Source organism: Pelodiscus sinensis, chromosome 10 (assembly GCF_052426305.1).
Source record: "Pelodiscus sinensis isolate ZL-2025 chromosome 10, ASM5242630v1, whole genome shotgun sequence".
Taxonomy (NCBI): Eukaryota; Metazoa; Chordata; order Testudines; family Trionychidae; genus Pelodiscus; species Pelodiscus sinensis.
Window position 1 is genome coordinate 49,779,470 of NC_143061.1, and position 72,089 is coordinate 49,851,558.

Genomic DNA, 72,089 nt, shown 5'->3' on the forward strand with positions numbered 1-72,089 from the left:
CAAGTTAGGATTTTTCCCACAGTTTCTGAGCAAGCGGATTCTGAGAGGAAGCCAAATCTAGAATCCTTAATAGTGGATCATTAGCCACAAGTCTACAGCACTTACTAGGGTACATAAATGACAAACATGCACATTTTGTATCACTGCCTTTGCTAGCTAAGGAAGGATACCTATCTTTGCAGTGTTTAAACACTATCAGCGGTAGTTGTTATTCCAATCACCACAGGAATTACCCTTGGCAAAAAGAAGTTGAATATGAACTGCCTTAGTGCTCAGCTCTTTCTTAGCTTCTGTCAACGCTCTTGGTTGTGAGTCAGTTGCTTGAATCAGTGAATGTACCTTATTTATAGGTCAGAACTATATGCATATCGCTCTCGCCCCCTTCCAACTCTTTTTTTCCATAAAACCTCTAATTTTACTAACCTTGCCTTTATTCCTACAGTGTAATCTCAGTGGCTTTTAATCTTTGTACTTGCCTTGTACTGTGGCTTCATTTCTTCTATAGCTTTTGTGTAACACATCCAGAATTGTGCACAGTATTCATGTGCAGTTACATCCGCCCTTAGAGAATGATCTACTCTGGACCAACACTTTTTTTTAAAAAAATTACAAATAGCATTTTATATGTATAACTAGAGAATGAACAGTATGAAATGCTTCTTCTGAAATTCTCTCCACCGTTGCAGAGTATATCAAAGATGAATACATTCCACTGAAAAGTAAGGCAAGTAAAGGGGCAAAATAAGTGATGGTATGAAGTTTAAAATATATACACATATCCATAAAAATGCACCATTCTTCTAAACAGGTGAAGGTCAAAACTCAGTGGGGGCTGTTGTGTTATCAGCACTTTTTAAAAATCAGGTGACTTATTTAAATGTTTAAATACAGGCAACCCATTTTTTTAAATTTTCACCTAAAATAAATAGTTTGCTATATTTAGCAAGCACGTAAGTGACTATAGCATTTCTCATGGTTATCCTGCAATAAAGGTCAATAATATTTACTAGATTTGGTCAAACAGACAAGTAGAGATGCATGTATACTTTTGCAATTAAACATGCCAAGTTCATGTAACAAGGGTGGCATTACCTCGTCCTCGTGAATTATCTGACAACCACCACTTTCTTTGTGAAAATGCTCACAAATCCTGAATGTTTCCTGGCTTTCAAAGAAAAAATCCTTTCTAGAATATTTATGAAGTGAATAGTTCCAAATTACAAATATTTGTGAAAACCAGAATCACTTAGTATACAACTGAGAAATGTGGGCTAAATTCATTAGAAAATGTATTTAGTGTAATGCTTGCCAAATATTAATAGCCTATTAATGCTTCAGATAGAGTATGAATAAATGCAACTGTTACGGATATCGTGCAACAATGGAAAAGGGCTGGTAAAAGAATTGAGCTTTGTAGCATGCTGGTGGGAATCAGATTGTCAGATTCAGGGGCATATTATGCTATTTCAAAATGCATTTTGTGTCTAGACGAGTTATTTCGAAATAACTGTTTTGAAATAATGCTGTAGTGTAGACATACTCTGAGTTTTTGAGTGTGATGCATTTCTTACTGGATATGTTGTGATGATATTTTGTGATTTTTAGCATAACCTGGGAGGAGGGAGCTGGCAGGAGGAGGCTACGGAAGGAAGGGGGGGGAGGAGAAGCTCCGGGCTCAGGGTTGGGGGTCTCACCAGCCCAACTGTCTCCCAACACCGTGGGTGCAGGGGCCTCAGCATCCCTGGGGGTGTGGGGAGGGTGAGGAGGAAGAAGCAGGAGGGGGAGAAGGAGTGGGAAGAGGAGCAGTAGTTGGGGAGGCAGCAGGGGCTGGAGCAGCAGGAGGCAGCAAGCTCTGCCCCAAAGTCGATGACCACCTGGGGTGCACGGACCAGCCTGTCCCCCAGGATGCAGCCCACGGCATCAAAATAGGGGCAGGAGTCTAGGTCTGCCCTGGTTGGGAGCTGCCCCGTGGCCCTGGCATATGCCTGCCGCAGCTCCTTTACTTTGATGTGAACCTGCTCCTGGGTTCGCAAGTGGCCTTTGGTGGCCAGGCTGGCAGCCATCCACCTGTAGACGGTTGCGTTCCTCTGTTTAGTGCAGAGATCATAGACGTTGGAGGCATCCCCCCAAACCTGAATTAGGTCCCTGATCTCCGCACTGGACCAGGCAGGCGCCTGCCTTTTCTGGCCCCTGACAGGCTCCTGGGAGCTGGCAGACTGGTCCTGGGGGCAGTGGAGGGCTGGCTGGCACTGGCTGCCTGGCTCATGCTGGGGCCACTGGGTCAGGTACAGTGACTGCTGGATCTGGGCTGGCAGGCTTGGAGTTGGCACAGGCACTGTGGCCAGAGTCAACCCCTTTAAGGGCTCCGGGGAGAAGGGGAGGGAGAGAAGTTTTCTTGGTTGTGCCCAGAGTGGTCACCAGGGCACCCTGAGAACGGCTGGAGGCCCCCTATTTTGAAATAAGCATCTACATAATGCTTATTTCGAAATAGCAGTTTCAAAATTGGTGCTATTCAAAATTGGACTAAGGTTTACCAATTTCAAAATAAGTGCTCCGCTATTTAGATTTAATTTCAAAATAGCGGTTTGGCTGTGTAGACTCTGGTAAAGGTATTTCAAAATAACGGCTGTTATTTCGAAATAACTTTGCTGTGTAGACATTCCATCAGAAAGCTCAAGGTCAATAATTTGATGTCATTAGTAAACAGAAATGACCAATTTTTGCCTATTTGATAGCAATGTGTGTGTGCATCAGAGAGCAGAATTTTGCCTTAACAAACAGTAGTCTACATTGAAAAAGCAACATTCCAATGTTTGTCATTTAACATTGTATTGTCACAGCATGTTTATTTAATGCATGCCACACAGGCAGCCCTGGAGATAGGAGAAAATGAATAATTTCCTCAGATAAAAACAGAGAGTTCCAATTTATGTCACAGAATAAAGGAGAATACTCAGGGACATTAGAACAGTCCTCTATGAGTATTTACTCAAGTATTAGTCTCTGGCAGTTAGAAAACACAACACTGCTATGACCAAATTGCTCCCTTTAAAAAAACCCTCAAATAATGGGCTGCTGATGGGGTACAACCATTAGATATTTTTCATTCCAGATTAGTGAGATCTAAGAATCTCCACTTTGCTGTTTCCATAACTCATTAAAGCATGTTAGAAGTCTCCATCTGAAGTAACATTTGATACAACTTGACATCTGCCATACTTACACATTTTCCATGCCTGGGGTCTTGGGAACAGAGTGGTTCATGTTAATAACAGCGACCCCTTTGGCTGATTCAGGAATAGCCCTGACAGTCTCTGGAAGGAAAACCTTACACGGCTACCCCTCTGAAGTTTTAGTCTCTGAAAGGACTCCCATCTTAAGTAGTCTTCTGCACCTCGCATATTCAAGACCTGTGTATGTGGACTTGACAATATGGAGCTGGTGTTTAAAGAGAAGAAAACTGGGATGGAATCTTCTGAGAAAAACAACAGATTCTGCTACCTTTCTAAAAGGGAAAAAAAAGTCTCCTCTAGAAATCTGAATATTGGCAATGATACAGCCAACTTTGGCTGCTCCTCATACCCATGCTTCTTCACAATGCAACACTGCAAAGTGGGGTAGCAACACAAAGCTGTCTACCGAACAAGACCCTAGAGAGAAGATGAAGTTGGCTTAAGGACTTCGTTTTCAAGCACCTTCCGCTCCTTCTCCATTAAATCTCTTACTACTGGAGACTGTCACAAGTGATTTCTTGTGAGAGCAGGTCAAGCACCTCAGATATCAAGCAATGAGATAGCATCTGTCAAATGCCATTTCCCTCCTCTTTCTCACCTGCCACTGCCTGAGCCTTACAGATAACCTGACTAAAAAGCTCACTGGCCTGTGCTCCTACCTTCTCTTGTTCCTTAACCCAGAAATAGCTTCCTGCACACACCCCAATCCTTTTCCTATGGTCTCTTGAGTTGCTACATCCTGCCCTCCAAGAAAACTTAAAGAATCTGAAACCCAGCCACACTCAATAGTCATTGACCATTGTTGGGGGATGGTCAGACATCTTATGGGGTGGCTGAGTGAATAAGAAAAGCGACAGAATCATGGAATCCCAGGGTTGGAAGAGACCTCAGGAGTCATCAAGTCCAGCCCCCTGCCCAAAGCAGGACCAATCCCAACTAAATCATCCCAGCCAGGACTTTGTCAAGCCGAGACTTAAAAACCTCTAGCGATGGAGATTCTACCACCTCCTTAGATAACCCATTCCAGTGCTTCACCATCCTCCTAGGATGTTGGCTGTATCATTGCCAATATCCAATCTAGACCTCCCCCACTGTAACTTGAGACCATTGCTCCTTGTTCTGCCATCTGCTACCACTGAGAACAGCCTTTCTCCATCCTCTTTGGAACCTCCCTTCAGGTAGTAAATGGCTGCTATCAAATCTCCCTCACTCTTCTCTTCTGCAGACCAAACAAGCCCAAATCCCTCAGCCTCTCCTCGTAGGTCATGTGCTCCAGCCCCCTAATCATTTTGGTTGCCCTCTAGTGGACCCTCTCCAATGCATCCACATCTTTTCTGTAGTGGGGGCCCAAGAATTGGATGCAATACTCCAGATGTGGCCTCACCAGAGCTGAATAAAGGGGAGTAATCACTTCTCTAGATCTGCTGGCAATGCTCCTCCTAATGCACCCTGATATTCCATTAGCCTTCTTGGCTACAAGGGCTCACTGTTGACTCATATCCAGCTTCTAATCCACTCTAATCCTCAGGTCCTTTTCTGCCAAACTGCTACTTAGCCAGTCAGTCCCCAGCCTGTAACAGTAATTGGGATTCTTCCATCCCAAGTGCAGGACTCTGCACTTGTCCTTGTTGAACCTCATCAGATTTCTTTTGGTCCATTCCTCCTATTTTTCTAGGTCACTTTGGACCCTTTCCCTTCAATATATCTACCTCTCCCCTTAGCTTAGTGTCATCTGCAAACTTGCTGAGGGTGCAATCCATCCCCTCATCCAGGTCATTAATAAAGATGTTGAATGAAACCAGCCCTAGAACCGATCCTTGAGGCACTCCGCTAGAAACCGACCGCCAGCCTGACATCGAGCCGTTAATCACTATCCCTTGGACCTGACAATCTAGCCAGCTTTCTAGCCATTTTACAATTCACCAACCAGCTCCCATCTCAGTCCGACGGGGTGCCTGACGTGACAGCTTGAGTAGCACTAAGTACTCACAACAACTGAAGGCAGTTGGGGCCATGCTTTGACATGACAAACGCAAATTATGCTGAAAACCCAGGAACCAGGTGTTCCATGCTGAGCACCCAAAACAGGTGGGCACTTGAGAATTCTGGGTTAAGCTCTGTGCTCCAGTTCCCCAGCTGTAAAATGGAAAGGAGAACACCACCATGGCCAGCCAATCAGAAACCCAAAAACTCTTCTCCTTCCCCATCCCTAAGGCCCTGCCCCACCCACTCCTTCTTCAAGCCTCCCCCCAATCTCTCCATCCCCCTCCCTCAGTCACTCATTCTCCCCCCCCCCCCCACTCACTTTTACCAGGCTGGGCAGGGGACTGGGGTGCAGGCTCTGGGCTGCAGCTGAGGGGTTCAGAGTGTGAGAGGGGCCTCTGTGCTGAACCTAGGGCAGAGGTTTGGGGTCCCCAGGAGGGGACTCGGGAGCAGGAGAGGGACTCAGGGCTAGGGCAGGGGGTTGGGTATAGGAGAGGGGTTTGGAGTATGAGCTCTGGGAGGGGGCTCAGAGCCAAGACGTGGGCTTCAGGAAGAGGGGGAGGGGTGCAGGTTCCAGCTCATCAGCTTTTACCTCGGGCAGCAACAGCTCAGCAGGGCAGCAGGTCTAAATTAGGTTCCCTGCTTGCCTGGCCCCATGCCACTCCCAGAAGAGCCTGGCACATCCCTGGGGGGGAGAGGCACGGGGCTCTGTGAGCTGCCTCTGCCTGCAGGCACTGCTCTGCAGATCCCACCGGCCACAGTTCCCAGCCAATGGGAGCTGCGGCGTCAGTGTTCAGGGTGGGGTAAGCACATGGAGACTTCCTGGCCCCCCTCCAAGGGCCACAGGGACATGCCAGCCTCTTCCAGGAGCGGTGCTGGACCTGGACAGGGAGCCTGCCTTAGCCCTGCCCTGCCACCAGACTTTTAGAGCTATAACAGTAGCCTCCAGAAGATACAGCCCTATTCAGCGAGACTCCCGGCAAAACCAGGAGGGTTGGCAACCTTATAAGTGAAGCTTCCCCTTGGGGAGGCTTGTCCCTCCCTGCCTCTTACAGAACAGGCCCCACCCCACAATGGCACAATGCTCAGGGATGCTCAGCCTCCATTACACGCCACCCGGAACTCCACCTAATTGAAAAGGGATGTTGTGAACATGAACGACAGGATGTCGGTGAAGCACTCGGATACCCCAGCGACAGCACCACAGGAACACTCATGAGAAAATGAATCATCTCATGTTCAGAGCAGGGTTTGGACAGTATGAGTCCAGGAGCCACACACTGACTGAGAGGGATGAAACCACTGAACACCCATATACTGAACGAGACTGAGGGCCTGTGGAAAAACCAGCATGTGATCATGTCATTAAAGACTATCAAAACACATTTGCACCTGGGGCCCAAAGTCAGATTGCTTTTCATTCTGGCATTTCTTAACTTCTCAGGGCTTGACTGTGCAACCCCAGAGTGCTTTAAAGTTGTGGTTTGGATGCAATTACAATGTATGAGTCATCTTCCCAAAAGTCAGCCAAAAGAGATAATCTAGTCTGACATCCTGTATCCCAGGCATCAGCCAGCACAAACAAACAAAACTCAAAAAACAAAAGAATTACAACCTACAGGTGACCATGGCTACACTGGGGGGGGGGGGGGGGGGGTTTGAAGAAGGTATGCAAATTGCACTCGCATTTGCATATCTTCTTCCAATTTTTTTCCAGAAGAGGATTTTCCGATATTTGGCCCATCTATATGGAGCCAATGTCAGCAAAAAACCCTCTTTCGGAAGCCCCCGTAAACCTTATTTTACAAGGAATAAGGGGGCTTCCGAAAGAGGGTTTTTTGCTGACATTGGCCCCATGTAAACAGGCTAAATATCAGAAAATCCTCTTCCAGAAAAAAATTGGAAGAAGATATGCAAATACGAGTGCAATTTGCATTCCTTCTTAGAAAAAAAAAAACACACAGTGTAGCCGTGCCCTAAAGTATTACCTGCCAACAGGCAGAGAAACAGAGGGAGGGACAAGAGGGACCCTACAGTGGCAAGGAGTTGATTAAATGAGAAATAATGAGATTAACCTGGCAGAGTATGAGAAATGTTCATTTTATGGAGGAAGTTTTTTTTCTTGCCAATTCCTGATGCAAAGAAATGACTGTGTGAAAGATATCACTTTGCTGCACAACAGATGCTTGCATACCCGGCGTACACCATTTTCAGTATGTCAATACTGCGCCTCGGCAGGAAAAAAAAACGTTTTAATAATGAAGTCAAATAATGAGATTAGATGTACAATTATTTCTCTATTGAACAAGCACCCTGGAGATTTTGCTCTGGTATTAAAGTGTATCAGTATTCTTTGAGACAGTATGAAACACTGCACTGAGACACATCCATTTCACCCATTCATGTGACACTGGTAAGCAGAGAATCCATACCATGAGATTTTGATTGTTTCAGATACCACCTCTCTCATCATACCTCACATTACAGGTTTCAAGAGTCTTAGGCCAGCCAGGAAACAACAACATTTTTTTAGCATAGCTATGTGAGTCTGGGGTAGGGAAAAAATGAAGCCATCGTACCTATGCTGGCAAAATCCCCAATATGGAAACAACTGCACCAAGAGAAAAATGTGTCTGTTGGGATAACTAGTTAGTTAGGCAGCGTTATTACCAGCAGAAATACTTCCGTTGGCAAACACTCTGCCTGCACTAATGGGCTCTGCCATCAGAGCCGTAGCTATATTGCTGCCAGGGTCAGATTAACTCTTCAGGGGGCGAGGGGCTATTAGATTTTGGGGATCCCTAGGCTCTGGAGTGGGGCCAAAATGAGGGATTGAGAGTGTGGGAAGGGGTGCAGGTTGAGGCATGAGGATGGGTGTGGGGGGGCTTGAACTGGGAGTGCAGGCGCTGGGGTGGGGCTGGGGATGAGGCATTTGCAGTGCAGAAGGGGGATCCAGGCCGGGGCTATGGGATTTGGATTGTGGGAGGGGGCTCAGGACAGAAGGGTGGGGGTGCGGGGCCTGGGCAGGAGTTAGGATGCCATGGTGGGCTTAAATCTGAGGTTCAGGGTTGGGTTCTGGAATGTAGTTAGGGACGTAAAGTGCAGGCGGGGTCTCAGGACCAGGGCTGAAGCAGGGGTTGGGGGTCAGGGCACTTACCTGGGGCAGTTCCCCTTTAATAGGATGGGAGAGCAGTGCGGTACACAGTGGTTATGTCTAGACTGCAGGCTTCTTTCAGAGGAAGCTTTTCCGGAAGACATCTTCCGAGAAAAACTTCTTCCAAAAGAGAGCATTCACACTGCCAAAGCGTATGGAAAAAATTGAATGGATGCTCTCCCGCATGTAAGCTGTGATTACTATGGGCGGAGTGCCCACCAGGGCACCTGTGCTTTTTCCTCTTTCCTCTTCTCCCAAAAGAACTCCCTCTTCCCCGTCCACACACACCTTTTTGCCAAAGAGCTCTTTTGGAAAAAGGGAGTTTTTTCGGAAGAAGAGGGAAGAGGAAACAGCACAGATGCCCTGGTGGCCATTCTGTCCATAGCAATCACTGCTTACATGCGATATAGCATCCAGGCAGTCAGGATGCTATCTTTCAAAAAAGCGTATCGCTTTTTCGATGCGCTTTTGCAGTGTGGACGCTCTTTCGGAAAAAGTTTTTCCAGATGATCTCTTCCAAAAAAAACATTCTTGTGCAAGAAGCCTGTAGTCTAGACAAAGCCTCAGTGAGACAAATTCCATTCCAGAGAGTCTTGATTTTGGTCCAACATCTGAGTAAACCAGGAATGACTCGGTTGAAGTCCAGGGAATTACACCTAATTGTTCTGTAATTCATATATCCTATCATCATCCATGTAAGAGTCTGCCTGTCCCTAGCCCTCACTTCAAGAGGAAGTAAACAGCATGTCATAACACGAGATGGGCTACTTTATTGGAAAGGCAATAAAAGCGATACAGCTGAGCAACAGTAAATTCATACTCATTTCCCTCCTGTCATTTCAGGCTTCATGTAACAACTGTGCCTTATAATTAAAAACTTTCATTAGGTAATAAAAAATGCAACTAGGCAATTAACAGTTTTTCTACAAATATCTATTATTTAATTAGCATTTTATGAGGATTATGCTTTAGGACCAAGAAATTTCTCTTCAACACCTTGAAAGGAACAGATTTCATGCAGGGTTGAGGGATACAAATAAATCCCTAAATATTTTCCAGAGCAATCCTTACAGTATGAAAGAGAGAACCTAATCGTAGTCCCAGCATCTTTGATGAGAGGTTTTTGCTGGTCTAGTGGTTAGAGCGAAGGACTGAAGGGAGCCCAGGACCCATTACACCCTAACTCCAGTTTACATCCTGCAGAAATTGGGCAAATCATTTAACCTCCTCCTGCATGAACCAGTCCAGCTGGGAAGACTGATGCGAAGCAGACACATCAGTATAAATCTGATGCTGCGTAGGAGCTGATTTTTCCTGGATAGATACATTCTTTTGCAGTCAGAGAGACAGGCACGCACATCAGGCCACAATGCAGCATTTCACACTCTATCGCAGGAATGTCACACTGTTGGTACAGTCTGTCAGATTTACTAGTTTCAATTAAATGGCCTATCGTATATTCACACTGTAGGTGCTACATATTTCATCAAATCACCAAAATTACTCCATAATTTTCTGATTAAAAAAATAACCCTCAGTGCATCCTGCCATGCAATGCCTATTAACGTTGATACTTTGAAGAATTCCCTCCAGTAATCTGGCCACAATCTATTTTTCTTGGGACACTGAACAAATGAAATATTTTTTGCATAACTGTATCTGCCTGGATATTTAACTTCCAGCTGAACAAAATGGCTACAGATCGTCCTCGACCCAAATTCTCCAGAAGATGCTGCGAGCCTGCACTTTCTGGACAAGTTAGAGATTTTGATATGTGTGGAAAGACTAAGGGCGCGTCTACACTGCAACACTATTTCAAAACAACTAGCGCTATTCCAAAATAACTTTGTCTGTGTCGACACAGCAGGCAGTTATTTCGAAATAGTGTCAAAATGCTGTCAAGCTGCAGGACTTCTTACTCCGACTCCTGTACCCCTCACTGTTTGAGGAATAAGGGAAGTCGGAGGAAGAGGTCTCTAATTCAAAATAAGTGCTGTGCAGACACCCCCTATTTCAAAATAAGCTATTTTGAAATACGATGCGCTATTGACGTAACTCAATTTGCGTAGCTTATTTCAAGTTAAGCCTTGCAGTATAGATGCACCTAAGAACTAAAGATGTATACCTTGGCTAAGAGAGGACTAAACTGGGAACATTGCAACTGTCTTCAGATATTTGAAGCTGTACAATTCTGGAGAAAGGAACTATTTTTGGTGGAGCAAGAAATTATTTCTAGGCGTATAAGAAGAAATGAAGAGGGGGAGAATTTATGTTGAATATCAGGATTGAGCTCTATTCTGAGCAATGCTCACCCCTTTCCATTGCTCAGGCAAAGCAAATGAATCCTGGGACTCCTTGATGTGGAGAAATCCTCAATGAAAGTAGGATATGGAGGCGAGCGAGGGGACTTGAGGGCTCTCATAGTTTAGCTGGTATGAGCATATTTGAATAACTTATCCTAGTTGGGCCATCAGAAAGGTTTCATCCCTGGGACCCACAGAACTAAACAACATGAGGATCTACTGCTTGTGCTAAATGAGAAGGTCTCCCAGCTGACTGCAAGAAGAGGGTCACCTAAATATATTATCTCTATAGTTAAGAATAGTATTCCATTGATTATGTCATTCCTGCTTTCTTAAACTTACTTCCTAGTCACAATTTTACCCAATGGTCAGATAGGGTAGAAGTCAGAGATGGGCATACATCCCTTATCTAGCTCAGGGCCCATGGCATGCCCATCAATTGGGCCACCATAATGACCACAAATATGGATAATCTCACAGCTCTTTTACTTCCAGATTCAGGGATACAAAAGGCTGTTTGCACTTTACCTGAGTTGTCTGTTGAGCCCAGAATAGAACTGGTCATTCGAAACCCATCTGCATAAGTATGTCTATGAACTTCCCCTGTATGAGTTCATAAATCTTTGTCATATTTAAAGGTTCTGTTCTTCTTTTGTATAATTTCAAATCCACAAGTGGAGAGAAAAAATGTCCAGATACAGTTTGATTTCCCACAACAAAAGATTTCAATTTTTTCCCCTAAACCTTCCTTTCCATCCATGTCTTTTAACCACCTTTTGACCCCATGAGCATGTGGGAGTTTGTGGTGCCCCGTTATTTAATTCTCTGCAGTCCTTGTATATTCAGATAGTACTCTTCTCTTCCCTATGTCCATTAACCTTAGCCCAGAAGGTTAAATCTAACAATTGCATTTCTTCTCCAACTGCTACCTGCAGCACACACAACAGAGACATAATACTCAATGATCATCAGAATTGGTCTAACACATGGGTTCCCGAACTGGGGGAGGTGCGCCCCCTTGGGGGCATGAAGAAATTCCAGGGGGGGCGTGAGGCGAGCCAGCCTCCCTCCCCCATAAATCTCCTTCCAAGAAAGAGCCTTGTCCATCCAGTAAAAAAATACCACGTGAAATGTCCAGTATTTTCTGTTTTTCCTGGCTTGGGCATCTACTGGAACACCCACAGCTTGGGCTGGCTGGGGTGGGGGGAGGATGGAGCATCCTGGGCAGATTTCAAAATGGCCACTTTAAAAGGGCAATGCCTGCTCTGCTCTTAAAAAGGCAACTTTTTTTTTTTTTTTGCGCTCAACAAATTTTGCTGCTATTTTTTTTTTAGGTGGGGGGGAGGGCATGAAGGTTTCTCAAAAATCAAAAAGGGGGCATGATGCTGAAAAGTCTGGGAACCGCTGGTCTAACCAAATGCCACTGTTTTATTTTAAAGGAAATCAATTAGGCTGATCTCTCTCTGTTACCCATCTTATTTTTAAACACAGACTTGAGGCTATTTTTGTATAAAATAAACTATACACTGCTACTGCCAATGCAAGTTTTGTTTCCACGCACTCTTCCATTATACTTACCAGCCAAAAAAAGCAGATTTGTGGCCAATTTTTTAAAAATGGGACCAAAGGAAAATTCTGTTCTCAGACTCACAAGATGACTCTTGATTGATACCTCCTGCACAATCAAAATTCTAAATAGACAACAGGACTCTGAATACACACAACAAAGATGCCTCAAGGGCCTGAGGCTGCACCATCAAAATCAATGGGAGCTTAGACTCTGAATGTAATATTGCAGGATCGACCCTCAAGTTATCGTCCAATAATGCTCTGTACTCCTACAGTACCTTCCACCTGAAAATCATAAATATAAGAGTGACAACATTCCTGATGAATTTAGACTCCTTTAACAGACAGCAAGAATGAGGTACCAAGAATTTAAGCAAGTTTTCCCAAAAGCGGCCACTGACCTTCAGTGCCTTAATTTGTGTGTCCATTTTGAGACATTCTGCACCAGATTTTCAGAAGTGTTGACTGTCCACAAATCCAGTTGGAGTCAATGGGAAGGAACTATGAGTGCTTAGATGCTCTGAAAAAATCAGACAAAAACATCTCAAAAGTTGGGCATTAAAAGACTAAAAAATCCAAAATCAATGGCCCTCTTTAAAAACTCGATTGTAAGTGATTAGGTTGCAATCCCATAGAAAATCTGCCAGTTGGCTGTGTCCCAATCATATGCTTTAATCACTGAACAGACCATTTTTTCCTCCCAAGAGATAGACTCTGTACTCTTGATACTGTACATTTACATTGTATTATAACAAGTTCTGGATTGTCTGTCTTTTTCCCCATAGGCCACATGTCTCTGATCTTTAACCATTGTAATATTTTTCAGTCGTTCAGTACATCTCTATGTTAATCTTCAAGATTTACAGCCTTGTATTGTCTCATGAAATAATTTATGACATTCTTTTTTATAATCTCAAAACAAAACAAGAGGACAGTAAATCCTAGTGATTATCCAGTAATCCTATTGTGCTTTATACCTGTCATCAATGATTACCCTCAATAATCTAATGGAACGAAAACATTAGTTGGGGGGGTTAGAAAATTATAGACTTCAAGATCAGAGCTGTGTAAATTAGGTAGTGAGTCGGTCTCTTATAGCAAGGAGTACACTAAGAAGAAGAAAATGAATTACATGGTTTTATGGCATAATCTTCATAGGTTTTAAACTTTCAAACTTTTTCCTCAAACTAGACTACATTAGCAACTGCAGTTTAACAATGAAGTGCTGGTTGCATCTGACTACTTTAGCTATTTTCATTTTTACACAGTCACTTAGGACAGGTTAATGGACAGGGTCCTAAATAACAAACACGGATACATTAGAGGCCATGGCATGAGTGTTGTATTATTAAAACATCATTGTCCAGAATTCTGTAGCTTCAGAGGGGTATTTGAGTTAGTCTGTAACAGGAAAAACTTTAAAATAAACCGAATAGCCTAGTAGCATCTTAAAGACTAAATAGTTACAAGAGGCTGATAAGGACCATTCATTAGCACTTGGAAAGGAAGATGAACAACACCAGATTCTACACAGACATCAAGAACCATCAGCACCTTCATTGTTTGGTTGGTTGATAATGTGCGAGCCATCCGATATCACGATTGAAACCATTATCATAAGAATTAAACTTGCGAATGAAGTTAAGCTCCAATCCTTCTCTGTGTATTTAGCTTGTGGAATTGGTCTGAAACAAAACATCAACTTGGAGATACATTAATGAGTGTTCAGGAAGATTAAAGTGTTCTCCAACAGGTTTCTGTGTGTTGCCTTTTTGGATATCAGATTTGTGTCCATTAATTCTTTCCCATAGAGACTGTCCAATTCGGCTGATATACATTGCCGTGGGGCATTGCTGGCGTAGATCCCATTAGCGGATGTGCACTTAAATAAGCCTCTGATTTGGTGGCTGATGTGGTTGGATCCAGTGATGACAATGCTTGCGTAGATGTGTAAGCAGAGTTGGCACTGGGGCTGATCGCAGGGTTCCTGGATGTTTATGCTGTAGCTGTGCTGCGTGGTTACCAGAAAGAATTTGTTTTCAGGTTAGGGGGTTGTCTGTAAGCGAGAACTGACCTTTCCCCCAAGGCCTCAGAGTGAGGGGTCATTTTCCAGGATAGAGTTCTAGATTTTTGATAACGCATTGGAGGGGTTTAAGTTGTGGACTGTAGGTGATGACGACTGGAATTCTGTTGTTTTCTCTTTTGGGCCTGTCTTGAAGGAGTTCATGTCTGGGTACCTTTTTAGCTCTGTCAATCTGTTTTTTCACTTCTCCAGGTGGGTATTTCAGTTTTAAGAATGTTCTATATAGATCCTGTAGGATTTTGTCTGTCCGTGGGATTAGAACAAATCCGGTTGTATCTTAGGGCTTGGCTGTATACAATAGATTGAGAAATGTGTCTGGGATGGAAGCTAGAGGCATGAAGATAAGTGTAGCAGTCAGTAAGTTTCTGGTATATGGTGGTAGAAATTTGTCCATCATTTAATTGTACTGTAGTGTCAAGGAAGTGGATTCTGTAGACGTTTGACCAAACACTTCTCTCTCTCCCCTGAGCACCATCTTTTTATCTCCAAGGACTTGACTGGAATTCCTCCTGTTTTACTCAAGGAACAGGATGTATTGTATTATCATTTCATGTACCAATAGTAGTTATGCTGCAGGTATTAAACTAGAGGCTAACACTTTTGTCCAATGTTTTAATGTGCTTTTAATGTGCGACACAGTGCACGGTGGGGGCTGTCCAGGTCTCTGCTGGTCTGCACAATGCACTCAGGAGCGTGCTAACATCGTGTCCTGCATCGTAACATTTCACTTACCACACTTCCTGCTGACCCGTCCAAGGAATGCATCTCAGCAGGCACTGTAACCACAGTGAATGGGGGGAGGCGGAGAGCAGACAAACGGACAAAAAAAAGTCCAGACGGGACTAGAAAATTCCCTTTGCCGGAACAGCGTTCTAGTGATGCCGCACTTCTCCACAGGTAGGTAGCAGCCTGGCAGACAGCTCCCTGCTCAAGGTGAGCAAGGGAAGCTGGGCCCAACTTCTTCAGTCTTGTGGCTTTTATCGTGCTCCCTATGCAGTCCACCTATGTTCTGCTCTGGTTCCTGCACAAGTGATTGAGGAAACGGGCTACTGTCCTGCAATGAGGGAAGGGACAAAGCTTCATGGCCATGGAATCTGTGGCAGAAAATGTACAAGTACCTCTCCAAAAGTTTCAATAGCCAACCTCGGCTGGCATAGGTTCGGAAATTAGGCTGCAGGGGGCTGTAGCATCCCCAAGTTTTGGGCATCTCAGCCACATGACCCAGCTGCCCCATTCCCAGCCACTGGCCCTGGACCTCTGCTGCCTAAGTTCCTAAGCTGCCAACCCTGCTGTTCCCTGCTTGGGGTCTCTGCTTCAATCCCTGGGTCCCGCTCAGCTCCCATCCTTACACCAAGGTCTTGGCCACTGGCCTTGGGTTCCACTTAGCTCCTGGGTTCATTGTTAAGCAAGTAGGGTCCCACCCAGTCGCCAGGCCTGGATGGTTCTGGACACCGGCCCCCCCATGCAAAGTCCTGGCTTCTGGCTCCAGCTCTAAGGGGTGGTGAGGGGCACTGACAGAGATAAGGGGGATGCACCTCAGCTCCCCCACTCCAAAAAATTGCTCCCATGCCACTGTCTGCAGGATTCCATTGAGATCCCAGTGAGCATCAACATCCTTCTTGGCCGTATGGGTTAGCTACACGGGGCTACATGCAGCTCCCAGGAACACAGCCTCCCGCTTCTGCGTGTCCTCAGACCTGCCCTTCACAAGTCACAGCCACTGGCCCTGTACCCCATCTCCTGCTCCCTGGAAAGCAGTTGCTCAGCCGGGCAATGTCCGTCAGCAGTGGAGATCGACTCTGGCTGCCAGACACTCTCGGCGACCCCAGCGAGCTCTCCTGGTCCTCATTTACCTCAGCTGCTCCACCAAGAATTTCATCCTTTGGATGAGGTGTCCATGTACTGTCGCCCCTGCCCTCCGATGCATGCACAGGGCTCTTGGCGGTAGAGGTGGGGTCATCACTGAGCATCAGTTTGCTTCATGGAGCTTATGATAGGCTGAGTCTTTGCTTTCCACTGCAGCGTGTCCTGCTCATACCCCTTTTCACACAAGGCTAGAGGAATGTGCCCGTGTGTCCCACTTCCTACGAGTCACTCGCAGCTGGGTCTGAACAGACATCTCTCCCCAAACACAGACCAGATCCATGGCAGTCCAAGGGGAGAATGTTTGGTGCAATGGCCAGGCATGGCCCCTGGGAAGTTGCCATGAGACCACTACATGCAGAACCAGCCCCCGGGGCAGGAGAGAGGAGGATCCAGGTGCTCAGGCAGCAGGAAATGGGATTTAAATTTCACGGGACTTACAAACGCGGAAGGAGGGACAGTTAGTCAAAACATCCCGGAGGCCAGAATCAGTGATAATACGCCTCAGGCTGTCCACAATACATGTTTGTCAACCACATAGGGAGAGGAAAAGAAAAAAAATCCCTTGTGGAGCTGGAAGTTTTTTGTCTATGAAAATGGCCATTTTTCACAACAAAAGTTGTGTTGCAGTGTGCACGCTCACGCACTTTTGGTTGGCAAAAGGGCATGTTGCTACTAGCCCCATCATGCTAAAATAACATGAACTGATTATTTCAGAGCATGGGAGATTTAAAACCGATCACCCTGAACAAGAAAACAACAAGAAGAAAACATTTAAGTCTTGTACATGTTAGACCCTATAGTGGAGAAATTGGAAAAGGCTGCAGAGAATTTTAGTGATACATTTTCAATGTAGCGTGTGAGGAATTTCAGATTTGCCTCACCTAGTATTTCCCATGGAGTTTGTGTCTCTCCCCCTCAATTTTCCCCCAAATAGGTTTTTTTTTTTTTTTAACTCACTCAAACACTCTCGCCTACCTCTGATACATAAAATTTCCATCTGCAATCATACAACTCACGGGTAGGCCACAGGAGACTATTAACGCTTTGGCGCAGTTACTTTTTACTGTACTTCTGCAGAGCGCTCAGCACAAATGGGCCTTGATCCAGTGAAGTGCAAACAAACAATAATAATGAAAACGGCCTTGTGTTGAGGAGTTATTAGACCTTAATGTAGCATCTGCAGAGCTCCAGTGACCAGAAGTGCATCTGGTGACAAGCGAGTTTAATCTTACCATGTGATTAAGGATTAGAATCCATTTAGCATAGGTAGGAACCACCAGCCTGGGATCTATCTGAATGTTGCCACCTAGGACTCACAAGTGAAATATTTTCATTTGCAGTCCAAATGAACAAGGGGACCGAGGGAGTGTTTTCCCTTTCTGGAACAGATTCAGAATGATTTTCGTAATGAATGCTTTGCCTGCAGCCACCAGCAAATTTGGGACTTCGTTTTCATCCTCTTCCTCCCAAATCTCCCACTCCTATTACACCGCCAGTAGCGCACCCACAAACATCTAAAATGTGACACCTATAAAGCTGCTTATTTATTTACTTTTCTCATTTAAACAGCCATGAGCTTAACAGAGCATGAGTAGGGAGTCAGGTTGCAAACCAGCAGCAAAAATTCTTATCCTTTAAACAAAAACTTAGCAAAATCTTGCTCACACAATGACATTTTTTTAATTTTGTAATTGGAAAAAAACCCTCCTCTTTGCTAGTTTCTCTTCATTTTAAGATTTTTTTGTATATAAAAATGACATACTAAAACACAGTACAGGGGATAAAATGTACAGTGAGGAGCATAATTACAGAGTCTTGCTTTGGTAAAGGATAATAGGGGTTTCCTTATGATTAAAGGAAAAGGGGCGATTTGGTTTCTATGCTAGACTCTATAGCCTTTCATATGGTGCTCATCATCATAGTATCTGAGCACCTTCCAATAGTGTAGTAAGCAACACAACTAAATATCTGTCATGCTGGGGGGGAGCCAGCTTAAAAGCACATCTCCACGGTGCTGCCTGTCTCCCTCCCCTCTGCTGCTACTTCTATCAGAGGCAGCAGCAGGAAGGGGGAGTAGGGGAGGCTGCTGTGAAGCAGCCTCTGCCTGTGGGGGACTGAGACAGCGGCCCCTGTTCATGGCCAGCCCTGCTGAGACTCCTTCCTTCCCCATGGTCAGGGGCTGCTGGACCCGGTGCAAGTCGGGACCAAGCAAGCCCAACACAGTCCCAGCTCACGCCAGTCCGGGACCACTGCAGCTCTGCATTTTAGAGTGAACTGGATCCTTTTTGAAAAACATGAAGGAACAAATATCCTGTAGTACAAGTCCAATGAGAATGTCCAGAAAAATCCCTTTATTTTTAACTGCTTTTTTCCTTCCTGCAGGAATTAGCAGAAAACTAAGTGTTCATGCACAGCTCTGATTTCTTATTTACTATATAGAGGAAAATTGATGCAAATAATATTTTTGTACAGAAAAGTGCAACAGTAAATGGCCAATTTATGAAAACCTTACACCATGATCTGATCATTTGATACACAACCATTACCATGTTTGGATAAGCAGTCCATTTCCTTATATAGAGTGTTACATCAAGATGCATGTATCAGAACAAACATTCAACTAGTATTTGGCCAGCCCTGCAAATTGTGGCGATCCACTTTATCACCACGGGGATCCGCATCCAGGGATGTGGATGCAGATACCTGCAGCTCATTTTTTGCGGATGCGGATACAAAATTTGGTATCTGCACAAGGTGCTAAATATTTGATCAAGAGAAGCTTGGAGGGCAAAGAACTGGCTTATTTCAGATCAAGGGACCAGTTCTATTACATTTAAAAGATATTCAATAGATTGTATTTGGCTCTGGTGAAGCCACATCTGGAATATTGTGTCCAGTTCTGGGCCCCACACTATACAAAGGATGTGGATGCATTGGAGAGTGTCCAGCGGAAGGTGACCAAAATGATTAGGGGGCTGGAGCGCAGGACCTATGAGGAGAGACTGAGGGATTTGGGTTTGTTTAGTCTGCAGAAGAGAAGAGTGAGGGGGATTTGATAGCAGCCTTCAACTTCCTGAAGGGAGGTTCCAAAGAGGACGGAGAAAGGCTGTTCACAGCAGTGAGGGATGGTAGAACAAGGAGCAATGGTCTCAAGTCACAGTGGGGGAGGTCTAGGTTGGATATTAGGGAAGACTATTTCACTAGGCGGGTGGTGAATTACTGGAATGGGTTACCTAGGGAGGTGGTGGAATCTCCATCCCTAGAGGTTTTTAAGTCCTGGCTTGACAAAGTCCTGGCTGGGATGATTGAGTTGGGGTTGGTCCTGCCTTGGGCAGGGGGCTGAACTTGATGACTCCTGAGGTCTCTTCCAGCTCTATGATTCTACGATTCTATGAAAATATCTAGATAAATGTGTACCATTAATCAGCCAAGGACTTTATATGTAAATATCGTAACATTCACTGAGCACATCCATATACTGGAAACATGCCTGCAAGCTTGGACCATGTATAAGCTCACATCTTACATCACACTTACATGCAACACCAGCTTATCACAAGGCCAGGTTTCCCTGCAGCCCTCGCTCATCAGCCCAGACTTGCATGCTTGGAGCTCCTTCCTACTTCCTTTCCCCTTGTGATGCTCTCCCCAATTGCCTTGTTAATGGAGTGATTCTCACCCAGGTACTCACACAAAAGAGAGTAATTGCCCCCCCCCCCCCCCCCCCCCCGCTGGGCCTGGGGTCTTCAGGGCCCAGGGTGCTGCTGACAGCTGTCACACATGTTTAGTAGACTGTAAATCAAAATGAGGTAAAACAGCAGCTTTCAGTCTAATTTCCAGTGTACTAGTATCCCCAGCACAAAATACTCCCTTTTTCTTACATCTCAGCAGATATCAGAAGGGTTCAATGAACTATACTTCAAGCCCAGAACTCAGTAATTCCAGATTAATGAGATTAATGAGGGTTAGGGAGGTGTGCAGGAAACATAGCAACATCAGGAAATTTGCACCTATTCTGTAGGAAAAAACATGGGGAATTTTTGTCCAGGGCTGTCAGATACTTCTCACAAGCACTGAATTCACATGGAGAATACAACGCACAAAAACATTACTCTTTGATTTAACAAGCTTGGCCTTTCCTCCTTATTTCTAACTGTATACTAATGACACGTCTCCCTGAGACAATGCTGTGTGGAGAAATGAAGATAAAATTTAGCATAAAAAACTGATTATGAGAATATGCTCTGGGGCCAGGCACAAGAAAAGAAAAATATAACAAGACTCAAGAGCACTTACCACAGCAAGAAAACAGGAAAAGGGAGTTGCAGTCATTTCTAAAATAGTCATTTGAAAATTTCCTGTTAGCCTCTACCAAAGTGAAAGAACCAGTGACCAAAAAAAAAAAGCACGAAAAGAAAAGATTTACAACAAAAGGTGAAATCTTGTGGACTTTAAGGTCTTAAGGGATCATCATCATCACCTAGTCCTACCAGTATCTCTTCTTGCACAAGCAGGTGTTCCATTCCTGTGATCATTCTCGTAGCTCTTCTCTGCACCTGGCCCAGTTTGAATTCATCTTTCTTAAATCATAGAATCATAGGGCTGGAAGAGACCTCAGTAGGTTGTTGCATAAAAAAGCCTCCACCTGAGCTCACTAGATTTATATTCATGGATTTTCTAAAGCTACACCAAACTGTAAGGTCTAAGGTTTTAAACTGCAACTTATTGTGATCCTTGTCAGTCTTTGCAATCTGTGTAACTCTCGAACTTACTGTAAATTGCAACTTTGTAATCTTTGTAACATGCAGCCACCTTGCTTGTAACTTTCCCTAAGCTGCATTCTCCCCTGAGTGAATGGAGAGAGAGTGTGAGTGTGTTTGAAGAAGGCTTGGAACAATGGACCACATGGCAATGAGTCATGGCAATGAGACAGTATGGGCATGCTCTCTGCTGGATAAAGGGAAGTCTGGGCATGCTCCCTGATGACAAGGTGAATGAGTCACAGGAGCCATTCGGACACTATATAAAGAGAAGGAGAACATGTGAGACTCTCTTTTTCCTTCCACTGATCCTGAGAAGTTCCCCTCCAGTGTCTTTCCTCCTGACCAGCTTCCCCAGCCATGATGAGCACACAGACCCTCCAGGATCCACATGCCTTACCTCCTGCAATCTATATGTCTGTGTAAGTGTGTGATTGCCTGAGGGCAGGAATGAATGGGTGTGAATGAGTGAATGAATGGAGGGGTGTGCTTGCTTGCTTGCCTGCCTGCCTGTGTGTGTGTGTGTGAGAGAGAGTTCTATCTTCTTTAGCTTAAAACCTTTGGTAGCTGCTTTCTCCTCTTTAGTTTTACCTAGTGGAAATAAACCCATACTAGTGTAACCCTGGGTGGTCTCCAGTGAGAATATTTTTGGGGTAACAGAGGTCATCAAGTCCAACCCTCTGCCCAATGCAGGACCAACCCCAACTAAATCATCCCAGCCAGGGCTGTGTCAAGCTGGGATTTAAAAACCTCTAGGGATGGAGATTCCACCACCTCTCTAGGTAACCCATCCCAGTGCTTCACCAGCCTCCTAGTGAAATACTTTTTCCTAATATCCAACATAGACCTCCCCCACTAAGACTTGAGACCATTGCTCCTTGTTCTGCCATACAGCATTACTGACAACAGTGCCTCTCCATCTTTTTTGGAGCCTCCCTTCAGGGAGCTGAAGGTTGCTATCAAATCCCCCCTCGCTCTTCTCTTCTGCAGACTAAATAAGCCCAAATCCCTCAGCCTCTCCTCATAGGTCATGTGCTCCAGCCCCCTCATCATTTTGGTTGCCTTCCAGAGGACTTTCTCCAATGCATCCACATCCTTTCTGTAATGGGGGTGGAGGCACAGAACTGTATGCAATACTCCAGATCTGGCCTCGCCAATGCCAAATGAAGGGGAATACTCACATCTCTAGATCTGCTGGCAATACTACTAATGCAACCCAATATGCCATTAGTCTTATTGGCTACAAGGGCACACCTAACAAAATCATCCCAGCCCGGGATGTGGGAGATCAGAATTGCACACACTATTCCAGATGAGGCCTCTCCAGTGCCCTGTATACGAGTACTAACACTTCTTTGTCTGTACTGGAAATACCTTGCTTGGTGCATCCTAGAACAGCATTAGCCTTTTTCAGTGCTGCCTCAGTGAAAGCTCAGTCAACTGATATACTCTGCTCTTGCTCCTCTTATGTTGCTTCCAACTAGTTCCAGTTTATATAAAAAAAAATGTTGTTCATCCCTAAGTGTATGAGTTAGCACTTTTCACAATTACATTTCATCCCTTTTCTATTACCTCAATTTTCAAGGTGATCCATATCTTCTGGTATGATACTCTGGTCCTACTCTTTAGTTTCAATACTTCACACCTTTGTGTTGTGCACAAACTTCATCACCACTTGTGCCAGTGAAAATGTTGACTAAGATTGGTCCTAAAACCAATCTCTGATGAACCGCACTACCGACTTCCCTCCAGTCTAACGGTTCTCCCTGTTCAGTATGACCTGGTTGTAGTCTCCCCCTTAATCGGTTCTTACCCAGCTTTTGATTCTCAGATTACTAGATAGATGCAGAAGATGGGGATTAATTTCCCCATCTTGTATCAAATGCATCATTCAAGTACATGTAGATTAAGTCTTAGTGCATTTCTCTTGTCTAGAAAAATCAGTTATCTCCAGGTCGGTCTCTTTTGTAAAACTAGGTTTTATTTTATCCACTTACTGTTTACCACTATACCCTGTTCTATTTTCTCTTTCAAAATTTGTTCTAAGATCTTGCATACAGCTGATATCAAACTAACAGGCCTGTAGTTTCCCAGATCACTTTTTTCCTTTCTTAAATTCTCCAGTCACAGGACATGACCACTGAGTTTATAGATTGACTAAAAATCCTTGCTATTCGCTAGTCTGCTTCCTTAACTTGTTGTCTTAATTTTTTTAAGTTTTCCGTCATAAAAATCAAGGGACTGTAGCTGCAGAGCTAGTTTTGTTTATCCTTCAATTTAGCTTAAATAAATTAACTCATGAGCACTCATACGAAGTGATCACTCAGATTCTCACTACTTAGCAATATATTTTCTTTTAGATATTATGTCTTGTTGACTGGGTGACTATTTGGTAAAGAACTCTGTCAGCTGGACCTCAGAATATCTGGACCCAGTCTATGAAGTTGAAGTCTCCCATAATCAAACCAATTCCAAATAGTATTTATTTAATTTAAAAACATTGGAGAGGTCTCTATCCACATCTGGACCAGATCCAAAAGATCTGCCTTGATCCTGCCTTGAGGGCGGGGGGCTGGACTCGATGACCTCTCGAGGTCCCTTCCAGTCCTATTATTCTATGATTCTATGATTCTATGCAGCAGACCCCAAGCACTTCCCCAAGGAGCCTCTGCTCTTTCCTCCCCATACTGATTTTCATCCAGGCAAATTATGTTCATTCCACCCTTCTTCATTGTTCTCCCATCTTCAGTTACTGCTGCTCGGACCCTCCGTTTTCCAACTCAACAAACCTATTCCCCTGCTCTATTTCTCACTTGTTAGCCAGTCTTTTCCTCTGCCTTGTTCTCATAGTTGCAGGCTTCCACTGCCACTTTCCTCACCCAGCAGTGTACCCTCATAGTTCTCTGCTCTGACTTGCGTCCACGAGTCTTGGGTTTTCTTGTCAGCCTCTACCCTCCGCTCTCCATCATCTGACCAAATCCCCTTTGTAACTCTTCGAGCTGTATCTCCACACCTTGGATCTTCACTTTGATCAGATACATCAGGCAGCACTTCATACAAATGAAGGCCCTTTGAAGTACCCTGTCTTATTTTCTGTCTTATTCTCATTAAAAAGGGGATAGAGAATAAGACAGAAAATATCTTATTGCCTCTATATAAAACCCTGGTATGCCCACATCTTGAATACTGCGTACAGATGTGGTTTCCTCATCTCAAAAAAAGATATATTGGCATGGGAAAAGATTCAGAAAAGGGCAACAAAAATGATGAGGGGTTTGGAACAGGTCCCTTATAAAGTGAGATTAAAAAGACTTGAGCTTTTCATCTTATAAAAGAGGAGACTAAGTGGGGATATGATAGAGGTCTATAAAATCAGGACTGGTGTGGAAAAAGTGAATAGGAAAAGTTATTTACTTATTCTCTCAATAGAAGAACTAGGAGGTCATCAAATAAAATTAATAGGAAGCAGGTTTAAAACAAACAAAAGGAAGTTTTTCTTCACTCAGTGCATAGTCAACCTGTGGAACTCCTTGCCAGAGGATGTGGTGAAGGCTAGGACTTCAACAGAGTTAAAAAAAAAGAGCTAGATAGATTCCTGGAGGTTAGGTTCATCAATGGCCATTAGCCAGGATGGGTAGGAATGGTGTCCCTAGTCCTTGTCATTCATTTCCAGACAAACAGAGGAGGAATCACATGAGGATTACCTGTTGTATTCCCTCCCTTTGAGGCATCTGGTATTGGACACTGTCGGCAGACAGGATACTGGTCTAGATGGACCATTGGTCTGACCTTGTATGGCCGTTCTTATGTTCTTATGTATCCTTTCCAGATTAAACGTACAACCCAATCATCTTCATTGTCTCCTCCATTCTTTGGGTTCCTACCACTGCTGTCTCTGTAGCAGTCATAGCCTGGCCAACAGTGCATTAATAGGGTCAATGTAGCTACAAAACAAAGCACTTCAGAAGAAGCACTGCTCTGGGGTATTTTGCTTTACCCCATGTTGATATTTGTGTGTTTGAGATGTAATAGATCAGTTTGTAGGATAACAGTGAACATCTCTTATTTATTCTTGGATCTGGACTTGTTAATACTCCAATCATTTGAAGAAGAGGGTTGTGCCCACGAAAGCTCATAATACCATCTGCATGTTTCGTTAGTCTTTAAGTTGCAGATAGACTATTCATTGTTTTTAAGTTTTTCCAGATACAGACTAACTTGGCTACCCCTCTTAAGGTTTTGTAACATCCCTGTCCGTCATATGAGCAAGTAAGGTTTCCTGAAAAGGTGAATACACATTTATAGACAGCATGCTGGGTGGGGTAGGACTAGGACTTAGAAGACTTGGGTTCACCTCTAGGCTTTACCTTAGATATTTCTCCCCACATGATTCCATAATCTTTGGCAGAAGGAATTTCCTTTGCCCTGTCCATTTAGTAAACTATTTAGGTTAGGGTCTGTCTGTTATTCTTCACTGTGTTTTTAAAGATGTGCAGCCTAATGGAGCCCTTAAACTTCTAGGGATTATCACAATCCAAATAAGAAATAATTGGTCTTAGACGATTAGATTTTCATCAGTAATTGTCAGTAACCATCAATTTCACCAGACACACACTGTCAAAAAAATTCCCATTGATGCTAATCAAAAGCTACAGCTAGGCAAAGTAAGAAAAATGTTGCTTAGGATGTTTGACGTTAGGATGGCTACTTTGTATACTTTGACAATCTGTTAATCGTTCTAAAGCTTTCATTTTTTGAATCTCAACATCCTGTCATTAAATAAGTATTGCCCGAGACTCCCATAATTTCCCAGGATATGAAAATTTAATACAAAGTTTTATAAATACTTAAATCCCCACAATTTTGCTCAGTTGTGAACATTTAAATCAATAAACATTGACAAAAAATCTTAAAAATAAATCTTAAATCTTAAAACAAATATACCTGTTACAGGGTGAGTGACTCCTTTAGGGGGAGTTGGGATGTGACCTGCCTGTGGCATAAGCTGCTTCCCGGTCTGACAGGGGTGGGACCAATGGGGCCTTATAAAAGATCAGAACATGATCACTCTGGAGTGTGAAACCACAGGGGACCCTCACAAATTCCTGTGGGAGTCCCTAAGCCAGGGTCCGCAAGAGGCTGCGGGCTCCAGGGGAAATGGCCAGAGCTGTATGACAGAGCAGAGAAAGATGCAAGGGGCAGAACCAAACGGGGATGAGACTAGTAAGTAACCCAGGGGAACCAGCCTGCAGGCCCAAACATTCTCTATTGAAGACAGACTTAAAGATAGCTCAGAAAGAAGCTGAACACAAGGACCAGAGGTAGGATGAAGAAACGTCCATCAAAAAATGGAAGAAACTTTTTGTTTGCTAAGGTATTTATTTGGACTCTTGCGATCCCAGAAAGATTTAGGTTTGTTTGTGGCTTGTGTGGAGGGGACAAGCCACGTCTTCAGGACTGTCGTGTATATAGAGAGCTGAGGAGACCCACATGAGGGGGTAGAAAAAATGAGGCTGAAAACACAGTGCTGACCTTGGCCAACAAGAGATTCTACAGGCAGGCTTGCCATATGACAGTGCCTTTAAAGTTGAAGTTATATTGACTCTCAATCTCTTCCTCCGATTTAGCCAACTATTCCCAATTTGGCAAGCAATCTAATGCAGGCAAGAAATGATTTCACATCTCAATGTATGTATGTTGGTCGGCCTCACCTCTATATGATGATTGTTTTTTACAACCAGAGTGATGAAAATATTGGCTGCCATCACAAAAATTCTTTGGTGGGACACGTTCCTACCTCCCAGCTGGTGGGATCTGAGGAGTTATCCCTGAAACAACTCTGGCATTGATTTCCTTGCATCATAAGCAGAAGCCGTCCAGTCACAGGATACAGGGGAAAGATTCCATGTTCGCTGCTTTCCCCTCCAGCATTTTGCGGTGTAGTTTGTTTTTGCAAAACAAAAATGTCAAAATGCAGGATTGTACCGTTCCATCTGTAGTCTGCCCAAAAGAAAAACTTGTACCAATCACAGTGGGTAGCATCACTCTTCTAATTCTATGAAAATGTGTTGGGTCACTTCCTTTTTCCATTCTATTTCACGGCATCAGTTCTACCCTGCTGTCCTGTACAAAATTGCACATGATAATCCCAGAGATCTAATTTTATTAAAACACTTGGGCTACGGCTACATTGGCATCCCTTTCCGGAAAAGGGATGCTAATGTGACGAGTCGGAATTGCAAATCCTACTTGAAAGTAGGAATAAGAAATCCTCCGGAAAAGGGCTTATTTTCCGGAGAATCGCATCTAGACTGGCGCTTTTCTCCGGCTTATCCCCAAGCCGGAAAAAAGCGGCAGCCATGTAAATGCAAATGCCGCGGGGGATAGTTAAATCCCCCGAGGATTTGCAATTCCGAAGTGTCTAATCTCCATCCCTTTTCCGGAAAAGGGGTGCAGTGTAGACACAGCCTTGTGGTGTTTTAGATGCTGCTTGTAATTATTAGAACTGGGAGCACTGGCTGTTGGGAATCTGGAAGCACAGGAAACAGGAAGGAGGGGAGAGGAGATGGGCCAGGCCTGAGTGAGAGCTACAGAGGGGAGCAGCAGCAGCTTTATCAAGAGGTTTCACCTTTGGAAAATAAAGGCCTGTTAAAGTTTGTTACTACCTTGCTTGCACGATACAACATTTTGGCAACGAGGAAGGATCTTCTGCCTCTGAACCCACCTGCACCCTTTCTGCAAAGGCCAGGTGAGCCTCCAATTGCTTTTACTGCCTGGATCCATATGTTTGAGACTTATCTGCTTGCAATCAGTGCTACAGAGATTTCTGAAGTAAAAAAGCATGCTCTGCTAATCCGCTGCCTTGGAGCAGAAAGGCAGCGTATATTTTACACTTTTCCCCTTGCAGATGATAAATATGAGACTGTACTCATTGCATTAAAGAACTTTTTTGTGTCAAAAGTGAATGTAGTAGCTAATCGTTACAGATTTCGCCAGCGTGAGCAGAAACCAGGGGAGACTATAATGCAGTATGTTGCTTCTCTGAGGAGTCTGATTGTAACTTGTGATTTTGGGAATACGGCAGATGAGATGATTAGAGACCAGCTCGTTGAGAAAACAACCATGCTTTGTGTAAGAGAACGCTTGCTGCTAGAGCCACAACTTACACTGGAAAAAGCAATAACCATTGCTACCCAGATTGAGTCAGCTATAGCAGAAGCCAAAATAATGAGCATGGATACAGGAGGCCCAGTCCAGGCTGTGACTCCTTTGCAGAAAAATGCACGATTGCTGCAGACAATCAATCACAAGGGGAAAACTAATGAAAAACCACAGAATCGGCAAATTCAAAGCACAGCAAAAGCATGCTTTCGCTGTGGATCCCCGCAACACCTTGCAAGCTACTCAAGATGTCCTGCAAAAGAAGCTCAGTGCAATCACTGCAAAAAGATTGGGCATTTTGCTAAGGTCTACCACAGTAGACAGTCCAATCAACAGGTGCATGCAGTTACAATACCAGATGTTACTGTGCTGAGTGTAGACAAAGTCGCTACTGCACATATTGCAGAACAGATAAGGTGCATTGTAAATGTTTCTGCCACACCGTCAGGCAAATCATATCCTATTCAGCTAACGTTGGACATTGGTTCAGCAGTATCTATACTACCTGAGTCCATCTATTTGCATTACTTTAAAAATGTGCCTCTGACTGAACCCAAACTTCACTTGGTGTGCTATTTGAAAAACCAAATTCCAGTACATGGCTGCCTGTCAGCAACAATGACTTTTGGTGATTGCTGTGTAAATGCAGAGTTCTACATTGTCCACAAAGGCACTCCTATCCTTGGCAGAGATTTTTTGGCTGCTTTAAACCTCAGGACAGTTAATGGACGAATTGATCTTCCTCGGCAAAGCATTCTTGCAGTACACACACCAGTTTCAGCTGGGACCCAAGACCAGGTTGAGGAGAAACTTGGCTGTGCTTATGGGTTTGTGCATAAAGTAAAAATGCAACAATGTGATGCCTGTACGACAGAAGTTACAGCGCTTACCATTTTCAGTCAGGGAAGCTGTTTCAGAGGAACTTAAAAGAACTTGTTCAAAAAGACATTATTGAAGAGATTGAATTCTCGGAATGGGTTTCACCTATAGTAATGACACAGAAGAAGGATGGAGGCATTCGCCTTTGTGTGGACTTAAGGGAGCCAAATAAAGCTATTGTGATTGACAGCCACCGTCTTCCTCACATTGAAGAAGTATTTGCAGAACTCCGTGGAGCAGATGTTTTCTACTCTTGACTTGCAGAGCGCATACCACTAGGTTATGTTGCATGAAGATAGCAGAGACCTCACAGTATTTATTACACATGAGGAACTATTTCATTTTAAATGGGTTCCATACGGTCTTGCATCTGCCCCAAGTGCCTTCCAAAAAATGATGTCATTGATTCTGAAGAATCAACATGGAGTTCAGTGCTATCTGGATGATATTATCGTGTTTGGAAATACTTCGGAGGAGCATGACAATAATCTGCAATCTGTACTAAACTGCATCAGCACAGCAGGCCTCAAGCGCAATATGTCTAAATGCAAATGTAGACAAACAGAACTCTCCTTTCTGGGGCATACCATTTCACCAGCTGGACTAAAACCTGATCCAGATCATATCCTAGCAATTTCAAATGCTCCTCCTCCATCAGATTTGCAAACCTACATTCCTTCTTGGGTCTTACTTCCTGGTATGCAAAATTCATTCCCAATTATGCTTCTGTCATTGAACCATTACGAGAATTACTACGGAGAAGTTCAACGTACAAGCTAGTTTGGAAACTGTGAAAGACTTGATTGTACATAGTCCAGTACTTGCACTATTTAGTCCTGTATTGCCCACAAATGTGACTACTGATGCTTCTGATTATGGACTTGGGGCTGTCCTCACACAACTTCATGAGGACAACACAGAGAGGACTGTTGCATTTACTTCAAGGACACTGAGTGATGCTGAGAGAAAATATTCTACAGTTGAAAAAGAAGCACTTGCTTGTGTCTGGGCTACTGAAAAATGGAGAACTAACCTGTGGAGCCGCATGTTCAAGTTGCGCACAGACCACAGCCCTTTGACAACATTGCTAACCATGAAAGGACTGGGAAGAGCAGGGAATCGTATTGCTAGATGGTCTGCAAGACTATTCTCTTTCAATTGTGAACTGGAATATAAGCCTGGAAACCAAAATGTGATAGCTGATTGCCTTTCTCGCCTGCCTTTGTCTTCACCAGATGGTCCACCGGAGGATGAGGATGAAGCAGTTGCGCTTATTACAAGCACTCTTACTGCAGTAACAAGAGAGCAATTTCAAGCTGCTTGTTCAGCATGTCCAATTCAACAAAAGCTACGGGAATTTCTGACAAAGGGATGGCCTAGTAACCCTAAAAACCTTGACCCAGTTGTGCTGCCTTATTTTAGAATTTGCAATGAACTTTCTTTGCTTGATGGCTGTGTGCTACGAGGTACACACCAGCTACTTGTGCCAGAAGAATTACAGCCAAAACTCATACAGCTGGCACACGACACTCATCAAGGTATTGTCAGAACCAAACAACGACTACGAGATCTGGGGATGGACTCCCACACTGAAGAAATCATAAAATCCTGTGTCACTTGCCAAATCCATGATAAGACGGCAGTGACATGTACCCCACCATTGCAGCCTGTTCCTCTTCCGGATTCTGCCTGGGAAAAAGTTGCGATTGACATCGTAGACCCTTTGATACTGCTCCAATTGACTGTCGTTATGCCATCACTTTAATAGACTATTTCAGTAAATGGCCTGAAGTGGCGTTTACATCGCACATTTCTTCTGCTACAGTACTCAAGTTCCTCTCTACAGTTTTTAGCAGGGAAGGTAACCCCAAAGAACTGGTTTCAGATAATGGTAGTCAATTTACTTCCATGGAATTTGAAACTTTTCTAGCAGAGAGAAGCATTTTACATAGAAGATCATCCCTGTATTACCTTCAAGCCAATGCGGAAATCGAAAGGTTTAACAGAAGTTTGAAAGAGAGTTTGCAAACGGCTAAACTGGAAGGGCGCTTGTGGATAACCTTCACTACTGATTTCTTGCAAGCTTACACGACATGCCACAACGCAAAGATCACCCGCAGAGTTACTGCATGGAAAACAGATGAATACTAAACTGAACATTGCTGGATTGTTAAAGACAAGACCTGATGCACCAAATGAGGATACTGTGAGAAAAACAGTTAAACAGAAGCAAGCAAAGTATAAGGCTTTCACAGACAAACGGCGGGGTGCTAAGGAACCCAAGTTTGAGTGTGGTTCCTTCGTTAGAGTAAGAAAACCTGGAATTCTACGCAAAGGGGACCATAAAGTCACATCTCCTCTTAAAATCATAGAGAAGAAAGGACCTTACACCTATCGACTTTCTGATGGGCGGGTATGGAATGTTTCTTATCTTGCACCTGCCTATGCACCAAGAGGAGATGATGCTAACACCCAGCCCACGTTGTATGGCTTTACCATAGCACCAACACAACAAGACATTGCACTGGAACCGGGGTTTGAGAGACGGTCTGTCAGACCTAGACGACCACCTGTCTGGACTAGAGACTATGTTATGTAGTATTTGCAGTGTTTTCAGTGTAATATTTCTGCCAACAGTATAGTGTCTTGTTCCATATTTGTTGCTGTGGTTAGAACAATGTTTATTTTATAATTGGGAGAGCTTCTTAAGAGAGGAGGGAATGTGGTGTTTTAGATGCTGCTTGTAATTATTAGTATTGGGAGCACTGGCTGTTGGGAATCTGGAAGCACAGGAAACAGGAAGGAGGGGGGAAGAGATGGGCCAGGCCTGATTGAGAGATACAGAGGGGAGCAACAGCAGCTTTGCAAAGAGGTTTCACCTTTGGTAAATAAAGGCCTGTTGAAGTTTGTTACTACCTTGCTTGCATGATACAAGAACACTCATATCTAGTTCACCACTGCAGCTATAGCTAGATCTAGCTGTCCCAGATTTAATACCATTTCATGACTGTAAGGCACCACGGACAGGGAGAGTATGCACTCTAAATAAATCCTGAATCAATGGCCCTATGCACTTTGAGGCCTTTCCTTTCGGGTGTATGGAGGGAGAAAACCTGGGAGATTGTTTCCCATATATCTGGGGCAGTTATTATTCCAGTCTATCGTTAATTCACACAAACACTTGCTGACATAGGCTTGCACAGCATTATTACACTTCATTTTCTTTGTTTCAACAGAAAGACAGACCAAACAAAAATCAATGTAAACCCAAGGGGGCACATTCAAATTGTCTTGAAATAAATTTTTCACATTCAGCTTCTTTTTTTGTTACTGCATCTTTAGAAGGCCCCTGTGAACCTCCTTCATTTCTATACTAGGCTGAAAAATCATGGAAGGGATCCTAAAGGAATCCATTTTGAGACACTTGGATGAGAGGAAAGTGATCAGGAATAGTCAGCATGGATTCACAAAGGGCAAGTCGTGCCTGACCAATCTGATTAGCTTCTATGATGAGGTAACTGGCTCGGTAGACATGGGAAAGTCAGTGGATGTTATATACCTTGACTTTAGCAAGGCTTTTGATACGGTCTCCCACAATATTCTTGCCAGCAAGTTAAGGGAATGTGGATTGGATAAATGGACGGTAAGATGGATAGAAAGATGGCTAGAAGGCTGGGCCCAGCGGGTAGTGATCAACGGTTCGATGTCAGGATGGCGGTCGGTTTCTAGTGGAGTGCCCCAAGGTTTGGTTCTAGGAAAGGTTTTGTTCAATATCTTTATTAATGACCTGGATGAGAGGATAGATTGCACCCTCAGCAAGTTTGCAGATGACACTAAGCTGGGGGGAGAGGTAGATACGCTTAAGGGCAGAGATAGGATCCAGAGTGACTTAGACAAATTGGAGGATTGGGCCACTAGAAATCTTATGAGATTCAACAAAGACAAGTGTAGAGTCCTGCACTTGGGACGGAAGAATCCCAAGCATAGTTACAGGCTGGGGACCAACCAGTTAAGTAGTAGTTCTGCAGAAAAGGACCTGGGGGTTACAGTGGATGAGAAGCTAGATATGAGTCAACAGTGTGCCCTTGTAGCCAAGAAGACTAATGGCATATTAGGTTGCATTAAGAGGAGCATTGCCAGCAGATCCAGAGATGTCATCATTCCCCTTTATTCGGCTTTGGTGAGGCCACATCTGGAGTATTGTGTCCAGTTCTGGGTCCCCCACTACAAAAAGGATGTGGACGCATTGGAGAGGGTCCAGCGGAGGGCAACCAAAATGATTAGAGGGCTGGAGCATATGACCTACGAGTAGAGGCTGAGGGACTTGGGTCTGTTTAGTCTGCAGAAGCGAAGAGTGAGGGGGGATTTGATAGCAGCCTTCAACTTCCTGAAGGGAGGTTCCAAAGAGGATGGAGAGAGGCTGTTCTCAGTAGTGACAGATGGCAGAACAAGGAGCAATGGTCTCAAGTTGTGGTGGGAGAGGTCCAGATGGGATATTAGGAAAAACTATTTTACTAGAAGGGTAGTGAAGCATTGGAATGGGTTACCTAGGGAAGTAGTGGAGTCTCCATCCCTAGAGGTATTTAAGTCACGGCTTGACAAAGCCCTGGCCGGGTTGATTTAGATGGGATTGGTCCTGCCTAGAGCGGGGGGCTGGACTTGACGACCTTCTGGAGTCTCTTCCAGTTCTATGATTCTATGATAAGGGGATGGTTGGATGAAATAACAGGATCTTGGTAACTAATTGACCATTCATTATTAGTTGGAAATAGGTCAATGGAGGGATGATAGGAGTTGCTATAGGGAACTTTCTGGGTGTCTGGCTGGTGAGTCTTGCCCACATGCTCAGGGTTTAGCTGATCGCCATATTTGGGGTCGGGAAGGAATTTTCCTCCAGGGTAGATTGGCAGAGGCCCTGGAGGTTTTTCGCCTTCCTCTGTAGCATTGGGCACAGATCACAGCTGAAGGACTCTCTGCATGTTGGGTCCTTCAAAGTATTTGAATGCTTCAATATCTTGATATAGGTGAGAGGATTATTCTAAGGGGGGTGGTTGAGATTCTGTGGCCTGCACTGTGCAGGGGGTCAGACTAGATGATCATAATGGTCCCTTCTGACCTTAAAGTCTATGAGTCTGAGAGAGCACGGCGGGCTCCTTCCCACAGAGCAATTAGGAAGTATCAATTTCCTGGGGTACAGTAAACAGGTGGAATGACAGTTTGGGTGCACAATGTACAAAAGCCGGATGGGACACTTGGACACGATTCTTTGGGGTCTTGCTTTCAGCAAGTGGCTGGTCTTATATGGCACTGTGCATGCAAAGGGCAGGGGAATCGCTTGTGTGTGACAGGAAGAGTTGAATAACATTTAATAACAATGGTTCCTTTCAGGCTGGTCACTTGGAGGAACTTGGGTTTCATGTTCAAAGTCTGTCAGCAGAGCCCTCTGTTCACCTTCCTAGGCAAAATACAATATGACAGTTCAAATATCGTGTTTTTCTGCCACACATACTGGGCCTGATCCAAAGCCCGTTGAAGTCAATGGCAAGACTCGCACTGACTTCACCGAGTAGGAGTTCAAACCATATGATCCTGAAGACAGGTCACGCTTAACATGTGCCCTTGTCAGGAACTCAGCAAAGCAAGGTTGTCTAAAACAAACATGTTAGCAGGTTTCCTTAAAGTCTAGTGCGGCCTGATGCTTCAGGAACAAGGCCAGGTAAATGTGGATGGCCCTGAAAACATCTGCATGGAGGTTCAAAGCCTATGAAGAGGCAAATTTGGAAAGCAATTATTTTTGCCCTCGTTAGCTATACTAAAAAGTTTTTTTTTACAGTTACATTCTCCCCGAGTGCTCTCTCAAACCAGAGGCTTGATATGATGGGGCTTTGGCTTGATTTCCATGATATGTAGAACAATTCCACAGGGGTTAGGTCAACTATTTACTGAGGGAGGGTGTGGCATTGTGGAGGGGGTGTTCTATTTTTAGCATTTCTGCGGGTGGGAGGGTGGTGTAAATGTGTTTTCTATTTTGTTGTTGTGGAGAGATCCCAGAGAAGCCCAGGGAGAGTCAGAATTCGACATCTGCAGCATGTGGGCCTCTGATTAGTTATGATTAGATCTATCAAAAATGTGACTTAGGCACTCGTTGTACATGGCCTGTGGATTCAGAGCTTCACATGTGTAAAGGAATGAGCTTTTTTTCCTTCCCTTTGGCAATAAGCTAATGGAAAAAGATACTATTGCTTACAGACAGGCGGTTAAACTTTTGCAGAAGTTCCTAGAGGCCAGCAAACAAATCCAGGCCTGGCAGTTTGATTCACAAAGGCATATCAGGTTTGGAGAGTAGGATATTAATTTCTTAGGTCTCAGACTATAGTTTTCATCACCTGCACATGTGTGGCAGTTCAACAAGTTTCTGGGTTTGATAGATTTGTTGACTGTTACTCTATCCCCCACTACTCATCATCTAGACAAGGGGGCATCTTTGCACAGTGGCTTAAATCGTTGTTCAAAACAAAGCAATTTCTTCTGCTTCGTAGTAAGACTGGTTGCTTTTCTGAATGTTACACCAGAGCAGTAGAGAGGCTGGGATGATTTCGTTGGGATTGGCCCTGCTTTGGGCAGGGGGCTGGACTCGATGACCTAGAATCATAGAGCCGGAAGAGACCTCAGGAGGTCATCAAGTCCAGCCGCTTGCCCAAGGCAAGACCAATCCCAACGAAATCAACCCAGCCAGGGCTTTGTCAAGCCGAGACTTAAAAACTCTAGGGATGGAGATTCTTCCTCCTCCCTATGTAACCCATTCTAGTGCTTCACCAGCCTCCCAGTAGAATAGTTTTTTCCTAATATCCAACCTAGACCTCCCCCACTGTAACTTGAGACCACTGTTCCTTGTTCTGCCATCTGTCACTACTGAGAACAGCCTCTCTCCATCCTCTTTGGAACCTTCCTTCAGGAAGTTGAAGGCTGCTACATCTTAGATAGCCAGCTGATTGCCCAACCTTCTCCTGAGGTCTGTTCCAGCCCTCGGATTCTATGATTCTATGACTGCTGCCTCCCTCTTCTATGACACGAAGCCTCTCAATATGCAAATCAGAACTGCATTGGACTGCTTAACTGTGGGGTAAACTAATGTCCTATCCATCATCCCTAGGGTTTTTTTTTTAACATAAACCTGCTTTTCAAGCATCTTTTTCCCTTGCTGCTGAATGTATGTTTCAGATTAACCCACCCCTCACCCGCCCCGCCTCCTTCCCAGACATCCCTAAGGTGAATATGCTATTTTCTGCCTATATTTCTGCTTGCAAAAGATGAACATTTTCCTTACCCCTTTGGGAAGTGAGTAGGAAGTGTACCTGAATGGGGGTGGAGAGGGGCAGTACTTGGATTTGTTTTATTTTTTCTATGGTACTTTTCTAGTGTTGGGTCCTTTTACAACTCACACTTCTTCAGAGAGGGCAGCCTGTCACTTGTAATGAGAACAGGTGAAAAATTGGGCATCTCACACCTGTAGGCCCAATAGAGGAAATCCAAAGTGAAGGAACAAAGGTCCAGCTCCTCAAAGTATATAGGAACCTAACTCCAACGAGAATGATTAAAGGTCTAGAGAACATGACCTATGAGGGAAGGCTGAAGGAATTGGGTTTGTTTAGTTTAGAAAAGAGAAGATTGAGGGGAGACATGATAGCAGTTTTCAGGTATCTAAAAGGGTGTCATAAGGAGAAGGGAGAAAACTTGTTCATCTTGGCCTCTGAGGATAGAACAAGCAGCAATGGGCTTAAACTGCCGCAAGGGAGGTTTAGATTGGACATTAGGAAAAAGTTCCTAACTGTCAGGGTAGTCAAACACTGGAATAAATTGCCCAGGGAGGTTGTGGAATCCCCATCTCTGGAGATATTTAAGAGTAGGTTAGATAAATGTCTATCAGGGATAGTCTAGACAGTATTTGGTCCTGCCATGAGGGCAGGGGACTGGACTCGATGACCTCCCAAGGTCCCTTCCAATCCTAGTATTCTATGATTCCAACTGATTTCAGTGGAAGCTAGATGCCCAAGTACCTAAGTCTAAGGCAATGCAGGGGGTACGCACAAAAGAGAAGGGTCACATATGGCTCTCTCCAGTGCCATGCCCTAACCCGGCGCAGTGAGCCATGCAGGAGGAAAGCTACAGTAGGCTGAGATCCCTGAAGGCACGGGTCACGGCAGTTCACCTTCAGTCACCAGAAAGAGTTGGGGGGCATTCAATCCAACTGGTTATTGGGTAAAGATATTTTACCACTTGAGCTACGTCTAGACTGCAGGCTTCTTGCGCAAGAAGCTTTTATTGGAAGAGATCTGCCACAAAAACGTCTTGCGCAAGAGCGTGTCCATACTGCTAAAACGCATCCAAAAAAGTGATGCTCTTTTCCCAAAGAGAGCATCCAGACTGCAAGGATGCTCTCTAAAGTAAGCACTGGTACGCACAGAATGGCCTCCAGGGCACCTGTGCTTTTTCCTCTTTTTGCGCAAAAATCCTCTCTTCCCCATCCACACACGCCTTTTTGCAAAAGAATTCTTTTGCAAAAAGGCTTCTTCCTCATAGAAAGAGGAATACCAATTGTGCAAAAACCCCTCTGTTCTTTTGATTCTTTTGCACAAAATGTGCCTGAGGTGTGGACTCTCTGCAAGTTTTTGCAGAAAAACCGCTGTTTTTCCGCAAAAACTCGGTAGTGTAGACGTAGCCTTGGATAACAAGAGAGCTAGTGGCCTTCTGGTTCCAGCTTGGTAAAAGTTGGTTCAACGGATGAACCAGGAGTATTCTATACAGTAATTACTCGTTTAACATGTGCCCGCTTAACATGTTTTTGCAATAGCACGATTTTATTTTTAGGGAACATTTTTTGAACAACATGACAGTCCCCGAAATAACACAAAAATAATCAAGTGGCGGACTACTTCGCGTGGCGGTATAAGTGGGTGAAAACAGTGGTAATTCGCATGAGCGGATGAATGCACATAGTCACAGCGCTCCTCACGTGTTTATCTTTGTTTTAACAAACCACAGAGACTTGTGTTGCTAATTATCTTGTGTTGCTAGATATCTAATGCGGACGTTGACAACCCAGCACCATCAAAAAATTGACTTTGCCACCACCACCACCTCAAACGCAAGCCCCACCTTTTCCATTATTTTTAATGGGAAAATTGACGTTTTCGCTTAGCACAAACATTTTCAGAAACGCATCTATAGTGTTAAATGAGGAATTACCGTACGCATCTCAATTAATCAAAAGCATAACAATCCCTCAAAGGCCTGATGTTTATTTGCCAAAATTGGCAAAAGCAGAAAAAAATGCTGGGGCCACCTCGATACCATTGAAATACATGGGGAGCACCCGCAGACCTGGCCAGACAAACCACATGGACTGAAAGACTTCAAAGCCCAATGGAGTAATATGGAAAAACGTGCAAGACGCACATTAAAACAGCTGTTTCTCTGGTAAGGCTCCAAGCTGCCGAGTGCTAGAGGAGATACAGAAGCTGTCCCTGCTTTTTGGCGGAGTTCACGGAGCAGAGTGTGCACTCTACTTCTCTCCCCCTACGGTACCCCAGCGTACAGAACGGAGGTGCCCTGACAGCAGGCAGAATTTTCCTTGCCCCACAGAGAGATATGCTGGATCATTTCCTTCTCCCAACCATCCCCTCGGTGTCAATACTATCCTGCAGCTCTGTACAAAATCGCATGCAACAGATCAGGTGTGGCTTTGCTCAGACCACGTGTTTGTCCTGCTGTCCAAGTGGATGCCTCTCCGGGGTAGGACAGGGAAATTAAGCCTGGGATCATCAATAGGGCAGACACCTAAATCCCAATGAAATCCAGTTAGGCACCCAAATCCTTTAGGTTCCTTTGAAAAATCCCAGTCGAAAAGAAAAGAAAACGCAATGCATATTTTTGTGCATTGAGAACAATGATCCTTTTATAAATGAGCAATCCTGTGGCCGTATGCAGCCCATCGGGGTTCTACGTGTTGCCTGTGAGTCATTTTATTGACCCCTGCCCACACGCAGGGTTTACAGATTCTGCTGGTTTCCTTCCACCAGGGTCCCCCCCCACCACCACCGATATTACTAAAGTGATACCTACATAAAGCAAGGGCACAGAAGTGAGGTGAATGTTGATTGCATACGCCGCTGGCTGTGAGAGCTCCCTCTGCATCCAATCTTTAAAGTCCATTCTAGTCCTCCATTGTGCCAAAAACAGCACGTGAGCAAATGGGCAGAGGCAAACAGCAGAGGCAATACTTGCAGGAAAAAACATTTGATATTCCTAATTTATTTATTTAGTCACATCATCCATCACAGCCAGATGTGATAGAGATGAAAGTTTAACGAATTAAAAAGCCTGCTTGTTGCCCTAGGCATGCTTTGCTTTGTAGCTCATCTCATTAGTGTGGTTTCCTTTAATGGTTCATTTAGTTTTGGGACTAAAAATTAGAAATGAAGAAAAAGTTAATTTAAAAAGGAAATCTGTGTTTCAGTGCAGCCGCTGGTTGGCATCGCAGAACACTGGAGGATTTGAGAAGGGTAAACAGAAACCTTCTGTTAACTTTATTAATTTTGCCTTGAGGTTCTTGTTGCCAACATGTTTGGGTTCCAAATCCTGAAAGGGGAATGTTTATTAGCTTAAGAATATCTTTCCATCGGAATTTTAAGTTCTGTTTTTAAAGGCTTTATTTTTTTTAAAAAATCTACATTTTGCGCTCAACTTGTATTGCCAGCCTCCCTTTAGAGAGAAATGGTTCTTACCTCCAAATTCAAGTTCTTATATCCAAGCTCTCTAATTTAGAAACAATTTGTGCTTACGGAGTACCGGAAGACTGACATCCTCACAGCAAGGATAGCTTCCCAAAAGAACTAGGTTTTAAAAAGCAGTTGGGAAGAATGGGTACCAGGGTAGCGGGTGTTAACAGAAGCTGTGCAGACACCATTCAAGGATTGTTTACAAGAGGGAGTGAATTCCTGAGATAATTATAGTAACATGCACACAAATGTACCTCATCCTGTAAGATAAGTGAGGATAAAAGTGAAAAGCTCTACTGAAGCTAATGGCATATGCTTATTAACATCAGATGAGGATTTGGCCCCAGGCAGTTAATATATGTACATACAGTACTTTGGATACGGGGTGTTTTTTGACAGGGTGGCTCTACCATCCCTACTAGAAGTAGCAGAGGTGATCTTTTGTGGCTCTCTCTCAAAACTCCGTCTTTAGTTTCAAAGGAAGGGGTTTCTGCAGTCTGTCAAAGGCAGAGAGAACACTATCAAGTGAGCAAAGTTAAATTGTATCTGCTTTTTGATGGTGGCTTTTTTCCAGTGTTCTCAAAACAAAATGGCCCAGATGTTATCAAAAAGTGTAGGACTTAGACACCACAACATCTACGGAGACCCTGGACAGGGCTTTACAGTTCTGGAAATGTATTGCAGGTAGTTGTACTTTTCATCACAAATGAAGCATTTAAAAGGAGACAATAGTGGGCAGTGGGACAGACTGGTTGGGGTACTTTCACATTTCATTTCACAGGAAAACACTCCCCATGAATGAAATCCTTTTATATTTACCTGTAGGGTTAACATTAGCGGGGGCTCATGTGTGCTGGAGCTCTCTCAACATGAAGGCAAAGGCCAGATCTCCATTGGGAGAGGTCAATGAGAGAAACTCTCCTGTCAACTTCCCTTACTCCTTGTGACCCCATGGAGTACCAGAGCTGATGGAGGTACCATCAGCATTCGATTCAGAGGGTCCTTACTAGACCCACTAAATCAAATCCCAGAAAGATCAATCCCTGGAGTGTTGATCTCTGGACAAGTATAGATAAGGCCAAAGAATATGATTTGGGCAGAGCATTTTAGTTTAGTGGGAGAACCTAATGATTGGAAAATATGACTCAAATATTTATTATTCAAAGCATTGTAGTGAACATGTTTTAGATTAAGCTCAGGATAGGTACCAGGGAAATTAAAACATATATTCAGATTCAGTTAGCCACAGGACATATAGGAGTAAGTCCAGGTCCATGTTGGCTGTAGAATTTAGTTAGAGAACTCCCATTAATGCGAATGGGAGCTATGGAGATACATCCCAGCTCCTTGCATTGAACATTCATCCTACAACATATCAACGGCAAGGCACTGAAAAGTGCTGCATGCACCCTGTATCCCAGAGTGAATGAGAGCCAAAACCTAAAGTTTGGTAATAGAAGAATTCATTCTGGGAACGACAGCACGAGCAGCAGTAAACAGCACTGATCTAGTTACAGAGATGCAGTTCAGACACTCAGTGCTAAGTAGCTTCTAAAATGTAAACTTCCAGGCATAGCGTTCAGAGTTTCCTGTGTGAATAAATCTGTCCCCATTATTCCACGTATTTCTACAATGCCTCTTTTCAGTCTATCCTATGGAGCGCTGTGGCACTGAACAGAAAAGACTTAATACCAGCAGCTGGCAATCTGAAATAGCAGTGGCCTAGCATTGCTAAGTGTGTGTCACGCTGTGAGAAACTGCTCGCCAAGAAATTTACAAGGCCAATTCCACACATTGAGAACCGAAAGGTTAAGCTATTGTGCAAGAGAGTTGCTCTACTATCTGTTATTTTCACTTGTTTGCTCTAGTCTGTACAATATTTCACCCGCTTGCAGCAAATGGACTGAATTCTCCTCAGTGACCCTGGTTTAAATGAGTAACCCAGCATGACAACAGTAAAACTGGTATTAGTAACAGCACAATTAAGGCTGTGTCTACACTGACATATTCAGTGCTAAAACTTTAGTCATTCAGGGGAGTGAAAAAACTGACCAATAAAAGTTTTAGCTCTGAAAAGCGCCAGTACAGACACCACTTTATTGCTGGGAGCTGTATTCCTGGTGATAAAGCTACCAAACCTCATTCAGGGTGGGGGGGGGGGGGTTTATCACCAGGAGAGCTCTCCCCAGCAGTAAAGAGTGACTACACTGCCAATGCTGCAAGCTGAGGCAACAGCACCGTAATGTGAGTGGTGTAGACGTATATCCAATAATTCCCATTTGTCTGTCACATGCAACCTCTGAGCCTAAACGTGGACTCTCCTTTGACACCCTACAGACAGACAATTTAGCAGATGTTTTGCCGATGGGGCTGCTCAGAGGTGTTTTCCATTCACTTATAGAACCTCTTGAAGGTCGCTTTCAGAATAGCTGGTTCCATCCCCAACCGGAATGAACGTTAGCTTCAAGCTTCTCTTCAAAAGGCTATATTTGGAGTAGTTACTGAACAGTTTATGCTGCACTTTGCGTGTAAATACACATCCTTGTTGATGACGATTTGTGTCCAGTGCAGAGATGGAAGTCAGCCACTGGCTCCCGGCATGCTGCTCCAGTAAGAAAGAGCCAAACGGCTGGGGCACTCGGCTGTAGGAGACATGCTGTCCTCTCAGGTGGGCTCCCTGCTGAGTAGCAGGCAGTCAGGTTAAAGGGTCGGGCTGGGGCTGCACTCCCCAACTGGTCTGGGGCTGCCCCCACCCTGCCCCCCAGGCACCAGTTAGGGAGGACTAGGGGGCTGAAGCCCCCAAAATGTGTACAGGGACACTGCTTGCTGTTCTCCCTATCAGGGAGAGCACAGAGCATGCATGCCTCTCTCCTGGCAGGGGCGGAGGAACGAGCAACCCAGGCTGTGAGCTTCCCTCTCGCCCTGAGAGTGATCAAAGGGAACCGCAGGCAGTTTCCTGGTATGAATCTTGGGGGAAGCCTCTCTGCCCTCCCTACATAGCATCCGTGACCCCCTGCGCTCTCTGCATCCACACATACCCCAGTCCCTGGCCTGAGCCCCCTCTCATGCACCCAACCCTGACTCCTGCACCCCCCACACATTCAGCCCTCTCACCTCCAAACTCCTGTCCTGACTCTTGCACCCCCTCATCCCCACCACTTACCCTGAGCCCCCATACCCTCTACAACCCTCTGTCCTGAGCCCCCCACACATTGTATTTCAAGCTCCCCAACTCCCTGCCCCGAGTCTGCCCCTCCCCCCCACTACTAAGGGGGTGCAATACAACAGTAACTGTAAGAAATGTAAGTTCCTTTCACCTCTGGGCCAGTTCCTTGTGTGGCAGATCTAGGCACCTGCACACTACTGACCAGATCCTACAAGGCACTGAGTATCTTCAGCATTTATTGTCTCTCAGCATCTTTCCTTGGGCAAGGCCTGCATGCGAAATGCAAGCTCTTGGCTACATAGCTCGATAACGGACGTTGGTACAACGCTATAGTATTATCTCTGTTGAAAACAAAGCTATAATTTAACTATGTCAATGAAAGAACCTAAGGTTAAAACCAGTGCGCTCTCAATTTTATAAAGGTCTCTTCACCCAGTTTTAGTTTTTTCCTCATCTCCAAAGTCTTGAGACTGAGGTGGCTCTCCAAAAGGACTGATTTCTGTTTGTAGGCGTGATATGCTTTGTGTATAAACTTGGCCTGACTCGGGTTAATCTGGCAAGGAGGGGTCATTGTGGTGTATTCACTAATGGAAATGGGAAGATTGCCATTGAGATGACGAATGGGGGCTGGATCAGGCCCTGGAGCTTTTTATCTTTTTTCTAGTATCGCTTTTAGTTTACAGTCACAAGAGAAATTTCACAGGGCCCTGAAGAAGCAATCACTTCACCAACCCACCCACAGCTCTTAGAGAGGTTCCACATGTCAACTGGTCAGGACAATCCCCGCCATCACATACAAAACTCTAGTCAAAGCTGCTGACAATGTACCAAGCAGGAAGCTCATGTGGCAATTCCTTCCAGCATGTTAAATATCCCTGATATTTCAGAATACATCCCACAGCCCGTACTCGCAGAGACTTCAGCACAGGTGAGGAAGGAGCGCAGTGCCTGGCTCTGGCCTGCTACACAGAACAAGAGGGAGCCCCTAAGGCATTTCAGCTCTTTCCTAGCATTGCTCTACGTCAGCTGGATCCATCCCTTATGTCCAGTACCCCTTAGACTGGGACCTATCCACGCAATCTGAAATGACGGGTATTAAATGAGGCACCATTCACAAAAAGCTGCCAAAATGAGTATCCAGACTGGTATGTTCTTCTGGTCGACTCACTGACATTTTTTGAAAGCCACTGAGTTTATGAAAAGTGGTACAGATGCTCTGACCCAAAGTTGTCTCTGTCCATCTTTAACTAGCAAATTTAAACTTTTTTTCTGATGCCGCCACCAGCTCCCCCACCCTCCAGTTTTTACTTTTCTTCTCCTTCGTTGGGGTTTGGGAAACTTAGGCCCATTCCTGCAAGCTGGTTCATGCAGATGCAGCACTGTTCCCCCGTGGCACCTGCTAAGTTCAAAGCAGCCCCATTTGGGCATAAGGTTCCACCTTTACAAATTACCTTGCAGAATCCAGGCTTCAGCTGCCTGTCTACACTATAGAGTTAGGTCAACAGAAGGCAGCTTACATAGACCTAACTCTGTACATGTCTAAGCTACAACATTGTTCCCGCGGATGCAAGTTGCCTACTACACTGCTTATTCCATGAGAAGCACAGTACTGAGCTCACTGTAATTGGGTAGATGCAGCATCAGTGTAGATACGGCATCGACTGTCCCAGCTTACAGCTGGAGTCCAGCCACACCCAGTAGTGTGGCCAGAGCCGTGCCATCCCTGGATAGTGGACATGTCCTGAAGCTCCAGCTGCTCGGTGGCCCACAATGCCTAACGCTAACAGCTGTGCAAGCGCTCTTGGTGAGGATGCCCAGAGCAGATAGGAGGCGCTAGCATGGACATACAGAACCAATTCAATTACCGTGGGGGCTGTTGTCTGACCTAACTTAAGTCGATTTAATTTTGTCGTGTAGACACACCCTGTTGAACACTGCATAAAGTACTACTTGCAAGGTTGAATATACTCACTTCTGGTTCATCTAATAACTAATCCATTAAAATACTACAGTAACATTATGATAAAGCCACAAAGCAAAGCATTCAAAGTTAGGAAATTATGAAAGTGAAACACATGTAGCTCTTTTAGTCTAGGCAAGGCACCTGCCTGGGTCATAACAATCTGCTAAAACACAGCTTGAATGCCGAAAGCCATGCACATTTACATTAGCAGAAGTGGTAGAGTTTAGATCAGGTTCATCTAATGAATCCAAAAATAATCTCTCTCTTCCTAATCTAGACAAGTGGCTCTCAGCTTTTCCAGACCCCTTTCAAGTATCTGATTTGCCTTGTGTTCCAGCAAGTTTCACAGCACTTAAAAACTACTTGCTTACAAAATCAAACATAAAAGTACCAAAGTGTTATGGCCAGGCTAATACTGAAAAATTATGTAATTTTCTCATTTTTCCATATAATTTTAAAATAAATCAAAGGAAGTGTAAATACTGTACTTACATTTCAGCATAGAATACATAAACGAGTAATTATATGAAATTTGTTTGTACTGACTTCCCTCGTGCTTTTTATGTAGCCTGTTGAAAAACTAGGCAAATAGCTAGATGAGCTGAGGTGCCCCCAGGAAAACTTTGTGTATCCCTATGAGCAGGCATACCCCTGACTGAGAACCACTACTCTATACAAATATCTAACAGACTATGTTCAAAATACTCCTTCATTCCCATTTTTATTTAAATGTTATTACTAAAAATGCACCAGCGACAGTGGCATTTCTTCAGTAGCAGCAGGATTTCTTCCTCATTCTTGAGCGGAGAAGAGTTTTGCAAACAAGGCACTGAAGCATAAAGGGGATATAAAGAAGGAGACACTGTATTTCACTTCTTAGCCATTGGTTAACAAGAGGTATTAAAATGCAAATTGAATTTCCCGATAGCAACAATTTCTTGCTAGCCGAACACCTTTCAGCCCAGTACTTTAATTTGAAGACGAGGTACAGTTTAATGTTGATGTTATAAAGCATCAGTGCCCTTTTTGTTTGTTTGCTGTGCTGCTTTCCTGTCAGATTTACTGCGATGGCACAGAAGTGGGGTTGTAAAGAGCAGTAGTCGTTAAAGAAATTCTATTAAAGCTTGGAAATAGTCCTGGAATGGACAATTAAAACCATTTTTCCAGCAACTTGGAGAGCCTCAACAGTTGCTTTTTTAATTTGTATAGGGCTACCACACATGAAATATCATGGCCATCACCTTCTGCTTTTTTAAAGGTGTAATACGACCCACAAGAGCAATTTAATAAGGTGAAGCATGAAAAGAGAGAAGAGGGAAGAAAATATCTCCTTGCCCCTTCTGGCTAAATGAAAGTCATATCTTCAAGCGATGGGATGGGGGCAAAAAAGCACTGAAAAAGGTTTTTCGTGCATTTATTTTTGATCACTTATAAGACTTTGTGAACATTCCTAGATATCCAGGCAGTCGTTAGCACATGTATGATACTAATAAGAAGCTTTTAGATTGCAAAACAGAAGAAAGATTTGCAAGAAGATGCCCTGCTTTTGAGCCAAGGCACTGTGTTGGGATTGGTATTTAAAAGACTTGGGCTTTTCAGCTTAGAAAAGAGGAGACTAAGTGAGGATATAAAATCAGGGCTGGTATGGAAAAAGTGAATAAGGAAAAGTTATTTACTTATTCCCACAATATAAAAACCAGGGGTCACCAAATGAAGTTAATAGGCAGCAGGTTTAACACAAATAAAAGGAAGTTTTTCTTCACTCACTGCACAGTCAACCTCTGGAACTCCTTGCCAGAGGATATAGTGAAGACTAGGACTTTAACAGGGTTCAAAAAAGAGCTAGCTAGATTCCAGGAAGTTAGGTCCATCAATGGCTGTTAGCCAAGATGGGTAGGAATGGTGTCCCTAGCCTCTGTTTGTCTAGAGATGGGTGACGGGGAGGGATCACGTGAGGATTACCTATTGTGTTCCTCCCTCTGGGGTATCTGGCATTGGCCACTGTCGGCAGAAAGGATACTGACCTAGATGGACCGTTGGTCTGAACTAGTATGGCCGTTCTTATATGTTCTTATGGAGAGATATGAATTTAGTTGTGCACTCCCTGTGTGACTTTCGCAGGTCACTTAGTCTCAGTTACTCTTCTATAAAAGGAGAGTAAAAGTTCCTGACCCCATCCTCTGGCTAGCTAAACTGAAAACTCTTAAAGGCAAGGCTGTCTTAATGTGTAGAGTGCCTGGCACAATGGGGCCATGATCTCATTTGGTGCCATCATAATACAAGTGAATAAGAAACTTTCCAGCCTCAGGATAAAAAATATGATCGACTATAGAAAGAATGTAACTGAACTTCATCATTTCCTATATAGAATGGGTAAGAAGGCTAAGAAGAAAGTGGAACCCATACATATTCTTGCCCATCTCCTGAACCAATCAAGTTTGGTTCCTGGGGAGGGGGGAAGAAAGGCACAGTAACTTGCTTGAGGAAGAGTAATATGGAGGAAACAGTTACCTCACAACTGAGAAGGGAGGAAATGACAGATAAAGAGGATCCTCCCCCCTGAACTATTCAACAGGTCTCCATTCTCCTCCCCATTCCCTGTCCAGAACTCGCTCTAAAGATCCTTCTAGGACTGACACAAGTTCTTGATCTCCCATTGGAAGCGCATCGGAAAGAGCTGGCAAACCAATATGACCATTTCAGGTTCATGGTAGGAGCAAGCCAGAGTGTCAAAACCTACCTAAAGATTAGGATGACCACTGAAGTTGATAGAACTTGTATTTCTAACTCACTTTGGAAAATCCAACTCATAGGCACTTAACAGTAGACTCCCATTTTGGAAAAAAAAATGCTCCTAAATTTTTGGATGCTTATCTGAACTGAACTGAGCTAGGTTTGCCCATGACCATACTGAGATTTGCATATTGACTCTCTCAGTTGCAGCTTGGTTTTAATGCTTTGAGTTCACCTTGCAACAGTGTGCGCATATGAGCAAAACGTAACACTTTTAATAAAATGAGGGCCAATGAGGTTCCTTCACACCATTCCAGCAGTTCCAAGTGTCGGAAAGCAATTGTAAAATACACGCACGTCCCTTTTGCACTGTCAGGTCAGACCAGCAAATGAAACTCAAGTATGGTTCTTCGATAAACTCATTAGGTTAGCTCAGGAACCCAGTACTCACTATACTGGCCTTATCTTTGTTCTCTGTGTAACCCCCAAAGAAAATAGGGATCATTTTGTCAACATTTGTAATGGGAAACCATTGTACCGGACCTGAAATTAAATTGAGAACCATCACTGCCCAAGCATCTTGGCATTTAACGCTGGAGGTTTGGGTTCAGATTTCAGCAGCACAAGCATAAATTTAGAATAACCTGATGGAGCGACACCAGTTTCCTTGAGATCAGAATCTAGCCCTTTAAATGTTGCACAAATTCAGCAGCCTGCTTAGTGTGTCACCTGAAGCACAGTTCTTCTGCCAGCACACAAACTTCCTCTCATTATGCTCCTCAGTTGATAGATGGAACATGCCAAATTCCTCAGCAGAACCTTTCACCCCCTGGGCCCAGACGGAGTCTCGTAGGCTACCAAGTCATCTCTGCCTATTGATGGAAAATGCCATTGAATGCTAGTATGTTCTAGTTGGGTTTGAAGGTCACATATTGTCAAGCGCTGTAATAGTCAGGCATGATGTTCAAAACCGAAATGGCTGTGACCTGTGGGGAATGGAATGAATACAAAGCACAGCTGCTATTCTCAGCTCTCTGCAGAACAGACTGCAGTAGACAGAGGGCTTTTTCCCCTACGATAATTCAGAAGTTTAAATTATTTTAAATGTTGCAACTCAGAGTTTGCCCTGGGGCTAGTTTTGAATCTCTGCTGATGTTTTGCTGAGGTTCAGTGTTCAAAGTGCACTTTGCCAATTCCTGACTTCCAGGAAAGAAAGAATTACAGTTGGAGGGTTTCCAGTTTTTATTTCATAAGACAAGATTTATAAATAAATTGCTACAGGAATATATTCTTTTACCAGTTCCCCTGTATAAAATAAGGCCCTTTATCCTGTTTTTATGGTCACAGACATTTTGCTACAGAGTCTAAGCTTTTTCTTAATAAAACCTTAAACTTTGAATGTTTACAGTTGGGGGGGGGGAGAGTTTTCCAACCTGATTAATACATAAAGGGGTGACAGATAGTTTAAATCTGATTGCACAATACCAGCCATAGAATTTCACTCGCTGCTTTCTTCCATCAGCTCTATATATTGCAGTTGAATCAGAGAGACAAGATTTCAAAAACTCCAAGTGATTGTGGGTGTCTCACACTGCTGGGTAATCTGCTCCAATGGTTAATTAACCCGACAAAGTTGTGCATCCTATTCACAGTCTGAACTTTGCAAGCTTCAGCTTCCAGCACTCACAGGGGGACCATATTTCCCTAAATGAAACCAGGACGCATGGGGCTGGCCCCAGCCACCTGACATTGCTCCTTCTCTCTCCCCTCCCCACAGTTTTCTTCCACACACCCAGTTGAGACAGGGAGAGATAAGGGCAGGGAGAAAGGGGATGGGCACGGGGGCGGGGATCTGGGCAGCAAGCAGGAGGCATGTGTGAGTACTTTTGAGCTCAGAGCCAGGAGGTGACATTATTGGACTATGATCCAGCTTGTGGTGTGATGTCCCTTTCTGGGACAGAGAGGGGCAGGAAGGAGACTCCAGGTAGCAGAAGAGACAAAGATAGCAGCTGGGTGGCGGGGGGGGAGAGGCGGGCACAGAGGCCAAGATGTGTCAGACTCAAGTAATTGGAGGCAGACCTGAGGGAAAAAGAGACCAGTTGGGGGATGGGGGAGCTGGAGAGGGCTCTGGGGGCTGGTCCCAAAGGACAGGAGGTAGGGAGAACACAAAGCTGGTGTGGGGTGCTCCAGGGATAGCTCAGGCTGGGGGGCACAAGGCTGGGGTGGGGGCCACAGGGAGGGCTGTGTCATACTCAGTGCCCCAGCACAAAGGGATGCTGGAGGACCTAGTTACAGCCCAGTTGCCTGGTGGGGCTGAGGGCCCAGGACTCACCGCTCTGGAGAAGAGTTTGAATTAAGGCCTGGACAGCACCCACATGACACCCCCTTGCTCCCCAACTAGAGGGACAGGGCACAGCAGACACACATTGGCCAGGCTCCCACACAGCTTCCTGAAAAGGGGGGGCAGAGAATAGGTCTTGGGCTGCCAGTGGGGGAAGTGTGGGGATGCCCCCCTGCAACCTTCTCCATGGCCCCTATAGGGGATCACCTCAGCTTTTTTTCCAGAACTGGCCTTTGTCCCATTTGCCAGCTGAAGAGCAAAGATCGGAAAGAGCAAACAGAACGAACGCCCAGTTTTGTCCAAAAAAGTTACAATGTCTGGGACAGTACTTAAAAAGGGTCCTGTCCTGACCAAAACGGGCCATATGGGAACCCTAAGCATTGGCTCTTGCCATCTGTAGTGACAGGGGGTTCACTAATCAAGGAGAAAAACACCGTCATTAAGCGTGGCCCATCATACACTCATAATGAACCAAGTATACACCAATGGAGCGATGTCTGCTCGAGTCTGCAGAAAGCCCGAAGCAATAGCTCAGTGCAGGTGCCAACTGCCTGTCCATTTCAGTGGGGACAGCAACACACTGAAACTTACATCACTAGACTTCCAAGATATTGTGAATTATTACACTGAAGATCCTTTATACCCTCGAGCTACTTTGCTTATCCCACAGACCCAGGTACCCAGCTCTCCCCTCTCAAGCAAAACCTCCACTTCTTATGCCCCATAAAAATTTGAAGTTTTGGGACAAGCTAAAATAAACAGAAGACCTAATTAAAGGAGAAGGGCTGTGGGGCTGATATTATTCACTTTTCTACTTCATTCAGCCAAACCTCACTATTCAGTTGAGCTGGAACTACTGCAGAATCTCCAGTCTGCTGCTCTGACAAGCTGTAAAATTCAGGGTGCTCACCGTGCAGCTAGGCCAGACTTGCTTCAGAGTGCATGGGACCTTGCAAATATCACACAGCCGGGGTATGGTTCTTGATTGGGAGAGCACTTGCAGGCTAAGCCATTATTACTCTCTCACCAGCTTATTTTTCCCCCTCACCTGACATTTTCTTTCCACACTACCAGCAGTCTGCTTTTATTGGGTTGTGTCTCCACTCTGCTCACACCTCAAAGTCGGGAACTCGGGGATGTTCAGAATCCCATCACATTTTTCACCCCAATGTGTTGGAATGGGAGTTTTGCTGGCAAATATTAATAATTTCTTCTCAGTAACCGCACAAAGTGCCTACAGAAAGAAAGAAATCTCTCCTCTCTGCATTTTCCTTCAGGATTCAGGAGGGATCACTTTGACTGGCAAGGCATGCGCAGCGCTTCCAAATGAGATCATTAAGAATAATGCTGTTGAATGATAAGGAAATCCATTCTAAACAAGCTTCATTATCACAGGCACTACAGACCATCTAGGCAAATCTAAACCCTGCCCACCCTGCCAGCTTTTCCTTTGCAAATGACTAGCCCTCTGATTCAGTTATTTGCTGATCTTTTCCTTCCAACATATGTAACGTTTTCCAGCCAAACCCTGCCTTAGCCCATATTTCTGCCAATCTCTATTGATCTGAACGCCTTGCTATTTTTAGTGAATTTAGTGCATTCTGAAATGTGTTAGACAGCTCTAGAGATCTCTTTTTTTCGCTGAGGAGAAATGAGCATCCCAGGACACCAGCAGAGTGCTGGGTCCACATCTGGGAATTTTATCTCACAGGATAAAAGATCATCCATTTAACAGATATTTTAAAATATCTATGGATACAGGCTGAACAGAGGAAGGGCAAAACCAAAATAAATTTAAGTATGCCATGTATAGGGTATCAGAGGGGTAGCCGTGTTAGTCTGAATCTGCAAAAGCGACGAGGAGTCCTGTGGCACCTGCATCTGACGAAGTGGGTCTTTGCCCACGAAAGCTTATGCTCCAACACTTCGGTTAGTCTATAAGGTGCCACAGGACTCCTCGCCACTCATATAAAGGGTAGGTTTCCATACACGTATATTATATACATAATGCCACATCATGAGAAATAAAGTTACACAGTTAGGCGCTCGGAAGTCAGGGAAATGGGAGGGGGTATCTACACTGCAGAAAAGGAGCGCTCTTAGCTCAGACTAACCCGAGTTAAAAGCCGAGTTGCTGCTTCTTCACTGCTCTTTTAACGCAAGTTAACTAACCCAAGTTAAGAACACGCTTTGGGAGTGGGGGATGGGAAGGGCAGGGCGGCATAGACATACCCTGAAAATTAAAGTGAGCTTAAATGCCCCATTTGTCTAGGTTCTGACCAAGTACGCAAGCCTGGGAGTCTCAAATTACACTTCTAAATCCCCTTTTAGGCCCTAATCCAGCAAAACACTTAAGTGCCCACTTAATTTTGAGTGCACACAGAGTCCCATTGACTTCAAATGGGACTATACCTCGATTTAACGTGGAAGCCTGTGCTCTAGTATTTTGCGGGCTGAGGTCCTATTCACTGAAATAGAGGTAGTGTGCTTCCCCCACACTTGTGTGTTGCACCTGCAGATATCATGAAGGTCAATTAAAACCGCAGGTGCAAAGTACATCTGAGAGTCAGCACTGTGCCTGGCATGTGCTGACTAGTATGCCATGGTACATGTGTTTATCTAATATTGTAGAAAAACAGTGTGACCTGGGAAAGAACGTGATCACCTAAAGGCAAGGCAAGGCATACAACTAACTTCGAGGGCTTTTCACGAGTCTAGAAATGGAAAATTCCTCAGCTGAAATTGCACGTATCTTCATTTCTGAAGGGAGAAAGCACTGACAGATGTGTTTTCCCATGAAAGGATGGCATGGACAATTTTCTCAATATATGCAGCATGCCATACAATTGCTTTACCATTGCATTTGCTTTAAAGTTAAAGAAACAAGAAACATTTTTTTAAAAAAGTATTTCAGGTGTTTTATTACTGGTTTAGCATGTGCATATTTTGCAAATGTTTGTGTAACCGCCAAAGTGTACTTGATAAGAAATACAATGCTTCGATAAATTGTCATCAAAACCTTTAAAAAGGAATATTTTTGGAATGTAAACTCTATCATGGTGAGACCTATGGTGTTACTTTGTAGTGGGATAATTGAATCACAGAAAATAATTTTTTCTAAATGTATTTATTTATTGGTACCCTACCTGAATTTCATTTCTACAGAGGTAAACCTAAAAATAAGAACACATCCATTTTGCTTCTCATACTGTCTTATTCTAATGCATATGAGGACAATTATCCCTTGACAACCCTCTGATGAATAACTGTGCTCTTTGCTAAGCTTGTCACATTGATCACTGGCCATTGATACAATTAATACAGCATTGCAGCTGTCCAAATAGCACATTAATAACTAGCCGGAACTAGAGGTGACAAGTCTGATAGATCCAGTGCATTTTAATCTTTCACACCCTGCCAGCTCGGAAGATTAAAAAGAAATCTCCAACACACATTCCACATACGGACATCGGACGCTTTGGCATCACTGCCAGGGTTCCAAGCTCGCGACTTGATATTTCATTACCACAGCTCAGTTGGACATTTCTAGCTTCATTTCCAAATGTTGCATTGCTCAGTGGCCAAAGCTTTCAATTATTTTTTTTTCCTCATTTCTCTCCCTACCCCTTTCTACTTCTGCAGAGTGGAATTGATTAAAATTGTCAGTTCAACCAGAATTCATTAGGAAGTAATGGCTGTAAATTCACTAAACTCTGGAATGTTGCTTAATAACTCTTTAACATTTAGAACAGAGCCATCAATCTAGATAAGGTCCCACCTTTCTAATAGAGCAAAGAATGAATTAAACAACACCTGGCTAGGATCAACAAGTCTGGTGCTTTTTCTTGGGCGTATAAAGTAGCCTCGTTCTTAACTTTAGCTGGTGTTTGCTGGCGGCAGAATCGTGTCAACAGGTAGGTAAAAATGGAGCAAGACTAAAATGACTTGAAAATTGAGCATTTTTGCATGGCCCCGAGAATTGAAGAGTGGTACTTATGTGAAGTTCTCAAAAGGGTGTAAGTTCATTTGAGCACGTGTTTGATATTATAGCTGTGGCATTAGCACATCTCCAGTTGGCAAAGAGACTTTTTTTAAGCAGACTACACATATAGCTGCAAATGCTGATTTATTCAGGAATTTTGGGGGGGAGGAGGGAAGGGTACAATTGTATTTTAAGAGCAGAAATGCAGTAACAATAGGCCTCAATTCAAGAATATGCTCAACTGATTTGTGGGAATGAGGCCTTGGGCAAATCAAGGAGCATGCTCCTACAGCATCTAGCTCAATGGAGCCTGAAGGGAACACTGCCACAATACAAACAACAACAATGCTTCGCAGCTTGGCAGTTTGGAGCCAAATTAGAAATGTTGCTGTATTTACTGAAAAAATGAAATTTTGGGGGCTACCAAAAAAAACACACAGGAGCAGTTGCGGAAATGCCAGGCAAGTCTGAAATTCTGGAGTTATGCGCAAGCAACTCAGCAGACTGCTAAGCAAAACAATCCAGAAAATTTCAGCCCATTTTCTTTTATTTAAACAGTGAAGGGGCATAGTGACTCCTATGGCAACGTGGAGCTGACAGCATTCACTTAGTCCAGACATAATGCAGGCAGGCGGTGAGCCTGGTTCCCCACACACAGCTGTAGTAGAGCCTCTCAACCCTTCTCTGAAAAACCCTTGTTATTCTAGTTCTTGGATCTGATTTATAATAGATCTGGTACTGGCTGGCTCTCCCCTCAACAGGCCACCAATAACTACACCAAATTGTGTGATGGGTTTTATGCCAGGTTCTGAACAGTGACAGAGCTGAGACATTCAAATTCCTTTTACTTGAGTCTCACAATGCCTTGTTTCTGGGAAGTCGCAAAGGAGCTGTATGAAAGATTTTCCTACCCTACATCCCAGGCAAAGGGGAAAAGTAGGTGTGGCCACACAATGTTATTTTCAAGAAGTTTTAAAATGCATAATAAGTATTAGCATCTAACACAGTGGTCCCCGACCTTTTGGAGCTGCCAGCCACCTGGGGCGGGGGCCACGCATGCGCCCGGGGCGCAAGAGTGGCTTGGGCTGTTCCTGATCACTTGGCGGACACACATAAATGCCCCAGCGGGCGCCATGGTGCCTGCGGGCACCGCATTGGGGAGCACTGATCTAACATGTTTAATATTATACACATTATTAGAAATCTGCCTGTATTGAGATTAATACATTCTTACCCCTTTTTAGTAGTCTGCCAACATTCAGGGCTTTAGTTTTGTTTCTGTTGAAAGGATAAACTGATGAGTGAGTCAAGTGTTTCTTGGAGGCAACCCTATTTCTTTCCAAGTCCTCTTTCCCTTAATACAGTAGGACTCAAACAGGAGGCAATTTCTCGGATCACAATTCCAAGCCCCTTTCCAGGCAGCAGAGCTTTTTCAGTCACCAGCACTTCTTTTGCCATGTGCTTGTCTTTCTCCTGCCTTCTCTGTCTGCTTCTGACTCAGAGATGCAGCTCCACCAAACAATATCCAGACCCTGCATTTGCACGCATAGCTTAGCTGCTATACCAGATTTACCATACTTCTTTGTGATGTAAGCTGTGGTTTCTATTGTTTCAGCCCTCACTAAATAAAGATGCCGTTAACTGCTTCCTCATTTAGCCTGAACAGAAGGCAGTTATGATGCCTACCAATCTCAATAAGGTTCATACCTACTCATACATCAAATATGGATTCCTTGAGAGTCACACAGCCTCCAGCATCACACTAATGCAGGGCTACTCAACACGTGGTCCATGGGCCGCATGTGGCCCGCAGCCCATTTGTTTGCGGCCCACGGGTGGGATCCAAAACAAAAAAAGTAGTCCATGTAATGGTCTTCTGTTGATATGCGTTTTAGTAGTTAAATGCCTGGACTGTAGGGTTGCCAGATGGTTTCAACAAAAATACCGGACACACTTGACATTACATCACAATCGACATTAATCTTATTTAGAAAATGCCTAACATTTATATTTTCTCAATTTGCTTCCTGAACAGAAAGCTTAAATACATGACTGTCCAGTTCAAAACCAGACACCTGGCAACCTTACTCAACTGTCATTACTCATTAAAAGTGCAGTCATATGGGTGGAAATTGGGTAAATATTGCTTTTTATTAATATCAGCAGAAAACTTAAATGGGGCCTGCGTGTTGTGTAGTCTTGCCCATCAGTGTGAAAGCTATTTGCATATATTTGCATGTCTATGCATCCACACTTACGTTGTGGCCCTCGGCATGTGCTGAGTGTATTCATTGTGGCCCCCTGCGCTTCCAAAGTTGAGTAGCTCTGCACTAAAGCAAGCTAAAGTGTTGCATTGCAATGGAATCCATTTTGATTTTACTTTAAAAGCAACTCACCATGTAGCACATGCACCAGGCTCTCTACTGGTATTAGGCTAGCTCTATGCAAAGATGGGAAAGCAGCACTTTATTCTTCAGCATTAATATCAAAACTGTTGTCTGTCCCACTTTATTCCGTAAATGCCAAACCAAGCATCTACCTAACACCAAGACATTAGAGTGGTATCATTTGTTTAAAGACTAATAATACCCATGTTGTGGCTCCAGTTTTTCAATAACCAACAGAAAACCTGCTACAACCTCCTGCCTCCATAAATGGACCATAGTGTTGCACAAAGTGTTGGTCGGCACAGATCTCTCCCTGTATTCTGTCCAGAGAAAGCAATGGAGCTGAACTGGTTTATTATTGGCATTTTTCCTCCTGGCTCCTACTGCTAAGATGGTGTGATTTTTTTCATTGCAGCCCAGTTGCACTCAGAGGCTGGTCCAAAGTTACCCTGCTTCATAGTTCTATCAACTGGAATTTGCATATTTTCAAAAACCACACAGTAAATGGCAATCACTGGCGGTATATATGCAATCCTAACTCTACCCTTGTTCGCATGAATCACAATCAGAACTGAGCAAATAATTATTCAACTTATGGGAGCTAAACTAAAAAATAAATTCACTTCAGCTCAAACCAAAATGGAATGTTTTTAGGTTCTCACTCAAGGGAAACTCAAAAAACCTGTTTTGGAAGCACGATCATGGATGTTTCCAAAATAAAATAGGCTCCCTTAAGTCCAACAGCTGTCGAATGAAAGAGCAGCAGTGAAACTGACCTTGTCAATTTTACTCAACAGCAGCTGGTCTCTGGCTCTAAGGCAGCCACACTAGGGGCATGTCTACACTAAGAAATTTTTTCAAATTGACTCAATTTTAAATAATTCCTGAAATCACTATTTTGAAATAATATTTCCTTATTCCCCAAGGAAAGCAGTTATTATTTCGAATAAACCAGCCCCTTATTTCAAAATAATGGGCTTGGTAGTGTGGATGCTCCACAAGTTATTTTGAAATAAGGGGAGGTATTTTGAAATAACTCCCTAGTGCAGACCAGGGCTAGGAGGCCTGCTATGGGGCCAGAAACACTGGGGTTTCCAGATTTCCAGACCAATTGTGGGAACTGTGCCTGAGATGCACTGAAAGTTCATTCAAATCAGAGATATTTCAGGCGAAAACTTTTGGGCTCAATGAAGCGGCATTTTCTGACCGCTTCTAATTACAATATGGTCCCTAGTTAGATGGCCCATATACCATACCATATACAACTTTGAATGTGCACTGGACGTTCTCTCTTGGTCGTTACTACAAACAGCTTCAGTGGCTTTTATAATCCAAGTACAAACGTTTTTAAAATGTCACCTGTGCCTGTATACCGTGTGCATGTGCTTTTTATAGATATGTGCAAAAACAAAGATATGAATTGATCCGCGCATCCTTTGCCAGGAGAAAATGTATTTTTACAGAGAGCCACTATTAAGAGCTCACTTGGGGCTTTCGAAAGCAATCCACTGTGTCACATTAACTCACAGCACATTAGGCAATAAATGAGGAATTTCGAGGGCCACTGAGACTGCATGGACCTTTGCAGTGGTTCAGCGCACAGTGATTCAGCATGGCTTTTTTTTCCAAGTTATATTCACTGAACATGGACAGTGGATAATTGGAGGATTTTAGTTTCCAGTGCTGAAGTTTGTTGGCTGGCGAAGGATAGATAAAAGTGAAAATGAAGGAAAGACTCTATCTGGAGCCCAAGGCTGGAGTTTTCAGATGTGCCGAAGGGAATCGGGCAATTGATTCACTAAATTTCAATAGGCTTTGGGTGCCTATTGCCACAGCGCCTCTTTGAAAATCTCAGCCTAAGAGTGTCTTCATACAAGTTAGACAGAACACAGGTCTGTCCTAGTGCATATTTTGTTCCATAATGTTACAGTTCAAATCCATAATACTGCTGACTCTTTTGGACCAAAGCTGCAAGCCAAAGTTCAGCTTCTTGAGGATTTTCCAGCTGTGACTATAAATTGATGATGGTATTTTCTTTTGTAATTCCTTGTATATAAACAAGATTACTTCAAAGGCCTCCTTCTCTGAATGCAGAAGGAACCTAAAGAATGAGAGAGCCCTTAGCTTCCTTACCCAGCAGCATCAGACTCAAAAAACTCTCTCTCTCCAGCCTCCTTCAGGCTCTGTTTGGCTTTCTCTCTCGGCCTTTGAGTCTCTCTCAATTTGTCATTTGTTCCCCACCTCCCCAGCTGGACTCTTCTCTCCTACTCAGACCCCACCTCTGCCTGGTCAGAACCAACACTCAATGGAACCCTCCACTCACATGGTGCTAGTTCTGGACACTGTTAGATCTTTATTTACTGCCCCTTTCAGGGTTTTTAACATATGAGGGTGTTTACACAATCAGCTTCCAGAGCATTTTAACTCATGCCATAACCAGGTTTAACCCATTTCATAGCCATCCAAAAGCACAGCGAGGGGAGGAGAGAGGAGGAGAGTTTCTTTGGCACATGTTAGTCTGGTTACTGTCTGGTCCCACTCGAGAGCTGCTCCTTCTGTAATAAAAAAAACTGCTCCAATGTTCATTAAATGAGATGCTCTGTGTACTGCAGGTTTGAAAGGTAAACCAGTTATCAGAAGACTGCCTCTCTCCTGTTCTCATTTGCTATACCAATATAAGCTCATTTATAATGTTCAATTTCCATACTTATCCCCAGTATTCACCACATGTTTTGTCTTAATCTCTCGTTTCATTTGGGGGGTCTTATAGAGAGGGAGAGAATGGGATATGGGTATAAGCTTCTGCAGTTTAGGAAAAGAGGCACGTGACTAGTGCTCCAAACCTCACTAGTATTAGTGGTCAGCTTTGCAGCTTTATCTAGTGAACCAGATTTTTTTAAAATGCACACACAGCTACGGATAGGTCTGGAGCAATGAGCCTGCTACGATCAATACCCTTTGTAAAAAACAGAACACAATTCTAAACAAGTCCAGCCTAACAGGTCGAAACTACCTGAAATATTTTGGAAACAAAGGTAGACGTAAACATCTTCCTTGTCTTTTCTGTCGAAGACACGTAGCCTTTTCACACCTGGTTTCTCCCTTGACATCCTCTCTAAAACAAATAATATAAACTCACTTGGATGAGATTGTAAACTTCAGCCTTAAAATCACTGGCGCTGCTGCCTGAATAATAGTCTTGAAAGATTAGACTTCTTCATAAATAAATCTCCCCGGATACCACAACTCCAGGCTGGACAGGCATAGCAAACAATGTCCAAACGTGAAGATGAACTGCAAAAATCTAAAATCAGACAGATTCCAAGGACTACTTGCTATCCTCTGTGCCACCCTATTACGGATATAAATAAGCCTCCACATATTTCTAAAATAAACAAAAAAAGCAGGAGAACTTTAGAGAACCAAGCAGATAACTCTAGAGCAGATGTTGTTGGAAATACACCAACATTTCCATGTCACTGTAGTGGAGAAAATTCAAATACTAACTGCATACTTCTTAGCTCCAGTAATAGCTAACAGCGTACTGCGCAGACCATGTGTCCATCTTTGTGCTTCTTCCAAGACAGGCTATGCCAGTCATATGGAACTCTTTTAATGTAGTAGGGCCACGAGAAAATGCACGATGGAACAAATCCTCCCACCGACATATTTACTCTCTCCATGCCCCTCACTTCACTGGCTCCCCTTTTTACAGGGCAGCCTCTCAAGCAAAGTGAGGGACTATACGAGCCCAGTGATATTCGTATTTCATTATGGGTTGTGTGAACAGCAACAGACTGAAGAATGGAAATGCAGGTTCCTGGACCAGAAATAACGACACTGTACTGGAAAGGCACCTCAAAATAACGAATCAGTTTGTTACTGGGTTTAAGCCAAACATATTTCAACAGATTTATTCAGTGCTGCAAGGAAACTGAAGAAGGAAGAGGAGAAAAGCTACATACTCAACCCAGGAAAATGGAGGAAAATCCCCTCTCTTTTTAGCTGAGGTGGTAATGCAGTGCTACTTCTTACTTTAACTCCAGGACATATTGGCTACATCTACACTGCAGAGCTATGTATCTCTGGTATCCCAAAATAGCTATTCCGCATCTTAAGAGCAAGCCTGTTATATTGAAATATAATGGGCTCGCTATTCCGACATCCCCGTAAACCTCATTGAACGATGATTAAGGGACATTTTGGAATAGTGCCTTATTCCGAGGAAAGGGTGCTGCGTAGACATGCCCATTATGAACAGACCCAGTCTCTTACATTGGATAACTCTAAATCTGCTCTTTGTGAGCTCCCAGGAATATCCTTTTCAGAATCACAGAGCAGGACACCAATACAGTAGAACTTTAATTTTGTCAGAAGGGTTTTTAGGCCATTCAAGCCATCCAATCATTACCCTGTGAGACAGAGCATGCCCTGCTCCCGAACTCAAATCTATTGTCTAGTTACCCATCCCCAAGCTGAATCATGAGCAACTCCATCTTTTCTAAAAAGGTGCAAAGAACCTGCATTTTGACAGTCCTGGTTACCTCCTGGTATGCAGCTAGAACTAAAAGCCTGACATGCACCCAGTAAGGGTGAATACATGACAATTCCATCTTGCACTGGCAGAGGGGAGATGGACAGCAGGACCCGACTGCTTTTTCTGCCTCAAATTCTGTGTGGAAGGGGTTGATTCACAGAAGTCAGTCTGGAACACGGGAAAAGGTCTAGTAAGTGAAGGACTGAGTCTTGCATAGACACTTTCTGCTTTTGTTTTCAGATCAATTCTCATACAGTTGCTTCTTTTTTCTAATTATATTGTACCTTAAGTACAGTGCACAGTGCTGCCGCGAAAGTCTGTCAGGCTATAAATAATGGACATGTAGGTGTCTTCATTTCAACCTGATGCACAGGAGTCTCCCCACTCCCAGAGAGGAATGAGGATATGCAAACATGCCCCCGCTCTTATACACACACACACACACACACACACACACACCCCTTGTGTGGCTGTTTGCGTGACGGGGCTGTTGAAATCCCGGTTATAACTGGTTAAGAAGGGATAATGTAAAGAATACAAAGCGGGTGGGGAGGGAAGCACTTTATATTAAAGACACCTGAGCAGTAACAGAAGTAGGACTGGCCAGAAATGCTTTATTAGAACCACCTGGGTTCCTACCAGCTGCTTTGCCTGGCTCCTTGGCAGCCTGAGCTTCTAGGACCCACATTCTTCACCAACTTCCCACCCTCCATCAAGCCACTGTAGGGCACCTGGAAGCCATACCACCTAGGTTCCACCATAGCCCATCTGAACTTGCAGGCTCCTCTTCAGCTCACCAGGCAAACTAAAAGGGAGCTGGGAACCTGGAAACCCAAAGTCCATGGTTTCCTGGGTTGCCAGGTTCACAGCTGTGGGGCAACCTGCCAGGCAGAATACCCCGGAGCCAGGACCTTCTGGGTCTGCAGCAGCCCGCTCGACTGATTGCCCCTGAGCCAGAGTTCCATTCCCTTTCCTGGGAAATGTTAAAGTTTGAGGTTTGCGCCAAATCAGAATGAAACCAAGTGTCAAAATATCTAAACCCTCCAGTGAAACAGTTACCCTGCTCTGCAAAACTCTGTGGCTACGTCTAGACTGGCATGATTTTCCGCAAATGCTTTTAAAGGAAAAGTTTTTCCGTTAAAAGCATTTGCAGAAAAGAGCATCTAGATTGGCACAGACGCTTTTCCGCAAAATCAAGCTGCCAGTATAGACAGCTGGCAAGTTTTTGCGCAAAACCGTTTGCTTTTGCGGAAAAACTTGCCAGTCTAGACGCAGCCTGTGGGATCTCACATGGATCTGCTAACTAACAAAGCCCAGGAGAGGGCATTAGTAGCAGTCACACCAAAGAACAGGCTGAGTTACCCCTTACGTTCCTGTCTCACATGTAGAAAGGAATTGTGTGGTGGGAGGGGCCTTCAATTTGACAGACACACGCTCGAGATCTCATGCAGCCAGAAGTAAATCATCATAAAGTTTCTAAAAATTACAGATGATAATTTTCTAACACACAAGGTATTGTGCCCAACACAACGTAACTAGTTTTGACTTCACTATGACAGATCAAGATGAATGAATCACTGGACTGAAAGCTGGTTGCTTCGGGACCAATTATTGTGACCTGATTGCATTCATTATGGGCAAACAGAGGACAGACCCAACCAGTAATGCATACACACGCACAGACACACACAACACACAGTACTTTAAAAAGGCAAATTTTCCAAAGCTGAGGGAAATGAGCAAAATTTATTGAGAAGGGAAAAAAACAGAAAATGTGAATGAAAATTAGGAGTCCTTTAAGAAGAGTGTATTGGAGAGCCATAAAGCTTTAATTTCACAATCAAGAAAGAGCACAACTTTGGATAACAGCCCATCTTGGCTAGTGGGAAAATGAAGACTGCAGTTAGAAATTTAAAAAAATATATACATGGGAAAAAGGGGAATAGATAGCAGTCAATATAAATTAGGGCAGTAGTCACCAACCAGTAGATCAGGATCTACTGGTAGATCTTGGAGCCTCTGATAGGGGATCCTGACTGGTTTGGCCAAGAGGTTATCAATCCCAGCTGTCCCCCCAGACTGCTGCACATCTCCTGCCCTTTGCCTTGGAGCGGTCTCCTAACAAGTCTCCTACTTGCTGTGCAGGGCAGAGGAAGGAGTGGAGGGGCACTGATGTCAGGGCACCCCCCCTCCCTCCCACCCTGTATCCTATCTCCACAGAAGGCTTTGGGAAGGAGTTTGCTGGCTGCTTTTGGGAGTGGTGCAAGGCCAGGGCAGGGGTGAGCCTGCCTTAGCCCCACTGCACCCCCACCCAGGAGCCACCTGAGGTAAGCAGGGCCCAGCTGGAGCCTGCATCCTGAAACCCAACCACAGCCATGAACCCCCTCCTGTACCCCAAACCTCCACCCTAGCCCTGAGCACTCCTGCATCCAAACACCCTGCCAGAGCCTGCACCTAGAACCTCCTCCAGACCCCAAATGCTTGCCTCAAGTTCAGCTCAGAGCCCCCCTCACACTCCAAATCCCTTAATTCAAGACCAGAGTCTGCACCCCAACCCTGCCCCTCCCTGGTGAAAGTGAGAATGGAGTGAGCAGGGGCGGGGCTTCGGAGAAGGGGCACAAAAGAGGCGGGGCCAGGGTATTTGAGTTTGAGGTAGATCCTGGATTGCACTGAAATTCAAAAAGTGATCTTGTGCTTAAAAAGGTTGGAGACCCGTGAATTAAGGTATGTCTACACAGCAAAGTTATTTTGAAGTAACAGCCGTAACTTTACTAGCATCTACACAGTCAAACCGCTATTTCAAAATTAATTCAAAATAGTGGCGCCCTTATTTCGAATTTGATAAACCTCATTCCATGAGGAATGAAGCCAAATTCAAAATAGCTATTTCGAAATAAGTGCTGTGTAGACACTTATATCGAAATAGGGGGCCTCCAGCCTTCCCAGGGTGCCCTGATGGTCACTCCAGCCTCAACCAAGAACACTCCAATCCCTCCCCCCTCCCCAGAGCCCTTAAAGATGTTGACTCTGGCTACAGTGCCTGTGCCAGCTCGAAGCCTGCTAGCCCAGAGCCAGCAGTCACTGCCCCTGACCCAGTGGCCCCAAAACATGAGCCAGCAAGCAACTGGCAGCCAGCCCTCCACCGCTCCCCAGGAGAAGTCTGCCAGCTCCCAGGAGCCTGCCAGGGCCGGAGAAGGTGGGCATCTTCCTGGTCCAGGGTGGAGATCATGGACCTTATTCAGGTTTGGAGGAGATGCCCCCAACATCCATGATCTCCACACTAAACAGAGGAACGCAGCCGTTTATGGCAGGATGGCTGCCAGCCTGGCCACCTAAGGCCACATGTGAACCCAGGAGCAGGTTCGCATGAAAATCAAGTTGGTCCGGTGAGACCCCCAACCCTGAGCCCTGAGCTTCCCCTCTCGCTTCTTCCCCTTGCTTCCCCCTTCCAGCTCCCTCCTCCCAGGTTTCCTCCTCCCCTCTCCCACCCTCTCTCCTTCCCTCTCCCTCCAACCCTTTCTCCTCCTCTCTCCCGCCTCCTTCCCCAGTCTCACCAGAGCTTCATTCTCCCCCCCACACACACCCCATTTTGTTAAATAAAGACAGTTTGTGTTTATGAAAATACGTGTATTTTATTTGACATCAGGAAGGGGGGTTAGGGAGGGGTAAGTGGAAGGATGTGAGGGAGGAATGAGGCACAAGCCCCCAGTGGGGCAGACCAGGGTGTCTCTTAGTGCTCCTCAGGGTGGAAGCTCTCCCACAGGGCCTCCTGGATACTGACAGCCTCCCGGATGACAGCCTGCAGAAAGTGCAGCCAGGCTCGCAGCAACGCAGCCACGAGAAGCACCAGAGTGCCCAGGGGCAGCTCTGGCTCCATGCTGCAGAGTGCTGTGGTGTCCCGAGTGAGGGCAACCAGAGCACGCAGAGACAAAATGTTTTGCTGTCCCTCATCGAGGAAGGCAAGCAAGCAGGGAAAGCTGAGAACTGGCTGTCAGGGGGAGGTCCCTTTAAGCACAGGCCTCAGATAGCCTCAGGCAGCAGCCACACAAAGTAAATCCTGACCTGATGCCCTTCCAGACCTGGTTCCGGCTGGCCTTAAATGCAATTCAGCATCCACTCAGTGTGGATGCACTATTTCGAAATAGCAAAAAGCTATTTTGAAATGCATTTTGTGTGTAGACGCGTTATTTCGAAATAAGCTATTTTGAAATAATGCTGTAGTGTATTCATACCCTTAGAAGTTATGAAGGGTAGAAAATGGATAAGGGAAGCCAAAGGCATCAAGAAAAAGTCCATGGCTGGCAGGACTAAAGAAAATGAGGAGTTTTAAAAATATATATATTAATTGTCATTGTCATTGTCACAAGTCAGTAGTGTGGTGTTCTGACATATTTTTCTCTGTGCGTGTACTTCTGTGTGTCGTGCTGGCTTTGCGCAAGTGGCCATCACAGCAGATGCTGAGAAAGCCCCCCAAGGACTGCAGAATCAGATAAGGTATGAAGGCACCCGAGTTCAGTTTATTGTACACAAAGCACAGTAATAGCACCTGGCAGGTGCTATTATCTATGAGGATACTAAGAATGTGTACTTGTGACAATGGACTTAGCTCAGTGAGTGACAGGGATTTGTCACTGCCCCCTCAGCTGGACAAAGAGTTAAGATGAGGTACCCCAGCACTTATAAACAAACAAACAATCAGTGATACACATTTTACGTCTTCTTTTACATGTTAATGTTACTTACCAGATCAGTGGTTGGAGTCATCAATGTCCAGGGAAGGTAATTGAGCTGTCTGCCATAGAAAACCAAGGGACATGACAGAAAACCAAGGGAACCTCCATATGTTGTTATAGGCACAAACAAAAAAACCCCAAAATTACAGTGGCTATTAGTACTGCCATACGAAAAAAATAAGCATTATTAGCACTGCATGTCTTTCCTGAAGATATTCTGTAGTCAAACTCAAGTTATTGGGTTTAATGCAAAGATAAGTGGATGGAATTTAATGGCCTATCGTGTACCGGAGATCAGAGTACATAATCTAATGCATCCTTCTGGCCTTAATCTCTATGAATCTACTATGCAGTTGTCTTGGGAATTAATTCTAAATGAAACTGGAAACGTGCATAGCTCCATTCCAATTGTACATTCTCCAATTTCCAAGTGCAACGGAAATCTTCCAAATAGCAACTGATTTTTTAGCATATCTTCTCAGCCACGATGAAGGAAATCAGAAGAGAGCCCAATAGTGTCTCAGCTTTTCATCCTCGTCCTATATGACCCTGTAACTTCCCTTATCTCTTAGGGGTCATCGATACAGGCTTAGGATACAGTGCGTTCTAGGCTGGCCAGTTTGGGGCCTTAGAACTTCAGCTACGTCTTCTCAAGGCTACCACACAATCCTGTAACTTGTCTCACGGTGCTGCAGAGCTTATCGATCTACTACAAGGTTCTGTGTCTCATCCTGTGCTGACATCTAGACATAACCTAAGAATCGCTCATATTTTACCCACTGGCAGTTACCAAAAATGCTCCAGGTTTCATAATGGGTGGACAGCCCCAATCAAAAAATTCAATCCCTTGTATTGCATTGCAAGAGTTAGAGCTGTGCCCCAGGGTGGCTCCTCTATGAGATTTTTAATTATGCTTTAGTTTGTGTTTGGTTTCAAGGACATGTTGAACAGCCCGCAGGCTAACACAGCGGGATACCTTACAAGTCTATTTACGTTACATTAGAGTAACAGTGATATTGCAATAATGTGAATATTGGAAGCCAAGTTCTGTTTTAAATAGAACAGCTTATTACCGGAATCTTAATTTCCAATAATGAAATGAAAGTTTATCAAAGGGGCATAACTCATTGTCTATGGAATGAATCATAATCATTATTAAGGCAGATTTCAGAATATAACCCAAGCAAATCAGTCACCTATTTCCAATCTGTTTAAGAACTGTGGACTACGAAGAGAGTTTGAAAACATACATGGCGAGATAATTGGGAAGAGCATTGTGACGTGCCGCTCCGCCGCCCCGCACTGCTGCCGCGCCCGGCATACTGGGGAAAAGCAGCCGTTCCGCACCGCCCCCAGCGGTGTGCTGCCTGCTCCACCGCAGCTGGGGGGCTGACAGAGGTGGCCCTACATTCCCATCTGGAGCCCAGCGGGACCCGAGGGGAAGGGGAAGAAGTGGCAGGGCCGTCCCGGCTGCTGCCGAGACCGTGCACGCCTAGGCTTGTTGTCAATGCCGGCCCACGCAAGGGCCAGCAGGGAACGGGAGAGCGGGAGGAGCCAAGGACGCTGACGTGCCCCCCCCCACACGTTGAACGCACCGGCGGCGGGACATTCAAAAGAGGCGCTGCCGCTGGGAGAAGGGGTCGCCAGAAGGAGACCGGAGGGGCAACCCTGAGTCACAGCGCAAGAACCAGGAAGGTAGGAAGCGACCCAGGGCAGGGTAGCAACCCGGAGGGTTGGTGAGTTGCAGGGTGGAACTCCCACCAACTGGAACTGGGACACTGGTCCCAGTCCTTAGGGCCCTGGGTCAGTGCTCGGAGTGAGGGCGGGCCCGAGCCCCCCTACCTTCCCCTGCCGACTAGCCAAAAGTCAGATGGGAGGCGGAGGATTTTGGGACGATGGCGTCGTCAGACTGTCAACAACGCAGGTGACAGGGAGCACAGAGGGGTACTTGGCCCGGTGGGGCCACAGGCAGGGAGTGAACTGACAGACCCCAGGTGGGGTAGCCCTGCCTGCTGACAAGCACCCATCTGCATTTCCCTTATAACTCATCCTTTTTTCAGGTGATTCAGCTGCTGAAATCAATCTGGGATGAACTCCAGAAGGCAAGAACCCAGCTGGGGGCAGTAGACGTTTATTTACGTCTCAAAGAGGAATGAAAAAAGTTACTATGAAGCGCACTGTAGGTGATCCTGCAGTGGCTCCCAGAGGGGCTGGCAGAAGATGTGGTTAACAGATGCTTCCTCTTCCTCCAAGATGGCACCAGCCACAGGAGAAGGTGAAGAAAGTCTCTAGGGCTTAAGGCATGAATGCCATAATATTTTCCCTTATGAAGAAGTTTCAGTGGCTACAATGGAAAGAGCAGCAACTCTCTGTTAAAGTAACTTGATGGCTGATGCTGGAGAGGAGAGGGTGAGGACAGATGTGACGGCTATTGTGTGTCCTATTTAGTGAACATCCAAAGCAAGAAGTTTTGTGCAATGCTGGACACAGATGTGGTTAAGGCCTGACTAGGTAGAGCACCTCAGACAGTAGCTTGGGATAAGGTAGGGCCAAAGGAGTACAATAACTGTGCTCATTGCTCTGTTTAACCCTCAATTAAGCCAGTAATGTTTTGTTTATGCTGAAGGATATTGAGTAATATGAGGGCTGTGTCTACACTGGGCCACTTATTCCGGAAAATCAGCCGCTTTTCTGGAATAAGCTGCGAGCTGTCTACACTGGCCCTTGAATTTCCGAAAAAGCAACGACGCTCTACTGTACAAAATCAGCCACTATTCCGGAAAAGCTACGCTGCTCCCGCTCGGGCATAAGTCCTTTTTCCGGAACACTGTTCCGGAAAAGGGCCAGTGTAGACAGCCCAGTAGTCTTTTCCGGAAAAAAGCCCCGATCGCGAAAATGACGATCGGGGCTCTTTTCCGGAAAAGCGCGTCTACATTGGCCACAGATGCTTTTCCGGAAAAAGGGCTTTTCCAGAAAAGCAGCCTGCCAATGTAGACGCTCTTTTTCCGGAAATACTTATAACGAAAACTATTCTGTTTTAAGCATTTCTGGAAATTCATGCCAGTGTAGACTCAGCCGAGGTGTTTCAATAGGTGACTTGATCTTTAAACACTCTGCAGTCTCAGAAAAGTCTGATGGATTTGGTTTCTGGCTAACGAATGTGAAGTGTCAATCAGATTAATACAGTTTGGGTTCCAGATATATCAGTCACTCACCTAATAATTTTAATTGAGCTCTGTCACCAGATATTTTAGGTATGCAAGATAGGCTCAGACCTATTTTAATTGTGTATTTCATGACCATTTCACTCTTCCTTCGACTTCCCTCATTCCTCGTGAAATGAGGGTTACAGGAGTCAGAGTAAGAAATAACAGCTTGCACTATGTTATTTTGAAATAACGTCAGTTATTCTGAAATAACTCTGCTGCGTAGATGTGTCCTTTGGAATTATCTTTGAGAACTCAGGGAGGAAGGGTGAAGTCCAGAGGACTGAAAAAGGGCAAACAGAGCATCAAAAAGAGTAACAAAGAGAACCTAGGGATTTAAAGGCCTTTCAGCCTAATTTTCATGCCTGGAAAGATACTAGAACAAATTATTAAACAATCTATTTGTAAGCACCTAGAAGGTAACAAGTTATAAGGAATAACCAACATAGATCTGTCAAGAACTAACCATGCCAACCAGTCTGATTTTCTTCTCTAACAGGGTTACTGGGCTCCTGGATGTGGGAAACTGTAGAAATGATATCGCTTGATTTTTAGTAGGGCTTTTGACACAATCCCACGATATGCTCATAAGCAAATTAGGGAAATGTGATCTAGATCAAATTACTATAAAATGGGTGCAAAGCTGGTTGAAAGACCAAACTCAAAGAATAGTTATTAATGATTTGCTGTCAAATTGTGAGTGGGTGTGTATTCAGTGGGGCCACACAGGGTCTGCCCTGATCCAGTGCTATATGAATGGCCTGCATAGTGGAGCAGAGCCTATGCTTATACATCTGCACATGAGAGGTATAGCAAGTACCATGGAGAAGAGGGTTAGAGAAATGCAAAGTGCTCCACTTAGGAAGGAACAATCAGTTCCATACATACAAGATGGGAAGCGACTGTCTAGGAAGGAGCATGGCGGAAAGGGATCTAGGGGTCATAGTAGACCACAAGTTGAATATGAGTCAACAGTGTGATGCTGTTGCAAAAAAGCAAATATGATTCTAGGTTGCATCAACAGGTGTGTTGTAAGCAAAACTCGAGAAGTCATTCTGCCGCTCTACTCTGCACTAGTTAGGCCTCAGCTGGAGTACTGTGTCCAGTTCTGGGTGCCACATTTCAAGAAAGATGTGGAGAAATTGGAAAGGGTACAGAGAAGAGCAACAAGAATGATTAAAGGTTTAGAGAACATGACCTATGAAGCCAGGCTTCATGAACTGGGCTCGTTTAGTTTGGAAAAAAGAAGATTAAGGGGGGACATGATAGCGGTTTTCAAATATCTAAAAGGGTGTCACAAGGAGGAAGGAGAAAAATTGTTCCTCTTGGTTTCTAAGGACAGGACAAGGAGTAATGGGCTTAAAGTGCAGCAGGGGAGGTTTAGATTGGACATTAGGAAAAAATTCCTAACTGTCAGGGTGGTCAAATATTGGAATAAATTGCCAAGGGAGGTGGTGGAATCTCCCTCTCTGGAGATATTTAAGAACAGGTTAGATAGACATCTGTCAGGGATGGTGTAGACGGAGCTTAGTCCTGCCTTGAGGGCGGGGGGCTGGACTCGATGACCTCTCGAGGTCCCTTCCAGTCCTAGTATTCTATGATTCTATGAATTCAAAACAGCCTTGACAAATTGGATAACTGGTCTAAATATCAGCCAAATGGCCTTCAGTAGTGACAGATGCAAAGTGCTCCACTTCAGAAGGAAACAATCAAATGCATAAACATATAATGGGGAATAAGTGGCAGTACAGCTGCAAAGGAGCGGGAGGGTTGCATTGGATCAAACGAAACACGAGCCAACAAGTGTTGCAACTGTGAGAGAAGGCTAATATTCTGAGTTGTACTAACCAGGATGTTGTATCTACGATCTGGAAGACAATTGTCCCCGTTTACTCAGCATGGCTTACGCCTTCGAGTATGGCATCTAGTTAGTTATACGGGCCCCACAGTTTAAGAAGGAGGTAAGCAAATTTGCAAGAATCCAGAGAACAGCAACAATGGTAGAGGGTGATTTAGGTCTGAGCTGTGAGACTGAATTCTAGCAAGCAGGCATAGCGCGAGATGTACTATTCTCTTTAGAAAGTGCAGCATTGAGACTTCGCCGTCCTGAAGTAATAGTCCTCTCCAGCAAGAGTTGCTTAGTAACAAAAAAAGTTTGCAAACGGCTATCAGAGAAAACTTTCCAAAACACTGTCTGGATAGATCAGTTTTGGGGATCTAACAAAAATTGGCTTTTTAACCCTCCCATTTGGTCCTTAGCTTGTACCACTGTACTGTGCCTGGGTACCACAGAGACATCTTATCAGGGCGTGATGTACCTGCCATCTAGAGAATGATACATTACTTCAGTACAATGATAAATGTCGAGAGCCGAGTGTCAGGCTTTGTTTTTCATTTCTTTGTTCACACTGCTACATGTCATGACTTGGCCATTGCTTAAACACATTTTGAATGTTACACACCCATTGCAGTCAGTAATAAAATCCACCACAAATAGGGTTGCCAGATGGTTTCAACAGAAATACCGGACACACTTGACATTACATCACAATCTACATTACATCTTATTTAGAAAATACCGGACATTTATATTTTCTCAATTTGTTTCCCGAATAGAAAGCTCAAATACTGGACTGTCCAGTTAAAAACCGAACACCTGGCAACCCTAACCACAAATACCTCTTCCTTTCTCATGAAATGAAAGACCAGTGTCTTTTCGCAAGAGCAAAATTTTATGGCTCTGTTTTGATAGATGACACCCAAAATTACATACATGTCCCTGTACATGTGCTTGTGAGATTGTAAAGGGCTCAGGTGGAACAAGGGTAAAATCCAGCCCTGGGAGAGGGCTGAGACTATGGAGCCAGCAGCTGAGGCAAATAGCAGCCAATTAGGACCCAGGTGGGATAACATAATTAGGAGCTCCTTGAGGAGGAGGAAAATAAACTCTTGCTCCAACTACGGACAGGAAGAACCTGGCTGTTGGGAAGCTACAGAGGGTACCTGAGACAGAGACGTGCTGGGAAAGGCAGGTAGAGCTGGGGAGCTCTGGCCAGGCAAACTCCCAGGCTAAGGCCTTGCTCTCAAGGCCTGAGGCCACTAGGGCTGCAGGGAGGCAGCCAAGGCAGCAGGTCCACCCCCTTCCCAGTGGCTATTTCAGACAGCGGTTTGTCCCTGCACAGGGCTAGATGACATCACTGAGGCAAGGTGGTGTAAGGTATTGGGGTTCCTGGGAGGGGAGAGCCCCAGAGTGTGGGGCACTGCTGTGAGGA